Source organism: Podarcis raffonei, chromosome 5, assembly GCF_027172205.1.
Source record: "Podarcis raffonei isolate rPodRaf1 chromosome 5, rPodRaf1.pri, whole genome shotgun sequence".
Lineage (NCBI taxonomy): Eukaryota > Metazoa > Chordata > Lepidosauria > Squamata > Lacertidae > Podarcis > Podarcis raffonei.
The window spans coordinates 97,724,622-97,796,306 of record NC_070606.1 but is presented as its reverse complement, the minus strand read 5'-3'; the positions used below and the strand labels follow the sequence as shown (position 1 = coordinate 97,796,306).

The window sequence follows — 71,685 nt, the reverse complement described above, 5'->3', positions numbered from 1 at the left end:
CATTATGTTGGATGGGGATTGTAGCCTTAGCAATTAACTGCATACGTGAATTAGCCTATGAGTAAATTCAACACTCCTTAAGGAAAACACACACATACACACTTAGGGTTTTCCCTAGTGTTGGTTCTACTCAGAGTAAACCCATTGAAATGAATGGACATGACTAACTTAGGTCCATTAATGTCTCTGGATCTGCCTAGTTTCTATTTTTAGATGATAGAGTGTGTCACTTAAACAGATGGGTCTGTAATGCTTGTTTATTAATTGTGCGTGCATAAAATAGCTCTTTTGGACCCTGTTTTTTTAAAAAACAAAAATTACAAATACAAGAACATTACTAACAATCTCATATTTGTATTTTCTGTGTTGATTTACCTGCCAAGGTTATTGGTGCAAGAAAAAAGAGAGAACAAGCCCTTTTCCTTTAAATATCATCATTAGACACTGAAATGTGATATGATGTGTCAAAATTTTTCATTTCAGATTGCAGGATGTTATCAGATTTGCAAACATCTATTCAGTTAGCGATGTGGAACCTGTGCTCCGCCCCATGCATGTTTATTCTGGATAAGAGGAGATATGATCGCCAACTTCAAATCTCCTGTCACATGGAAGATGGAGAAAACTTGTTTTCTCCTGTTCTGGCAGGTAGGACATGAACCAGTGGATTCAAATTAGCTGAGAGTCCTTCATGGCAGGGGGTTGGACTAGATGACCCCCAGGAACCCTTCCAACTCTACACTTCTGTGATTCTATATTGTTGGACTCCCAAATCTCATTAGCCCTAGCCAGCCTGACCAATAGTCAGGGATGATGGAAGTAACACCTGTTGTAGATTGCATTATCTGTAGCTGATGTTTCGTAATGTCCTTCGAGACTTCCTTGGCAGTAGGAAAGCAATGCATAAATTACTAACTTATAACTAACTGATCCGCTGAACCGTTTTAAGCCCGATATGAACTTCTGGAGGAAATGATGCTCATTTTGTAGCACAGCCAAGCATCACACACTGATAGCTAAATGGAGTGATTATGAAATTCGGCAACATCGGTAATTAGGATTCAAACTTATTATCGTGGCAGGGAAGGAAACCTGCTGCTCACTTGTAGAATGTGCAACGTGAGTGAAAGCACCCCCGGGTGCAAGTAGATAAATAGGGACCGCTTACTGGCGGGAAGGTAAATGGCGTTTCCGTGTGCTGCGCTGGCTTGCCAGATGCAGCTTTGTCACGCTGGCCACGTGACCCGGAAGTGTCTCCGGACAGCGCTGGCCCCCGGCCTCTTGAGTGAGATGGGCGCACAACCCCAGAGTCTGTCAAGACTGGCCCGTACGGGCAGGGGTACCTTTACCTTTACCTTTTTAAGTCCATTGGGCATCTGTAAATAAAGTTAGAAAGTAGCCCATGAAGACAATGTTCTAAAGCAAATCTGAAGATGCTGTTGTTGCTAAGATCTGATGTAATAATAATAATACTAATAATACTAATAATAATAATAATAATAATAATAATAATAATAATAATATAATATAATATTTATACCCTGCCCATCTGGCTGGGTTTCCCCAGGCACTCTGGGCATCTCACAACCGAATATTAAAAACACAATATAGCATTAAACATTAAAAACTTCCGTAAACAGGGCTGCCTTCAGATGTCTTTTAAAAGTCAGATAGTTGCTTATTTCCTTGACATCTGATGGGAGAGCGTTCCACAGGGCAGGTGCCACTACCGAGAATTCCCTGTGCCTGATTCCCTGTAACCTTGCAGTGAGGGAACCACCAGAAGGCCCTCGGAGCTGGACCTCAGTGTCTGGGCAGAATAATGGGGGTGGAGGCGCTCCTTCAGGTATACTGGGCTGAGGCTTTTTAGGGCTTTGTAGGTCAGCAGCAGCACTTTGAATTGTGCTCGGAAACATACTGGGAGGCAATGAAGATCTTTTAGGACTGGTGTTATGTGTTCTCGGCAGCCGCCCCCAGTCACCAGTCTAGCTGCCTCATTCTGGATTAGTTGTAGATTTGAGTCACCTTCAAAGGTAGCCCCATGTAGAGCGCATGGCAGTAGTCCAAGTGGGAGATAACTAGAGCATGCACCACTCTGGCGAGACAGTCAGTGGGCAGGTGGGGTCTCAGCCTGCGTACCAGATGGAGCTGGTAAGCAGCTTCCCTGGACACAGAATTGACCTGCGCCTCCATGGACAGCTGTGAGTCTAGAATGACTCCCAGGCTGCGCACCTGGTCCTTCAAGGGCACAGTTACCCCATTCAGGATCACACACTAGCCCACCCCCTGTCCTCCTTCTGCTTTGTCAGGATTCAACCTCAATCCGTTAGCTGCCATCCATCCTCCAACTGCCTTCAGACACTCACACAGGACCTTCACTGCCATAGTCAAACCATTGTTGTTGAGCCAATAGAGGGATGCTGAGTACCAGTGCCTGGCTCTCGGGATGAGGACCCCCCCCCCCCGAGAGCAACAGAAAAAACCAGGAACATGCTTGTGCTGGCTGGGGCTGGTGGGAGTTGTAGTCCTATCAGGGCACTAGGTTGGAAAAGACTGCTTTAAGGATTTTCTTGTTTATTTTGTCTATTGAATGTTGCCTGTTGATTCACATTCTGCACAAGCGTTGGTAATCTGCAGTTCATTAAAGGAGGTTTCGGGACGTGGGTGGCGCTGTGGGTGAAACCACAGAGCCTAGGGCTTGCCGATCAGAAGGTCGGCGGTTCGAATCCCCGCGACGGGGTGAGCTCCTGTTGCTCGGTCCCAGCTCCTGCCAACCTAGCAGTTCAAAAGCACGAAGTGCAAGTACAGTGGTGCCTCGCAAGACGAAATTAATTCATTCCGCGAGTCTTTTCGTCTTGCGATGTTTTTCGTCTTGCGAAGCACGGTCCGTCGCAACTGCGCCTCTTCAAGAGGCTTTAAGAAAAAAGCAAACAAACTCGCAAGACGTTTTCGTCTTACGAAGCAAGCCCATAGGGAAAATTGTCTAGCGAAGCAACGCAAAAACCGGAAAACCCTTTCGTCTTGCGCATTTTTCGTTTTGCGAGGCATTCTTCTTGTGGGGCACCACTGTAGATAAATAGGTACCGCTCAGGCGGGAAGGTAAACGGCGTTTCCATGCACTGCTCTGGTTCGCCAGAAGCGGCTTAGTCATGCTGGCTTAGTAAAGCTGTACACTGGCTCCCTCGGCCAATAAAGCGAGATGAGCGGCGCAACCCCAGAGTTGGTCACAACTGGACCTAATGGTTAGGGGTCCCTTTACCTTAAAGGAGGTTTATATACAGCTTCCTGCAGGGGTCCTCACACAGGCCTGCAGCAAGGTTCCTACGCTTGCACCAGGGAAGAGGAGGGGAATCATAGAAGCTGGCTGCGTTGCGCTTAAGGGGGCAGCACACAGTTAATACGCAGTTCCTGAAGACAACAAATTGTTAATGTTATTTCATAAACAGACTGCAGTGGATCTCGTTCTCAGCAGGAGAGCCTCTGCCAGGTTGCTGTGATGAATCTTCTTTCAGAAATCTCTGTTTTACACAAAACGGCAGCCAGGAAAAGGCATCATTAGCTGCAGTAATGTGACGGCTTGTGTGCGCACTCAAATTTTTCATGGTGCATAAAATTTTACTCCTATGGATTTTCTGTATCAAGAAGAAGGTGGCAAACAGTCCTATATACACTGATCACTGGGACTAGAGGCTCAATGGGGCTTACTTCTGAGTAAGCATACATTGTGTAGCAGTATAATGACTCAACAAGCAAGTAAAATGCAAAGGGGAATAGCATATGTTCCTATTGGACGGTCAGTTAAGTCCAGTCAAAGGCGACTCTGGGGTTGCGGTGCTCATCTCGCTTTTCAGGCCAAGGGAGCCGGCGTTTGTCCACAGACAGCTTTCCAGGTCATGTGGCCAGCACCACCTCAACAAAACACTGCGCAACAAAACACTGTGGCAGAAGCCACAGCACATGGAAACGCTGTTTACCTTCCTGCCACAGCTCTACCTATTTATCTACTTGCACTGGTGTGCTTTCGAATTGCTAGGTTGGCAGGAGCTGGGACAGAGCAACAGGAGCTTACTCCATTGTGGGGATTCAATTATCTCTATTCCTGTGGGGTTTTGGGGGGAAGGAGTTAGTGTAAGGGTGAGAATCTAATAAAAGAATCTACTGCTGAAATAGTTAGATAGAGCTGCCGTACGCCTGGATTTTCCCAGACATTACTGAGATTTCAAAGGCAGAAATGATGTGTGGTAGGGAATTTTCAGAAGGCGGTGGTTTGTCCAGGATCTTCGGCAAGTAAACCCCAAAATCCTGGTTTTTTGGCGTTTTTGTAAAAAAAAAGTGACCTGCTTGCTCTGTGCTGGGTCCAAAGCTGTGACTAACGGCAAAGCAAGATTTGTGGGGGTGTTAATGCCATGAGCCCCTCCCTCTGATATTCAGGTTGTATATGTGTGTAACTAAAACCATATATCCTAAAGCAGTGGTGAAGCTGCATGCACCGGAGGCGGAGTGCAGCCGGGGGCTTGGCTGGCGCATGTCCCAGTGGCATGGCACGCTGCCCTGCAGGGTGTGGTGTGCGTCCCGGGGGCGTGGTGCGCTGCCCATGGGGGTTTGGCACCCGCACGGTGGGGGTGGGGTCACAGTGCACGGCATGTATCCGGGGGACGGCCACAATGGTAACCCCCTCCCCAATGGTGCTGGGGGCGGTGCACTCCCCCCACTCTTCCGCCATGGTCTCTGCTGACCTTCATTCCAAGGAAACTGAACCCTTTGTAACTCCTGAGATATTAAGTAGTGGGTGGACATAGCAGATGACACAGATTTCTCCAAGTACAGTGGTGCCTCGGGTTACAGACACTTCAGGTTACAGAGCTTCAGGTTACAGACTCTGCTAACCCAGAAATAGTGCTTCAGGTTAAGAACTTTGCTTTAGAATGAGAGCAGAAATCGTGCTCCGGCGGCCCAGCAGCAGCAGCAGGAGGCCCCATTAGCTAAAGTGGTGCTTCAGGTTAAGAACAGTTTCAGGTTAAGAACGGATCTCCAGAACGAATTAAGTTCTTAACCCGAGGTACCATTGTAGTTCTTTATAGGTAAGCCGGAACTGAACTGAACTGAACAGCTCAGCCGGCCTGCTTTTATAGACAGCTGGCTGTCAACATTATAACAACAACAGCAACCCATAGCTGTCAACATTTCCCTTTTTTTAAGGGAAATTCCCCTATTCCGAATAGGATTCCTCGCAAGAAAAGGGAAAAGTTGACAGCTATGCAACAACCCAGGGTTTCCCGCCTAAATTAACTGATGTGGACCTGAGTGAAAACTATATACACAACACCTCTGGTGGCCGGGGTGAGACTTCAATACATAACATGAGATATCTCACCGTTTGGAGATTTGTGTGGCATGCAACACTGTTTTACTTAAGAAGCGACCCTGTGTTCGGCTAAGCTGCTCCTATTTCTCCTCTTTTTCCATTTAAATGAATAATTCTTGACCACTTTAATGACCGTGCTATAAATACAGACCGCCCGATGCTTTGATGATCACTAGATGATCACTACTTTTTATGTAGAAGGTCTTAGGTTCAGTCTCTCCCCGTCTCTGGCCAGAGCTGGCCGAGGCTCCCTGCCTGCGGCCCAATCAATACAGGCGTTTTTAATCAAGCTGAAGCTGAATCCTGATTCTTGTTGGTAAGAAGGGCAAAAGCGTTTTTATAGTTAAGCATCGCATTGCCATGATTTCCCCCCCTTTCCCTGCTCCCACAAACCCCCCAGGATTAGGGAGCACTGTAGAAATGAACTAGCGAGGGGACAAAGAGCTCCTTCTCCAACCTGAAGGAAAGTGAAGTCAGCTTCACGGAGTCACTCTTAGGACCCCTTAGATATATCCGTCAACATTTCGTTGGTGCAATAAGAGTGTGTTGCTGCTGGCTTTGTATTCAACCACCCACACACCATTTCACTTTATTAGTTGCTCCGTGGTGCTTTCTCAATATTACAGCATTCTTGCCATCTATAGCACAACAGAAGTGGGATAGGGGGAAGAAAAAACCCCTCTGGAACCTTTGCAGTATGAAATGTTACTGTACAGGTTTTCAGCCTTCAGATTGAGGTTGAATCCTGACAAGGCAGAAGTACAGTGGTGCCTCGGGTTACATACGCTTCAGGTTACAGACTCTGCTAAAACAGAAATAATACCTCGGGTTAAGAACTTTGCTTCGGGATGACAACAGAAATCGTGCTGTGGCGGCAGCGGGAGGCCCCATTAGCTAAAGTGGTGCTTCAGGTTAAGAACAGTTTCAGGTTAAGAACGGACCTCCGGAACGAATTAAGTACTTAACCCGAGGTACCACTATACTGTTCTTGGGGGAAAGGGGGTGGGCTGGTGTGGGCGACTCCCTGGTCCTGAATAATAATAATAATAATAATAATAATAATAATAATAATAATAATAATTTATACCCCACCCATCTGGCTGAGTTTCCCCAGCCACTCTGGGCAGCTCCCAATCAAGTGTTAAAAACACTGAATGGGGCAACTGTGCCCCTGAAGGACCAGGTGTGCAGCCTGGGAGTCATTTTGGACTCGCAGCTGTCCATGGAGGTGCAGGTCAATTCTGTGTCCACGGCAGCTGTCTACCAGCTCCATCTGGTACACAGGCAGAGACCCTACCTGCCCGCGAACTGTCTCACCAGAGTGATGCATGCTCTGGTTATCTCCCACTTGGACTACTGCAAAGCCCTCTACATGGGGCTACCTTTGAAGGTGACTCAGAAACTGCAATTAATCCAGAATGCAGCAGCTAGACTGGTGACTGGGAGAGACCACCGAGACCACATAACACCGATCTTGAAAGACCTACGCTGGCTCCCAGTACGTTTCCGAGCACAATTCAAAGTGTTGGTGCTGACCTTTAAAGCCCTAAATGGCCTCAGTCCTGTATACCTGAAGGAGCGTCTCCACCCCATCGTTCTGCCCGGACACTGAGGTCCAGCGCCAAGGGCCTTCTGGCGGTTCCCTCACTGTGAGAAGCCAAGTTACAGGGAACCAGGCAGAGGGCCTTCTCGGTGGTGGCACCTGCCCTCTGGAACTCCCTCCCACCAGATGTCAAAGAGAGCAACAACTACCAGACTTTTAGGAGACATCTGAAGGCAGCCCTGTTTAGGGAAGCTTTTAATGTTTAATAGGTTATTATATTTTAGTGTTCTGTTTGATGTATTACTGTATTTTAATATTTTGTTGGAAGCTGCCCAGAGTGGCTGGGGAAACCCAGCCAGATGGGTGGGGTATAAATAAATTGTTGTTGTTGTTGTTGTTGTTGTTGTTGTTGTTGTTGTTAGACCACTCTTTCACTGTGGAGCATCGCCATCATAGCTAATAGCCATCGAGAGCTTTGGTGCTGACCTTTAAAGCCCTAAACGGCCTCAGTCCTGTATACCTGAAGGAGCGTCTCCACCCCATCATTCTGCCCGGACACTGAGGTCCAGCGCCAAGGGCCTTCTGGCGGTTCCCTCACTGCGAGAAGCGAAGTTACAGGGAACCAGGCAGAGGGCCTTCTCGGTAGTGGCGCCCACCCTGTGGAATGCTCTCCCACCAGATGTCGAAGAGAAAAACAACTACCAGACTTTTAGAAGACATCTGAAGGCAGCCCTGTTTAGGGAAGCTTTTAATGTTTAATATTGCATTTTAATATTCTGTTGGAAGCCACCCAGAGTGGCTGGGGAAACCCAGCCAGGTGGGCGGGGTATAAATAAATTATGATTATGATTATGATTATGATTATCATCATCATCTATAGCACAACAGAAGTGGGATAGGGGGAAGAAAAAACCCCTCTGGAACTTTTGCAGTATGAAAAGTCACAGGTTTTCAGCCGGAAGTGCTGGGACATGTGCCGAGAGGAAATAAAGCAGTATGTCTGCCCTGAAACTGTCGAAGTTTTGGAGACGTATTTAAAGTGGGCTGGCGGATAAACTCTCCGATACAAATGCAAGCACAAAGCATCGTGATTCCACAGTGAAAATGATGTCTCTGGAGGGGCCCTGAGTGGACCGCCTGATTGGAAGGACGTCAGGCTGGAGCAAGAATTAACCCAGAGGTGCAACGGGCAGCCTCACCTATTGCCTCTTTGCATTCATTACAGCACTGCACTGCAATATTATCACCCAGTACCCCTTCAAATTCTGGCTCCATCAGAGCATTGGGTACACTAACTCCAGGGGTTTGGGGGAAAGAAAAATATTGGTGGCTGCTGCGATCTGCCAGGGGGACCTCTGTGGCAGTGGCAACTTAATACCCCCTGAATTTCATCCAATCTCCAAACACATTTTTTAGCTGGTCAGGGTGATTGCCCCCCCCCAATCCTTTTGCATTTCCGAAATTACTTGTGAGTCAGCGTTACCTAAGAGAACTTGTTTCGAATGCTATCAATCCAGCTTGAGCCCTGGTTCATTTCTTTTTCCAAAATTAAGCACTGACCAACACACTGCTTTGCAATCAGGAAGGAGCACCTAATTAATCTGCCTTCTGGGGTGACATGAGCTCTGCCTCTCTGTCAAATAAACTCTTTTGCCGAACAAACTTTGCATCAGTCTGGTGAATCATTGCTGATTTATGATGTAGTGGATGCAGCTTAACATAATAACCCAAACACGAACCAGAATGATTTCATTTGCTGGTTTATCTGCAATTATGCAGGCAATAATTAATAGCTCACAGGTACAGCAGATATTCAATGCACAAGGCGGTAAATAATGGTGGCAGTCGTCTGTCCTGAATTGAAATAAACTCTTGGGAGGAATGAAGGCTGCAAGATCTGCAGATCAGAGGGGAGCAATTTGAGTGGGTCCAGACATAGTATTGGAACTGAAAGTTTCCTAGATTGTGAATCGAGACACACTTCCTAGGACTAAGTCCCATTAAACAGAATGAGAATTATTGCCAGGTAAACAGGCATAGGATGTATGCTGTTAAAGCTTCTTTAAACAATATGCTATCGCAAAAGAATAACAGACATTTAGCCTGTTGTAATATAGAGTTACTGACTCACACTTGTATGCATGAAAGGGTTAACCTGAGCTCAGGTTGCAAGTGGGTGTGGCATAGGCTCTCAGCAGACTCTGCCCCCATTGCTTCTTTGTACTTCCTGGAACAAGCAAGAAGCCATGCGGCCATGGCTCCCTGCAAGTGAATTGCATCTCTCTAAAAGGAGTTTCTAAAGCCTGCATCTTTGCTAAACAAAGTTGCACGATCCTTTTTGTAAGGAAACCAAGTCTTTTCCTTTTCAAGTTGTTTGGAGACTTTTTTGCTGTATCTTCTGAAAGCTCTGTGAGTAAACCATTCACTTATTTGCAAAGCTAAGTGTCTCTGATTTATTCTAGCCTAAATGTTTTTATGGGGAGCATTTGTTTAAAGGTGGGTGACAGTAGATTTAACAAAGTTCTAATGTGCTTGGGGGACGCAGGTGGCGCTGTGGGTTAAACCACAGGGCCTAGGACTTGCCGATCAGAAGTTCAGCGGTTCGAATCCCCGCAACGGGGTGAGCTCCTGTTGCTCGGTCCCTGCTCCTGCCAACCTAGCAGTTCAAAAGCATGTCAAAGTGCAAGTAGATAAATAGGTACTGCTCCGGAGGGAAGGTGAACGGCATTTCCACGCGCTGCTCTGGTTCACCAGAAGCGGCTTAGTCATGCTGGCCACAGGACCCGGAAGCTGTACGCCGGCTCCTTCGGCCAGTAAAGCGAGATGAGCGCTGCAACCCCAGAGTCGGCCATGACTGGACCTAATGGTCAGGAGTCCCTTTACCTTTACCTTTAATGTGCTTGGAGCAATAGCCGTTGTGCTTAGCTCTGCTTTTGGGGAGTAGGAATCTCTCTTCCAAACTTCTCTCTCCAACATAGCACACTTTACAGCAGCCTTTCCCAATCTGGTGCCATCCAGATGCTTTGGATCACAACTCCCATCAGCCCCAGGCAGTCATGCTGGCTGGGGCTGATGGGAATTGTAGTCCAAAACATCTGGATGGCACCAGGGAGGGAAAGGCTGCTTTAAAATATCTGATTCACTAGCATCTGAATTCTGGTGTACAAGGCATACTATTTTAGAATTTAACCAGAACAAATATAATTGTAAGTGGGTGTTGTAGGGTCAGCCAGATGGCAAAATCTCTGGGAACCAGATTTGTCCTCTGGGCTTCCGACTCTCTCTCTCCCATTAATGTCTATGGGCTTCTCCAGACAACTGGGCATTTATCCTGATGTGCTTGCACAAAGCTTATGTGATTAGACTATATACCGTATTGGCCTGAATATAAGCCGAACTTTCCGCCCCAATTCTGACCGTGAAAAAGTTAAAGTGCGGCTTAAATTCATGACCTTACAAAAACTGGCTTTTACGATGTCGCTACTGAAACAGACATACGGCAAAACGGAACAAAAAAATGTTTATTGCCGATTTGCAAGCTTGAGACTATTGTGCAATTATTTCTAATGTCACCCATCGCTTTCACTTGCGGGTCCTCTCTAGTACCCGTAGTATTTTCTTCTGTATTTGCCATTTATGGGTGTGAGTGCTTGCGGAATTTTAAGGGTGCGGCTTATATTTGGGTATTGCCTTTTTCTCTCCCCTCCCCCGCTCCCTTGAATTTTAAAGGTGCGGCTTTTTTGCGGGTTATGTTCTGGCCAATATGGTACAGTCTTTATCAGACATTCAGTCTGATTTGTTTTTAGGCACCAAACAGTAATTCTTCTCAGCTGCTCCCAGACTTTGGTACTCGCTTCCTAGAAAATCTAGATTGGCTCCCTCCTTGTTGTCCTTCTGCCAACAGGTGAAGACTGTTTTATTCAAACAGGCTTTCAGGGACTGACTGGTTTTGTTTTTTTAAAAAAGGAAAGGGTTTTTAAATAATGCTGTGCTGTTTTTGTCGGAATCTCCGCTCTACTGAGCTACTCCTCCGGTCGAGGCCTTCATTCTCTCCTCCGACGATAATTAACGACCTGAGCCTTTGATAAGCCTCCAGGCACGTTCCCCATTCAGCAGAGTATCAAAGCAGCAGAAGTGACGAGATTTATGAGCTACATTGCAAGGTTTTATTTCTAACTACGCAGACAGAAAAGAAATATACATGCTCTCTCTGTGAAAGCAGAGAGCAACTGAAAACAAGGGAACAGGAAACAGTAACATCACATCCGTCTCCCGTCTTCCGTGAGACTTCCAACAGCCTGGAATCTCTGGTATGCAAAACAGAGTCTTGTGACTCCAAGCACTGCACAGTGGCACAAACAGAAACCAACAGTTTTTACCATGTGCATTTTAATGGATCTGTTTTTATATTTGGCAGAGGTGGCTGTGAAATGATCCACACTCAGCCTGGCAGGCCTAAAAGACTTTGGGGTTTCTACCTCCAGGACCCTGAGGGCAATCCTCCCTTTAGGGTGCTCCCAGCGTGTCACTGTTTTTGAGTGGGGTTCAGTTAGGTAAAGGGACCCCTGACTGTTAGGTCCAGTCGCAGATGACTCTGGGATTGCTCATCTCACTTTACTGGCCGAGGGAGCGGGCGTTTGTCCGCAGACGGTTTCCAGGTCATGTGGCCAGCAGGACTAAACCGCTTCTGGCGAACCAGAGCAGCGCACAGAAATGCTGTTTACCTTCCCACTGGAGTGGTACCTATTTATCTACTTGCACTTTGATGTACTTTCGAAATGCTAGGTTGGCAGGAGCAGGGACCGAGCAACGGGAGCTCACCCTGCCGTGGGGATTCGAACCACTGACCACCTGATGAACAAAGCCCTAGGCTCGGTGGTTTAGACCACAGCGCCACCTGCGCCCCTTATGGGGTTCAGTTACATAGCAGCGAACTCAGGCTGCAAAACAAAAGCTGGTTTGTGGTTCTTGCAAAGGACTGGCAATGTGGAAAGTGGGGGGGGAGAGCCCCCTGAGGGTATGGGATAATATTTGCATGACTCAACTGTTGTCTCATCTCCTCACAAACAAATCAGGATGAACCTTAATTAAATAGCTCCTTTGCAATGCTTAAGCATCACCTTGCAAAGAAAATAGTATGACTGCTAAATAAACAAGGTGACTGTATCCTTGACTTGCAGGCGGTTGCTGTTGGATTTTTAAAAATAAAATAAAATATAATCCTTCTGAGCCTGTAAATTTATTGATTTTTGGAAAGGCATGGGTCTCCACACTGTCAGTAGTTTGCAGGAGGGATTCAAGGCTTGCTGGAGATTGAAGTTTGTGTAAAACACTGCCGCAACAAATCCACTTTTGTGGTTAGGAAAGTGGTGAGGAAATGCATGGAGCAGTGCGATTAACGGGAAGGTGTGTAAGCAAATTGGACTGGGAATCAAGGCGACCTACACAAATTGAAACAACACAGGAGGCTAAAAAAGTATACATGATAATTGTTAAAAAGTAATTGAACTATAATGGGGTGTATGGGATGTTAGGAGAGGGGTAGTACTTCTGACAAGGTCCGTATAGTTAAAGCCATGGTTTTCCCAGTAGTGATGTATGGAAGTGAGAGCTGGACCATACAGAAGTCTGATCGCCGAAGAATGGATGCTTTTGAATTCTGGTGCTGGAGGAGACTCTTGAGAGTCCCATGGACTGCAAGCAGATCCAACCTCTCCATTCTGAAGGAAATCAGCCCTGAGTGCTCACTGGAAGGACAGATCGTGAAGCTGAGGCTCCAAGACTTTGGCCACCTCATGAGAAGAGAAGACTCCCTGGAAAAGACCCTGATGCTGGGAAAGATGGAGGGCACAAGGAGAAGGGGACGACAGAGGATGAGATGGTTGGACAGTGTTCTCAAAGCTACCAGCATGAGTTTGACCAAACTGCGGGAGGCAGTGGAAGACAGGAGTGCCTAAACAACAACAGTACTTCTGATGGGAGACGTGTTGGGTTTCTTCTGGGGGAGTTTGTCCAGTTTTGGTCCCCATCCTGTACTCAGCTCTCACCTGTGGCTCCTACAAGCTGTCAGCAGGTGACAGTAGCCATCGCCCGTCCCCAGGAAATGGCTTTGACTAGCCGGCTAAACCTGGTGATGGGAGCCAATGGCTCTCAAACCCTCAGTCAGTTATGGATGTGAAGACAGACTCCAGCAGATACAGAGGATGAGACCAAGAGTGGCTCCGACAGTTTCTTCTGCACTTTCTGTAGAAGGAAGTGAGGGGCAGATGGGGCTTGTCAACCTGGGAAGGAAGCCCATCTAGGAGAAGCAAAGCTCTGATCCAAAACCGACACTGCCTTGTGGGACATCTTTGGAAGAAGAAAAGGTGAAGACCCTACACAAATGCGGAGTGGAGTTCCTAAGATGGTTGGATGGCGCCTTCAAGCCAAGCTGGTGCCAAAACATGCTCTGCTTTCCTTTGGACTACATGGAATCATGGGGAGTTGGAAGGGACCAAATTGTCCCCAGCTACAGCGGGAGAAGGAAGGGACGCAGGTGGCGCTGTGGGTTAAACCACAGAGCCTAGGACTTGCCAATCAGAAGGTCGGCGTTTCGAATCCCCACAACAGGGTGAGCTCCCGTTGCTCGGTCCCTGCTCCTGCCAACCTAGCAGTTCGAAAGCACGTCAAAGTGCAAGTAGATAAATAGGTACCGCTCTGGCGGGAAGGTAAATGGCGTTTCCGTGCGCTGCTCTGGTTCGCCAGAAGCGGCTTAGTCATGCTGGCCACAGGACCCGGAAGCTGTATGCCGGCTCCCTCAGCCAATAAAGCGAATGAGTGCCGCAACCCCAGAGTCGTTCGTGACTGGACCTAATGGTCAGGGGTCCCTTTACCTTTACAGCGGGAGAAAGAGTCTCTCCATAAGGGAAAACAGCTCCAGGATAATGGACGCTGTGGAGAGAGAGACCTTTGGTTTTAGGTCAGTTTACAGTTATTTAAATTCACTAAGAAGATGACAAGCATGTTTCTCATGGAATTATTTGCATGTATTATTTGTTTGTTTCTGTACCTGTTTTGAAGAAAGTTCTGTGAGTAAAGCTTTGAATCATATTTATGGAACCGGACAATTTTTTATTCCAAGAGGAGTCAGTTTTTATGCATCCTATTTCTTCAGGCTGTGCAATATTAATACGTGCAGTGTTCTCTGGCTCTGCTGCCTCCTCAGACTGCATGTCCAGCTTCTTTCTGCTTTGAGGGGGCTTGGACTGGGCCTCTCCCCACCCCCAAGCCTTTGAATCCTGGGTGCCACAAACGGGGAGAGTGCTGTTGTGCACAGTGTGATAGGAATTTAGAGGTCTAAGATATATGGTAATGTTCATAAATGTACCAACCAAGCACATACATAGATTAGCACAGGAAGACCAATCTGGAACCATTTTGATTCCTAAACTGAGCAAATGTTTTCTCTGCAAGGTCAAAGTGGGAAACCTCCCATTGTCTCTTTCCTCACAAATCCTGTCTTAAGGGAACATTTACTATATGAATAGGGTGTGAGCCTGTGACCTGGCCAGGAACTAAGTATTTATCATTACAAAAGACTAGCCAGGCTCCCCAGGAAATCCAATCAAGTAACCTGCCAGACAGGAGATAAACAACAACAGGAGAAAAACAACATTCAAAATTTCTGTTTTAGACCGCCTTTTCTGTGATGTAGGTATGATGTATCTGAGGGGTAGTCTTAGGTTACACCCCTTCTATGATGTATGTATGATGTTTCTGGGGGTGGTCTTGATCTACAGGGTGGCAATTTCAAAAGTCTTTATAAGGCCTTGCGCGCCATTTTTCGGGGTTCCTCCTCCTCTCCTGCGGGTGAGGGGAGCACCCTGTTGCAACAGATCAATAAAGACCAGGCTTATGAGCTGCTTTGCTTCTCAATATTCTCTGGTTGGCCTCTGTTATTCTCTCCTACCAATAGGGAACCTGTGTAAGGTCTATATATGGGCTCTTGGATACCCCATAAGGGAAAAGGGCAATTTTTGTTTACAACAACAGGGTCCCTCTTGCAGGCTTCCTGTGGGCGTCTGGTTGGCCACCGCGAGAACAGGATGCTGGACTTCATAGGTGACGGGCCCAAAGGGGAAGGGAGAAGAAGGCCCAAATAAATTTAAGAGCATAAAGAGGGTCTGGATCTTCTCGGAGGCTTGACAATGCTTCAAGAGGTAGTTGCTTTAGGGGAAAGGCGAAAACCTGCCTTTTTCAAGCTATTAAGTTCTCTTCGCTAAGATGTGCTCTCATTAGCAGAGAGCTGTGAGCACCTAGATGCCTCTGTGTGCGCGCTTTATTTTATTTTTTCGTGGCCCTCTGCTTCTTCTGGAAAGCGATTCTCAAGGGGCATTAGCTCTGAGCGTTTCCCGGTAAACTGTCAAGCTTGGAAGCCACGCTTTCAGTTTTGCCCGGGCACTAATGCAATTTCCATCTAGTTAAGAGGAGAAATTGTAATAAGCGAGGGAGCCCCTCTCCCGGCGGCTGCCAACTTCCCCACTGGTTGCTTCTCACACATCTTTGCAAATGGCTCCTTGAATCTGAGAGTCAAATGGGGCTGGTAATTATTCTACATGCCTGGAAGGAAGACTGCAGAATGACAAATTAAGAGAACCGAGGCAGCCCAATAGATTTTGATAAATGCTTCCATAGATTGCCACTGCTGGGACTTATCCTTTATCCTTCCCTATCTTCAGCCTCTGGGAAGCAAGGAAAATAATACTATGCCGGTGGTTCTGCAGCCATTTTGACATTGTTCCTAACGATGCTTGTTTTGACCAATAAAGCTTGACATTAATTAATTTGTTCGAAACAGACTGGCAGATCAGTCCACAGAAACCCCCAGCCCCAGAGTGATGGTTTTACCACCTTTTTTCACCCTGCTCTCTTGCAGTTTAGCAGCCCTGATCACTTGGAGGTGATTTCGCCTCACCCCAGGTGAACAGCTGTTTGCAAGCATGATTTCAAGCCTTTGTGTCCCATTTAATTTGGATTTTTGAGTGAGTTTTTGAGCACTGCCTCCTCTGGTCACTTCTTTCCCCTGGATGAGCCCCCTACCCGAACCCTCAAGAGAGAAAGAAAAAGTACACGGGCATCATTTAACCGAGGGTTCTGAGCAAAAGGCGAATGCAGTAGAATTGATCTGAACCTTGAAATCCATATACAGCTGAAGGAGCAACTTGGAAAAAACATCCCTCTTCCAACCTCCTGCTTAATGAGTTTTCCAAGGGAGAAAAATGTGTTTGTTTGCAAAGCATTTATGTCATCTTTTTTCCTCAACCGGGCTTCATGGCTGTGGGAGATTTGAACCCTGGTCTCCTAGGTCGTAGTCTGACACTCTAAGTATACCACACTGGCTCCAGTGATTGCACCATAGCTGTCAACTTACAGATTTGAAAATAAGGGACCAGCAGCCTTGGAAATAAGGGATCAGCAGCCAAATAAGGGATTTTCTGGGCACAGGTATGTTCGACATCTGAGCCCCTCCGAGCCAAAGGCAGAAAGCCCAGCCAGCAGCCAAACGAAGCCTCAAGCGGTGGTTCCCACAGCGCAGCAACCCAGCAAAGGGGATGCAGCAAGGAAAACCACCGTCACCTCTCTGCTGGGAAGCGCTGAGCAAAGGCGAGTCCCCAGGCAACGCGGTCGATTTGATCGGCACAAGGCATGCAAGCTCCACCCCCCAGTCGTTCTTAGACTCCTTATTGGGTGAGCAATGCAGCCAGGCAACACAGCTGGAGCCTCCCTCCTCCCTGGCCGGCAGGGAGGGAGGGAGAGGAGCTGCTTCCTTTGAAACCCGGGAAATTTAAGGGACATCATCAATAAGGGACAGCAGCAGGAAACAGCGCTGGGATAAGGGAGTTTCCCGCCAAATAAGGGACGGTTGACAGCTATGGATTGCGCCCCCCTCAAAAATACCTAATGACCAGCGTAAGTCCTCAACCCTGGCTGAGCTGGAGATAAACTAGTGTATCTTTGTGATCCTGATACTAAGTCCCTCATTCTGGCTCAACCAGCCTCAGCCAGCTGAGCCAGTTGGATGTTAACCCAGTACAAGTCCTGAAAAGGGTGTTGTTATGTACTGAGCTAAATCCTAGAATAGGGTCTAGAATGCAGCAGTCTGATTGGTCCGCAGGAGCCACCCAATCCAGCTCCAGGTGGAAGTGAATCAGTGACCTGATTGGCCTGCAGGAGCAGCCAATCAGGCTTCTGGAGGAGGTGAATCTGCAACCTGATTAGCTTACAGGAGAAGCCCGGAATTAGCCAATCACGCGGGGCCCATTGTGTAAATAATGTATATATAGCTTGACGTTTTGGGTAAAGTTTCATTCATTGCTACTATGAGCTGAATAAAGAACATGAAATTCACACTCGACTCCGAGTCGTTCAGGATGGTCACATGATCTGTCAATCCATCCTGAATCAAGCTGGCGAAAAGGATGGTGTCACTCAAACTTTCCTAAAAGGCTTGTTTTCTCTCGGCCAGGCTCAGGCTAGCTGTACCCTGCTCTGCAGAATTCAAATTGTAATGCAATATAAAAAGGAGAAATTAAAATACAATTAGAAATCATTATGGATATCTAATGCAGATACACCATGGGTGACTTGAACGAAGCTTACAGGCCACTGGTGTCCTGAATGCTATTCTTTTATTTAAAAAATTGTGGGCGCGCAGGATATAAATTTCCTAAGATAAATACGAGCACAAGCGTTGCTCCACAGTCGGAGGTGGACAAGTACAATTTGCCCCCGATTGCAGCCTTTTCCCTTGGTTCAGTACAAGTAAACACAGTACAAATTCCTTCCCTGGGGTTCATCAGTTCCTTCCTGCACTCCATCAAGTTGCACGGAACAAAGGAAAGAAGGCGCAATCTGGAAAACCCATTAGGAAGATACATACTGTAATCCCCCTCCTGGTTACATCCAAGAAGACTGAGGGGAAGAGGTGATTCACTAGTGATGCAATTCCTTTTTTTTAAAAAAAAAAAGGCTTCTCGAACCAAGGCCGAAGCACCGGGCTCTTTAAACCTCTTCTCCACCTGGCAGGAATGATAATCAGTGTTATGTACTGAGTGGAATAGCATTCAGAATGCAGGAGTCTGGAAAGAAGCATATATTACACTTATACCAAAATCTGAGACTGAAAAGAACCAGATCAAGAACTACCGCCCTATATCATTGCTTAATGTGGATTATAAAATTTTTGCAGACATTTTGGCAAAAAGACTGAAGAGGGTTTTGGTGGGTGAGATTCATAAAGACCAGGCTGGCTTTCTCCCGGGAAGACACTTATCTGATAATGTGAGAAATATAATAGACATTATGGAGTTACTCGAGAATAATATTAACACTAAGGCAGTATTAATATTTGTGGACGCTGAGAAAGCCTTTGACAATATTTCTTGGAGTTTTATGAAAAAGAATCTCAAAGGAATGGGGGTAGGCCAAGGTTTTGAGAATGGTATAGGTGCAATTTATTCTGAACAAAAAGCAAAATTAATTGTAAATAATGTGGTTACCGAAGAAATTGCTATTGAAAAAGGGACACGACAGGGGTGCCCAATATCCCCATTACTTTTTATAACTGTTCTGGAGGTTTTATTAAATATGATTAGAGGGGATCAGCTGGTAAAAGGGATTCAGGTCGGAGCTAAACAATACAAGTTGAAAGCGTTTGCAGATGATCTAGTTTTAACTCTGCAAGAGCCAGACACTAGTACAAAAAAAGTTTTGGAGATAATACAAGTCTTTGGTCGAGTGGCAGGTTTTAAGTTAAATAAACAAAAAACAAAGGTACTGGGAAAGAACTTAACAGTGGAGGAAAGAGAGAAGTTTCAGAGTGAAACTGGATTAATGGTAGCAAATAAGGTGAAATATCTAGGGGTCAATTTAACAACTAAGAATGTGAACTTATTTAAAGATAACTATGAGAAATGCTGGACAGAAATTAAGAAAGATTTGGAAATATGGTCAAATTTGAGACTTTCCTTGTTAGGCCGAATTGCTGTTATTAAGATGAATGTTTTGCCAAGAATGCTGTTTTTGTTTCAAACATTGCAGATTGTGGACAGAATGGACTGTTTCAAGAAGTGGCAGAAAGATATATCGAAATTTGTCTGGCAGGGCAAAAAGCCCAGAATAAAATTTAAGATATTAACTGATGCAAAAGAAAGAGGTTGCCCTGCCGGACTTAAAACTTTACTATGAAGCAGCAGCTTTTTGCTGGCTGAAAGACTGGCTACTTCTTGAGAATACAGACATTTTAGACTTAGAAGGGTTCAATAATAGATTTGGTTGGCATGCATATATATGGTATGACAAGGTAAAAATTCATAAAAGCTTCAAAAACCATATTGTTAGGAAAGCATTATACAATGTTTGGATTCGTTATAAAGATTTGTTGGAGAATAAAACCCCTAGGTGGCTGTCACCAATGGAGGCCAAGGAAGTTAAAAAACTTAATATGGAATCTAAATGGCCAAAATATTGGGAAATTGTAGAACAAGAAGGTGGAAATGTGAAATTACAGAGTTATGAGAAATTGAAGTTTAAAGTAAGAGATTGGCTTCATTATTACCAGATAAATGAAGTTTTCAAACAGGACAGGAAAATCGGCTTCCAGGTGGAGAAGTCAAAGTTAGAAACAAATTGTTAGAACCCAATACGAAGAACCTGTCTAGAATGTACAATTTGCTGCTGAAATGGAATACACAGGATGAAATGGTTAAATCAGCTATGATTAAATGGGCACAGGACATTGGTCATGATATTATGTTTGCTGACTGGGAACAGTTATGGACCACCGGTATAAAATTTACGGCATGCAATGCCTTAAGAGAGAATATTATGAAAATGATTTATAGGTGGTACATGACCCCAGTCAAGCTCGCAAAAATTTATCATTTGCCCAATAACAAATGCTGGAAATGTAATGAAACTGAAGGTACTTTCTATCACCTTTGGTGGACGTGCCCAAGGATTAAAGCCTTCTGGGAAACGATATATAATGAAATTAAGAAGGTGCTTAAGTGTACCTTTCATAAAAAACCAGAGGCTTTTCTCCTGGGCATGGTAGGCCAATTGGTGTTAAAGAAAGATAGGACGTTCTTTATGTATGCTACAACGGCAGCAAGAGTGTTACTAGCAAAGTATTGGAAGACACAAGAACTACCCACACTGGAAGAATGGCAGACGAAAGTGATTGACTATATGGGACTGGCAGAGATGACAAGCAGAATCCGTGACCAAGGGAAAGAGACGGTGGAGGAAGACTGGAAGAAATTTAAACTTTATCTTAAAAATTCATGTAAGATTATGGACTGTTAAAATGTCATGGTTTAAGCATAGCAGATTTGCAGCGATAAATGATTGGACAAGAGGAAAGAAAAGGGTTAAAGAAAGGAATGAATAAATAATTCAGACCAGGGGTTGCTGGAAAAATTTAAAACAGGGATGCAGAAAAGGGAGGCATGGGGAAGTCGTTGAAATTGGGTATATGGAAAAATTTTTTGAAATTATACATGTTTATATGTTTGTTTGTTAGTGTTTGTCTTTTGTATTGTCTTATATTATATGTTGAAAAACTAATAAAATTTTTATAAAAAAAAAACAGAATGCAGCAGTCTGACTGGTCCTAGAACAATAGGATTCAGAATGCAGCAGTCTGATTGGTCCACAGGAGCCACCCAATCCAGCTCCAGGTGGAAGTGAAACCGCAACCTGATTGGCCTACAGGAGAATCCCAGAATTAGCCAATCACGTGGGGCCCATTGTGTAAATAATGTATATAAAGCAGACATTCTGGGGGAACTTCCATTCCTCCTCACCACTATGAGCTGAATAAAGAGCATGAAATTCACTCTCGACTCTGAGTATATTTCAATCAGGTTTCCCTTCCCTTGGCCACCTGAGCGGCTCTTTCCATGTAAATGTGTTTTGACCGGTGCACAAGAGGGAGGGACCTTTCAGGGACTGGTTGGATGCAGAAGAATGGTGGGGAAAACCAGCTGGGGAACCACCAGGGGAAGAAGGCTCAGAGCCAGACAGTGGTGGTGGGACAACAATGAGGGAGAAGGCTGGGAAGAGAAGGTGTCGGAAGCTGAGAAAGAACTGTACCGATTTAATCAGGACATCCCGTTTGGGGGCGATGTACTCTTGCACAAGTCACCTGACTCCCTTGGGATCACAGCCCCAAACAATGCGCCATTTTGGGCACCATGCTCTTGCGCAGGTCATGAGACTTGTGCGGGAGCGTGGCATTGAAAGATCAGTGTCCTGGTTTCCCTCTGGGACATGTTGGAGGGTATGTGATCTCTCCCCCAACTCAACCGGCAGGGAGGTGCCATTCTGTGGTTTGCCGCAGGTGCCAAGATGTCTTGAGCCGGGCTCTGCACACTGGTGCTGTTAGCAACAGGGAGTATTCCTCAGTTGTTGTTGTTCAGTCGTTTAGTCATGTCCACCTCTTTGTGACCCCATGGACCAGAGCACACCAGGCACTCCTGTCTTCCACTGCCTCCCGCACTTTGGTCAAACTCATGCTGGTAGCTTTGAGAACACTGTCCAACCATCTCGTCCTCTGCCGTCCCCTTCTCCTTGTGCCCTCCATCTTTCCCAACATCAGGGTCTTTTCCAGGGAGTCTTCTCTTCTCATGAGGTGGCCAAAGTCTTGGAGCCTCAGCTTCAGGACCTGTCCTTCCAGTGAGCACTCAGGGCTGATTTCCTTCAGAATGGAGAGGTTGGATCTTCTTCCAGTCCATGGGACTCTCAAGAGTCTCCTCCAGCACCATAATTCAAAAGCGTCAATTCTTCGGCATTCAGCCTTCTTTATGGTCCAGCTCTCAATTTCATACATCATTACTGGGAAAACCAGAGCCTTAACTATACCGACCTTTGTTGGCAAGGTGATGTCTCTGCTTTTTAAGATGCTGTCTAGGTTTGCCATCGCCTTTCTCCCAAGGAGCAGGGGTCTTTTAATTTCGTGGCTGCTGTCACCATCTGCAGTGATCATGGAGCCCAAGAAAATAAAATCTCTCACTGCCTCCATTTCTTCCCCTTCTATTTGCCAGGAGGTGATGGGCCCAGTGGCCATGATCTTCGTTTTTTTGATGTTGAGCTTTAGACCATATTTTGTGCTCTCCTCTTTCACCTCATTAAAAGGTTCTTTAATTCCTCTTCACTTTCTGCCACCAAGGTTGTGTCATCTGCATATCTGAGGTTGTTGATAGCTTTAACTATTCCTCATTACTCGGGAAAATAGGCAACTTTCATTTCACAGAAACCACTGAAAAGGTACCTGCACATTTTGCTCCATAACTTTCTTTCTAGGAGGGCTGTTGTTTAGTCGTTTAGTCGTGTCCGACTCTTCGTGACCCCATGGACCAGAGCACGCCAGGCACCTCTGTCTTTCACTGCCTCCCGCAGTTTGGTCAGACTCATGTTTGTGGCTTCGAGAACACTATCCAACCATCTCATCCTCTCTAGGAGGGCTAGAAACTCACTTTTAAAAATACTTAAAAAAAAAAAATAATGATAATGAGAGCTCAGTGTCTAGGGTACCTGTCTGGGGGAGTTGGGTTTATAAACCCCTGGGGGGGGGAGAGAGCGCTCTTCCAGGTGACTTTTAAATTGACTATTTGCCCTGATTTGTTTGCGGGGAGGCAAGACAATGTTGAATCAAAGCAAATGTTAGCCTACATTTTCTGCTGCATTTCCCCATCACTTTCTCTCCCCCCTCCCACCAAAGTCCAGTTTTTTGTGTTGGGGGAGAGGGGAGTGGGTTTGCTAATCAAGAACTCCAAATCAGCTTTAATTGCTCAGCCTGAATTGAGTATGTGATTGAATTCCACCTCAAAAGAGGGACATTGAAAAAAAGACTCTCCCTTTCCCCCCCGTCCTATCTATTGTGTGCCACAATCTGCTCCCAGGGCCGACCGAGAGACCCGCCCTCAATTTCGTCTCCATCTGTTGTAAAGCGAGCCCATAAATAATTCCGCTTTTCCTGCATAATGCCTGGAAGGAATCATTTTAATGGAGGCTGCTTCCAAGCTTGGCCTTCCTTCATCTTTCCAGTGGCAAACTAGCCAGACCTCCTTTTTTTGCCTCCAACTAGGAAGAGACAGCTCTGCTCCCCTTCAGCTCCAATGTTTTTCTTTTGTTTCACATCGTTGGGCTGATTTATTTGAGGATTCTGCAGGGCAAGGAGAAAACAAAGATAAACAAGCTGCTTTGCAAAATAGCGGGGGGAAAGAAGAAGAAAGCCTAAAAATAAGAGAGAGAGAAATTATTTCTCATTGGCATTTTAAGGGTGAGGACGGCACGCAAACCAAGATGCCTTCTGCTGGTGGTCCTCCTGAAAGGGCTGCGAAACCACTGCTGGCTCTTTCAAGCCCAAACCATGACTGAGCAGCTGGAGGAGGCGGAGGAGGAGGAGGAACGAAAATCACAGGAGGATAGTTTACTGCGAGGGTCTGTTCCTTCACTCAGCAGGCCTCAAGTTAATCTCCTTGCTCCATTCAGTTCCTTCCAGGTCAGGACTTTAATAGTGCAGCTGATGCCACTGAGCCTCCTCCACTGCAGAGGGTTCGACTAGATGATCCTTGGAAGGGACCCCCAGAGTCATCTAGTCCACCCCCTGGAAAGCAGGAATCTCAGCTAAAGGATCCCTGACAGACGGCCATCCAACCTCTGCTTAAAAACCTACAAGGAAGGAGACTCCACAACCTCCTGAGGGAGACCATTCCTTTGTCAAACAGCTCTTACTGTCAGAAAGTTCTTCCTGATATTTAGCTGAAATCTCCTTTCTTGTAACCTGAAGCCATTGGTTTGGGTCCTATCCTAGAGCAGAAGACAAGCCTCCTCCCTCCTCCATGGGGCAGCCCTTCAAGATGTCTGTCATATCTCCTCTTTTCCTGGCTAAGCATACCCATTTCCTTCAACCGTTCCTCATCAGGCTTTGTTTCCAGACCCTTGATCCTCTTGGTCGCCCTCCTCTGCACACCTTCCAGCTTGTCAATATCCAATATAAATTGTGGTGCCCAGAACCGGACGCAGGACTCCAGGTGGGGTCTGATCGCCTCTGATCCACAAAGCGTTTCCAGGTGTCGCAGGAAGGCAGATTTTGATCTGCTCTTCCACTGACTTGCATGGGAAGTTGTTCTTGCATGTTTGGCAAGAGAAACAGGGGGGCGTCCTCTACGACCTGCATACAGAGACCTGCCCCTTTGTGCCCCCTCCACTATTTATTTATTCCATCTATATCTCACCAATTCAAGGAGCTCAAGGTGGCAAACATGGTTCTCCCCCTCCTCATTTAATACCCACAACAGCCCTGTGAGGTAGGTTAGGCTGAGAGGCAATGACCGTCCCAAGATCAGCCAGCGAGCTTTATATCCAAGTGGGGATTTGAACCCTGATCTCCCAGGTCCTGGTCAAAAAACCTAACCATTACACCACTCTAAACCAGAGAGCAACCCCGTCGTACCTGCTTTCTAGGGCTGCAAATGTGCTAGACAGCTCTCCCCCTGCCACCCACCCAAGAGGTGTTGCTGGATTCTCTCCCCTGGCCTTCTGAGCCCAATTACCTGTCTGCCAGCTACTGGCCCTGGATGCACCCAATTTAATGCTAGATTTGTAGCGATACAAATAACCAGCATTCATCCATTAATCGCCTCTCTCAAATTGCTCTCTCTGCCTCAAATGACATTTTACACAGAGTTCTGTGGTTCTTTCCAGTCCATTCTTCTGCTTGCTTGCGTCCTTAAGGGCAGCAGAGGAAAGGGGCAGGCAAAGGAGGAGACCATTTCTCTTCCAGTTTAAGATTATCCTCCCCAAGCAGCTTTTTCACCCATAGACACTACAAACCGGCCACATTCACTCCATTCATTTAAGACACTTTGTTGACATCTGTCTGTCTCGAGAGACAATGGAGTGTGCCTCTGGGGGTGAGCTCAAGACCGGTAACTTCTAACCGCTGCATCCTGCGTTGTTTTCACGCCCCGATCTAGCCACAGTGATCCATGTGACGGTCACCTCCAGGCTTGACTACTGTAATTCGCTCTACATGGGGCTGCCCTTGAAGCTGACCCAGAAACTCCAGCAGGTGCAGAATGCTGCAGCGAGGCTCCTCACGGGGTCCCTGCCATGGAAGCATATTCACCCAGTGCTTTACCAGTTGCACTGGCTCCCGGTGGAGTATTGGGTCAGGTTTAAGGTGCTGGTTTCGACCTTTAAAGCCCTTTGTGGTTTAGGGCCCTCGTATTTATGGGTATGCCCCACAGAGGAGCTTAAAGTCCATGAATAATCATAGTTTAGAGGTCCCAGGCCCTAAGGAAGTCAGATTATCCTCCCCCAGGGCCAGGGCCTTCTCAGTGGTGGCTCCAAACTGGTGGAATGCGCTGTCCCATGAGACCAGGGCCCTACAGGATTTAACTTCCTTCCGCAGGGCCTGTAAGAAAGAGCTATTCCGCCTGGCTTTCAATTTGAACTTAGCCTGATCTTTTATTCCCCTTCCTTCCCTCCCCCTCCCCTTTTTATGAAGATTACCCGCTCTGGGATCCCACAGCTAATTCTCCCCTGGTCTCCTCGCTGGCCCAAATAGGACTAATTTAGCCAGCTAGCCCTGTTGATCATCTAATGTTTATTGGATGGATTTCCCCCCTAAATTGATTTTTGAATTCTGAATTTATTGTTATTCACGGTTTATATTGTATTTTATGCTGTTTTTTGTTGCATCAATTAAGTGTTTTAAATTTGTTGTTAGCCGCCCTGAGCCCGGTTTTCTGAACCGGGAAGGGCGGGGTATAAATAAAAAATTATTATTTATTATTATTAGAAGCACTGAAGTGATCTCTTTGGGGCGCAAGCCTGGGCTGTGTGTATGGAGGTCCTGGGCTGCCTAGACAAGACCCCCCCCCCTCAGCCTTGCCAACGTGGTCCAAAGGAAAGCAGAGCAATACGTTTGGCACCACTTGGCTTTGGGCACCATGATACCATTATAAGCAGTCACAATTTCCCCCCAAAAATTCGGGGAGCTGTCGTTTGTTAAGCAGGTGCTAAGAATTGCTAGGAGATCTCTGTTCCCCACACAGAACTTCAATTGCCGAAGCAGTTTAGCAGTCCATCCCTTTCCCCAGGGAATTCTAGAAATCACAGCTGATTTTCAGGCTGTGGAATGTGCTTTGCAATCCCTGTGAGCGACGCTCCCCCAAGCGCCAAGCACTGGGCTTGCAAAGCTTCTTCAGCTGCACTTTCCAAGCTGCCAATCAGGTGGCAGTTGGGCATTTGAGAAGCACTGCCCAGAAGGCTCTGCAAGCACTGCCAATTATGCATGGCATCAGGTGTACGGCAGGTAGAGTCGCCACCTTTGGTAAGGCAAAATAAAAGACAGGTGGGGGGGAATTGGGGGGCTAAACATTACTTTACCTGGTGCAGAAATGACTTCAAAGCACACACGGTTTGCAGTGGTTTATTCAATGAAGCAAACAATCAAAGCACTGTGATTTACAAATGTAAGGAAAATTTGCGTATTACATGCTTAGCTGGGCTTTGTAATGCTATTTGATTTGGCGCAAACCGAGATGAACTATAACATGGTCAATTGGAAGTCTGAGTCACCATCCCTGACCCATCTTCCTCTGCCTGCGATAACTCTCCCTCTCTTTTTTTTTTGCAAAAATTTTATTAGTTTTTACGATATCAACGACAAACAAAAACATAAAACAAACAAAACATAACATAACAAACATAAATCATAACCTTATTGAAAATAACAGTTATTTACTTTGTAAAACGACTTCCTCGTTTCCCCTTAGTTGAATTTCATTGCATATCCTTATAACGGTTTTCCAAATCCCAATTTTAATACCCTTTAAATTAAACATTAACATCTTTAAATCTTCTCCTTCTTGTATTAAACATATTATTTTACCAGTTAACATAAATACAATCCTAAGCCCATTAAGTATCTGGAGGCTATTTCCAGTTATTTTTAGCTTAACAAATTTAGCTAAATAATCATTAAATTTCTTCCATTCTTCGTGGTGTTCCTCCTCCTTCTGGTCCCGGACTCTTCCGGTTAGATCGGCTAGCTCCATAAAATCCATCATCTTCATCTGCCGATAACTCTCCCTCTCTGCTCTCCTCCTCAATGACTCAAACTCTCGCTTTGTTCCTTCCACCTGACACAGTGTTTTGAGGATGAGGGGAGGATGAGCTCGAATGGGTGAAAAAATGTGGCCTGTTTGAAGTCCCCAAAAAAGAGGACGATCATGTTGTCTAGGGATGGGTGGCAACAGCAGCTGGCCATGGGTTGGCTGAAACGGCCTCATGGGCGAAATGTGTAAACTCAGGAGAGCCAGATCTGGTTTGTGGGCTGGAGTTTCCCCACCCCTGGCTAAGAGACTTTGGCAATTAACTGGCATACAAACCCTGTTTAACAAATACTTCTGGGGCAAACACCACCCTCCCCAGCAATATGAACAGCCAGCCAGTGCCACCACACCGTGACTCCATTTGAACCAGGAACGGCATGAGATTTTTGCGATGGTTTTTACAGCAAAGCAGACCAAAGGAGAGAAGGGAATAATGAAGGAGAAAGCAAAGCTCAGGGGTAGGCAAACTAAGGCCCGGGGGCCGGATGCGGCCCAATCGCCTTCTAAATCCAGCCCGTGGACGGTCCGGGAATCAGCATGTTTTTACATGAGTAGAATGTGTCCTTTTATCTAAAATGCATCTCTGGGTTATTTGTGGGGCCTGCCTGGTGTTTTTACATGAGTGGAATGTGTGATTTTATTTTAAATGCATCTCTGGGTTATTTGTGGGGCATATGAATTCGTTCACCCCCCCAAAAAAAATATAGTCCGGCCCCCCACATGGTCTGAGGGACGGTGGGCTGGCCCATGGCTGAAAATGTTGCTGACCCCTGGCAAAGCTGGACGGAGCCCTCGGGCCCCTCCGTGAACATCTGGAAACTCTCCTGCTGAACAGCAGCCTCTCCACACTGGGGAAAAATTTGCTGAACTCTATTTATCTGGAACCCCTTCATGGATCACTGCCTTGCCGTGGCGAAGGGGCTTGAAGAACTCAGAGAAGCTATGAACTACGCCGAGCAGGGCACACAAGATGAACAGGTCATAGTGGAGAGTTTTGACCAAACGTGATCCACCTGGAGGAGGAACCGGCAAGCCACTCCAGTATCCTTGCCAAGAAAACTCCATGGACAAAGACAACAGGCATATAAAAGTTATGACGCTGGAAGATGAGCCCCTCAGGTCGGAAGGCGTCCAACATGCTACTGGGGAAGAGCGGAGGGCAAGTACAAGTAGATCCAGAGCTGATGAAGCGGCTGGGCCAAAGCCGAAAGGACGCTCAGTTGCGGATATGCCTGGAAGCGAAAGGAAAGTCCAATGCTGTAAAGAAAAATATTGCATAGGAACCTGGAATGTAAGAACCATGAACCTGGGTAAGTTGGAGGTGGTCAAAAATGAGATGGCAAGAATAAATATTGACATCCTGGGCATCAGTGAACTAAAATGGACGGGAATGGGCGAATTCAGTTCGGATGACCATCACATCTACTACTGTGGGCAAGAAACCCGTAAAAGAAATGGAGTGGCCCTCATAGTCAACAAAAGAGTGGCGAAAGCTGTACTGAGATGCAATCTCAAAAATGATAGAATGATCTCGATACGAATCCAAGGCAGACCTTTTAACATCACAGTAATCCAAGTTTATGCACCAACTACTGGTGCTGAAGAAACTGAAATTGACCAATTCTATGAAGACTTACAACACCTTATAGAAGTGACACCAAAGAAGGATGTTCTTCTCATTATAGGGGATTGGAATGCTAAAGTAGGGAGGCAAGAGATAAAAGGAACAACTGGCAAGTTTGGCCTTGGAGATCAAAACGAAGCAGGGCAAAGGCTAATAGAGTTCTGTCAAGAGAACAAGCTGGTCATCACAAACACGCTTTTCCAACAACACAAGAGACGACTCTACACATGGACATCACCAGATGGGCAGCATCGAAATCAGATTGATTATATTCTCTGCAGCCAAAGATGGAGAAGCTCTATACAGTCAGCAAAAACAAGACCTGGAGCTGACTGTGGCTCAGATCATCAGCTTCTTATAGCAAAATTCAAGCTTAAACTGAAGAAAGTAGAAAAAACTTATGGACCACATAAGTCAAATCCCTTATGAATACACAGTGGAAGTGAGGAACAGGTTTAAGGATTTAGATTTGGTGGACAGAGTGCCTGAAGAACTATGGATGGAGGCTCGTAACATTGTACAGGAGGCAGCAACGAAAACCATCCCAATGAAAAGGAAATGCAAGAAAGCAAAGTGGCCTTACAAATAGCGGAGGAGAGAAGGCAAGCAAAATGCGAGGGAGATAGTGAAAGATACAGGAAATTGAATGCAGATTTCCAAAAAATAGCAAGGAGAGACAAGAAGGCCTTCTTATACGAGCAATGCAAAGAAATAGAGGAAAACAACAGAATGGGAAGAGCCAGAGATCTGTTCAAGAAAATTGGAGCTATGAAAGGGACATTTCGTACAAAGATTACCATAATAAAGGACAAAAGTTGTAAGGACCTAACAGAAGCAGAAGACATCAAGAAGAGGTGGCAAGAATACACAGAGGAATTATACCAGAAAGATATGGATGGCTCGTACACCCCAGGTAGTGTGGTTGCTGACCTTGAGCCAGACATCCTGGAAAGTGAAGTCAAATGGGCCTTAGAAAGCACTGCAAATAACAAGGCCAGTGGAAGTGATGGTATTCCAGCTGAACTATTTAAAATTTTAAAAGATGATGCTGTTAAGGTGCTACACTCAATATGCCAGCAAATTTGGAAAACTCAGCAGTGGCCAGAAGATTGGAGAAGATCAGTCTACATCCCAATCCCAAAGAAGGGCAGTGCCAAAGAATGCTCCAACTACCGCACAATTGCACTCATTTCACACGCTAGCAAGGTTATGCTTAAAATTCTACAAGGAAGGCTCAAGCAGTATGTGGATCGAGAACTCCCAGAAGTGCAAGCTGGATTTAGAAGAGGCAGAGGAACCAGAGACCAAATTGCAAACATGCGCTGGATTATGGAGAAAGCTAGAGAGTTCCAGAAAGACATCTACTTCTGCTTCATTGACTATGCAAAAGCCTTTGACTGTGTCGACCACGGCAAACTATGGCAAGTTCTTAAAGAAATGGGAGTGCCTGATCACCTCATCTGTCTCCTGAGAAATCTCTATGTGGGACAAGAAGCTACAGTTAGAACTGGATATGGAACAACTGATTCGTTCAAAATTGGGAAAGGAGTACGACAAGGCTGTATTTTATCTCCCTGCTTATTTAATTTATATGCAGAATACATCATGCGAAAGGCTGGGCTGGATGAATCCGAAGCTGGAATTAAGATTGCCGGAAGAAATATCAACAACCTCAGATATGCAGATGACACAACCTTGATGGCAGAAAGTGAGGAGGAATTAAAGAACCTTTTAATGAGGGTGAAAGAGGAGAGCGCAAAATATGGTCTGAGGCTCAACATCAAAAAAACGAAGATCATGGCCACTGGTCCCATCACCTCCTGGCAAATAGAAGGGGAAGAAATGGAGGCAGTGAGAGATTTTACTTTCTTGGGCTCCATGATCACTGCAGATGGTGACAGCAGCCACGAAATTAAAAGACGCCTGCTTCTTGGGAGAAGGGCAATGACAGGCCTAGACAGCATCTTGAGAAGTAGAGACGTCACCTTGCCAACAAAGGTCCGTATAGTTAAAGCCATGGTTTTCCCAGTAGTGATGTATGGAAGTGAGAGCTGGACCATAAAGAAGGCTGATCGCCGAAGAATTGATGCTTTTGAATTATGGTGCTGGAGAAGACTCTTGAGAGTCCCATGGACTGCAAGAAGATCAAACGCATCCATTCTTAAGGAAATCAGCCCTGAGTGCTCACTGGAAGGACAGATCGTGAAGCTGAGGCTCCAATACTTTGGCCACCTCATGAGAAGAGAAGACTCCCTGGAGAAGACACTGATGCTGGGAAAGATGGAGGGCACAAGGAGAAGGGGGCGACAGAGAACGAGATGGTTGGATAGTGTTTTCGAGGTTACCAGCATGAGTTTGACCAAACTGCGGGAGGTAGTGGAGGACAGAGGTGCCTGGCGTGCTCTGGTCCATGGGGTCACGAAGAGTCGGACACGACTAAACGACTAAACAACAACAACAAATTTATCTGGAAAAGTAGCTTAATAAGATGAGGGGCAGCCTGTGCCATTCCTCCAGGCGATTATAGATAACAAGCAGCAATGGCCTCTTGGGAGCCCCTGCAGAAGGAGGTAAAGGTAAAGGGACCCCTGACCATTAGGTCCAGTCGTGACTGACTCTGGGGTTGCGGCGCTCATCTCGCTTTATGGGCCGAGGGAGCCGGTGTACAGCTTCCGGGTCACGTGGCCAGCATGACAAAGCCGCTTCTGGCAAATGGAAATGCTGTTTACCTTCCCACCGGAGCGGTACCTACTTATCTACTTGCACTTTGACATGCTTTTGAACTGCTAGGTTGGCAGGAGCAGGGGCCGAGCAATGGGAGCTCACCCTGTCACGGGGATTCGAACCACCGACCTTCTGATTGGCAAGCCCTAGGCTCAGTGGTTTAACCCACAATTGGCACTGGGATGTCAAGCACAGCTCTCATGACTTCCTCACTGCTTGGTTAAAGCCCTGGTGGGCAGATGAGGCCGAAAAGCAGCACCCAGCTCTCTGTGGCTCACGGCTATGGAGCGGACAAGCCATCACTTCTGGAGCTGTCTCAAAATACTCCTCCCCAGTAATGAAATGGAACAGAGTCCGGAAGGGACTTTGATGTTCCCATTCAGACATCGCAAGCCTGCGAGATCGCCTCACCCCATAGACACCCACTGGGCTGCTTCAATCAGTGGAACTGGCACTCTTACAGGTGCCACACAATCCCTCTTCTGCATTTGTAAGAAATCACATCTTTTAGTGTGGCAGCACCTAAACTCTGGAACTCCTTGCCACTTGACAGCAGGCCTTTACCGTACACTTTTCGGCACCTGCTAAAAACATTTTTGTTTAGAGAAGCCCACCCAGGCATGTAAAATGTCGGTGTATGTTTCAATCTGTTGTTAGTTAGCTGCTGATTTTATCTTGAATATTTTAAAGAGTTGTTCTTACTGTTTTTTACTGTTACATTTATTGTTTTCTTGCTTTGAGGAAAGGGCATCGTCTCCCAACTATATAAAATCCTCACACAATTGGCTGCCCTTCCTCTCACTTCATTAAGACTAAAATGGGGGGAAGATTTTGCAGAAGAACTAGAGGAACAAATTTGGAATAAAAACTACCTTTAGGCTCCATCTCAGTTAGAACTCTAGAAAATGCTTTTCAAATAGCACATTGCCCTGCCAGATTATATAGAATTAATCACAACACTTCCAACTTTTGCTGGCGTGAATGCAATTTACCTGGCTCTCTGGTACGCATGTGATGGTTTTGCACCAAAACTATTCCCTTTTGGGGGAAAAGTTTTTTTGAATAATCAAATGATAGGACAATTGCCACAACCAGACCAAAAATTAACCCCACTGTTTTGTTTTACTGCTCAGATTAAGAATGTAAACGATAAAGCGCTTTTAGGAATTCCACTCCAGATTTGTGTCGGGTTTTCTCCTTCGTCTTTTATTCTCCCAAAGGTGTCCCGCAAGGCAGCGGGTACAAAACTGCTTTTGAGTCTTATACCCAATGTTGTTTTTTTCTGGGGGGGGACGCATACCCCTAAACATTTTGTTACTCTAAGTCTGGCCTCATAGAGGGGCAGCATTTCAATATGAGTAGGAAAATGAGAGTACCCCTAAACATTTTTTTCCAGAAAAAAACACTGCTTATACCTAAATAGATGCTGAATTGAAAGCCCTGCTTTTACCCCACCCCTGAAAAGTCTCGCCAGCAGTTTCCCTGCCCTCTGCTAGTGAGATTTTTCTGGGCATTGCCCACATTCCGTCAGGCACAGTTTCAGAGTCTTAGGGTCTAGTAACTTGCTTCCCTTGCCACCCACACTTTGCAAAACGGAAGCTGAGAAGTTCCGATATCTTCATCCGACATCCAATTCTCATCTTGCACAAAGCAATTACAGAACAGCGGAAGACACACGCTTCAGTCTCTCTGCGTAACCAGGGGCTATTAGCGAGGACAACGCGCCAAGTTGGTCCCTGGATTATTTCCCTTGTCGGTTATTGAGAACTCGGAATGAAATTTCCAGCTCAACGTGATCTTTATGAAAATGAAGACACCGGCGGCACTTTCCGAATTATTGAAATGCATCTGCGTTTGTTTTTTCTCTCTATTTTTTTAAAAAAATATTATTCCCAGTATGTTTCTGAAGGAAGGCTCAAGGAGACTGAAGTGCCCTCCTCACTATTTGTTTCTCCTGAAATCCTGCGCAGTGCTTGTGCTTTCGATGAGACCAGCTCATTAAAACTGATAAGTTGGCAGCATCTGAGTCTAGATAAGGAGACTAATTTCCTGCTGCTGCCCTTTCCCCCTGCCAAGGGACGGTCGGGCACATTGTGCCCTCTGTCCATTATTGATCTGATGGTGGCTGTGCCAGCAGCAAAGCCACCAATTCAGACAGAAACGTTTTTTAATTTGTGGTGGCAGAGGCGGGAGACCTGCATCTTTCATCATCTTCTTTCATAGAATTGTAAAATTGCATACCCTCCAAGTATTCCGATTTTCCAGGAACAGTCCTGGAATTACAGAAGCCATCCTGGTTTCTGATTTGATCCCGGAATGTACTGGTTTTTGCAGCCACGGCAGGTGCCGTGATTCTCCAGCAGTTCACCCCCGGAGGCACACTCCATTGTCCCTTATATATACCGTATTTTTCCGTGTACAAGACGACCCCTATTTTTTGGGACCGCAACAAAAAATGGGGGGGGGGGATAGCCCAGAGTTTCTGAGCTTTTGGGCAGGGGGGTCACTGCTGCTAATCTCTCTACAGCCTCCCCACAAATCGCACACATCGCCGAGGCCAGCAATCGTCAGCACATTCGCTACAAATCACACGCCCAATCGCCGCTGGCTGCCGCCAACAATCGCCCGTTCCCCCTCCGCTATCTGTGTATAAGACGACCTGCAATTTTTGCCTATTATTTCTAAGGGGAAAATATCGTCTTATACACGGAAAAATACGGTATATATCTATAAATTTTATTTCTCAATTTTTCCGAAATACTTTGACACAAGTACAAGCCAGTATTTCCCAACATATATTTTGACTTCCCCTCACTCCTTTTGTGGTTTCTTACATTTTTAAAATTTGTAACACCGCATCTCCTTCATTACTCCAATTAATAATTTATCCCTAGTTACCTTCTCACATTAATTTTAACTGTTTGGTTTAAGTTAATCCTGCTGATGAAGTTATATGTGTACAATAAGAATTCAAATAGCCACAATCCACACACACACACACACACACACACACGACTTTTATTGTCTCTTGAGACAGACGGATGCCGACACAATGGTTGGGTGATCCTGAAAAAGCTCTAGAGGGGTGTGTGTTTTAGGGTGGGCAATCCTGAGAGACAGGATTTGCATGGTATGAATGCGGCCCTTAAAGCTGAACCAAAATGTTAGAACTTCTGTTTTGTAGATAAATGGGTTAGAGGGAGTTAGCAGGAGGTTCTTTTAATGACGTAACTTATCTATAGCTTTGCCAATGCAACAGTTAGTTCATGCCATTATTAAACAAATGCAACTCCCTTTATTCATTTATGCCATTGCTTTGTTCCCCTCAAATTTCACAATGCCACTAAGCTTTGAACATCAATAAACAAACTGATTTGTCTCATCCTGCTTCCAGGCAACCTGTTTGTTGTTCATTTAATCCTCATTGGTTTGGGGTGTGTGTGTTAGATGAGCATGCATCAAAGCAAGTCTTATTCCACACTTTCCAGGCGTTTTCCTGCCGCTCTCTTTATCCCAAAAAGTATAATAATTTTAACTTTATTATTTGTATCCCACCCATCTGCTTGGCAGCTTCCAACATATATTAAAACGTAATAAAACATCACGCATTAATGTTTTTTGGAGAAGCGGATCTATTGTATTTTAAGACTATTGTATTTTAATATTTTTTTGAAAGCCGCTCAGAGTGGCTGGGGAAACCCAGCCAGATGGGCGGGGTATAAATAATAAATTATTATTATTATTATTATTATTATTTAATTGTGCAACCCGAATTTGAGCCCAGGGTCACTGCCGAGCAAATTTAACCCCTGATTAAAGGACATACTGTACTTAGCATTGGCTCATTGGCATGGTACAAACTAGCGTAGATTGGAAACTGACACTGGATGATGGGAATTGTAGTCCACGCAGAGGACACAACACCAGCTATCCCTGACGCAGAGCGACTGCAGCAGTTCTGTTTTCCTTCTCCGCCTCTATTTACGCAGGGAGTGTTTCTTGATGAGGGAGTAGGAAATAAGTGACTGGGGATCAGTTTCCCCTTGTGGTATTTCGGGAGCATTTTGGAAAGGCGTTTTGCTCATTTTCCCGGGGAAATAAGAACTGTTTATCTCCAGTGAGCATTTCTTGCCTGTCCAAAGCCAATTGCCACATGGCTGTTACAGTAATAGGCCTTGACATTTCAGTGGCATTTTCAAAACGGCTGTCCAAAAGCCATTTGCCACAGTGTGCGGATGAGCAATCTATGAGCTATTAAAGTGGTGAATTCAAGGTGTCTGCTGCCTCCTAAATACCTCTTCTAATATAGTTCTTCTGCCCACATAACTCTGAGCATCCCTTCAGTTGCTCCAACAAAGACCGTCCACATATCTGCATATGGTGTTTTCTGCGAATGGTTCCCAGTTCACCAAGGGGCAGGGGCTAAGGGACTGTCTATAAAATATGGGCAACACAGAAGGCATTGGCCATTAGTTACCATGGAACAAAGTCTGGCACAGGGGGGGGGTGTGTTTCTTTAAGAGCCCTTTAAAGTGACAATATCCTTTATGGATGCTCCCTAGCCATGCCTAGTCCCTGCTGGGCTCTGTTTGCATCTGTATGCAAAGGGGTTTGGCAGACAGGCTTGTAATTATTATTATTATTATTATTATTATTATTATTATTATTATTATTATTATTATAATATTACTACTACTATAATTATTACCATTATTTCTACCCCGACCATCTGCCTGGGTTTCCCCAGCCACTCTGAGCGGCTTTCAACAGAAGGTTAAAAACGCATTAAAACTTGTAACGGCAGAAATATATATTGAAAGAGGTGAAAGTCAAAAGGCAATGCAACAAAGGAAATGTGTTTTCTCTAGGGGTAAATATGGATGATTACCAGAAAAATCGAAGGAAGTCTCAAAAGTATAATTTGTGAAAATTTGGTTAAAAATGTATAATTTTGGTTGAAAATTAATAAAAAGTATATTCAAAAAAAAAAACTTGTAACGGCAGAAACATGAAAATAACTCATTGCTAAAAATCAGTATTGCTGCTAGTTAGTTGTATTCATTGATTTGGGGTTTTCTCCCGCCCCCCCCCCGGCTTCTCTAAATGCAATTCATAAAAGATTTCTGTGCTTAAAATACTGCAGTTTTGCGTGTTTCCTCTAATAACTTTGTACTTGACCAGGAGGAAATGCTCAAGTAGGGATACTGACGGAGAATAGAATGTCCCTATTTTCATTGGAGGAATGTTGGACAGCCTGCAATTCCATGGTTCTAGGATGAGATGGTCAAGTTTGCATTTCAGAAAGTATTAATCTGATGTGTAGAGATCTTTTCTGTTCTTATTAATTCAAGAGGCTTCTGGAAGCTTCTCTGTGTGAAAGAAACAAGCAGAAGCTCCGAAGGAGTTACCGTATTTTTTGCTCTATAAGACTCACTTTTCCCTCCTAAAAAGCAAGGGGAAATGTGTGCGCGTCTTATGGAGCGAATGCAGGCTGTGCAGCTATCCCAGAAGCCAGAACAGCAAGAGGGATTGCTGCTTTCGCTGCACAGCGATCCCTCTTGCTGTCCTGGCTTCTGAGATTCAGAATATTTTTTTTCTTGTTTTCCTCCTCCAAAAACTAGGTGCGCCTTGTGGTCCGGTGCACCTTAAAGAGCGAAAAATACGGTATTCCTTCAGAGAAGCTGCGTACATCTGGCTTAGAATGGTTATGTTATCTCTTCTGTCAAGGTCATGCTGACTATAAAAGGTCAGAAGGAGCCTGGATTTTCACTTTCTTTTTCTATCTCTCTTCCTTCTGGTGTGGTGTTCTGTACACAGTATGCTTAGTGTTAAGGTTTACCGGTAATCTTATTATAAGTTATTGTAAGTTTAAGTTAAGTCTGCTGCAACTGGATTTCTTATGGACAGGGCCAATCCTGAATGTACTGGATTTGTGACCATTATGGTTTTCCCAGTAGTGATGTATGGAAGTGAGAGCTGGACCATAAAGAAGGCCGATCACCGAAGAATGGATGCTTTTGAATTCTGGTGCTAGAGGAGACTCTTGAGAGTCCCATGGACTGCAAGAAGATCAAACCTCTCCATTCTTAAGGAAATCAGCCCTGAGTGCTCACTGGAAGGACAGATCCTGAAGCTGAGGCTCCAAGACTTTGGCCACCTCATGAGAAGAGAAGACTCCCTGGGAAAGACCCTGATGTTGGGAAAGATGGAGGGCACAAGGAGAAGGGGACGACAGAGGACGAGATGGTTGGGCAGTGTTCTCAAAGCTACAAACATGAGTCTGACCAAACTGCAGAGGCAGTGGAAGACAGGAGTGCCTGGCGTGCTCTGGTCCAGGGGGTCACGAAGAGGCGGACACGACTAAACGACTAAACAACAACAACAACAACAACAATATGCTCATTTGCCTTCAGTAGCAGCAAAGCTCTGCTGGATGAAATATCAATTGACTCTGGTCTATTTTTTGGGGAATCCCCACGAGGAACCAAGACTGGCCTGCAGGCGACAGACAGAAGTACTTACATGGAGGTTAGATGTCTTCATAGAATCATAGAATTGTACAGTTGGAAGGCATCCCCAGGGTCATCTAGTCCAACCTCCCGCACCTTTCTCCTGGGCATAGTCGGCCAATTGGTGCCAAAGAAGGATAGAACTTTCTTCATGTATGCAACAACAGCAGCAAGAATACTTACTGCAAAGTATTGGAAGACACAAGATCTACCCACCCTGGAAGAGTGGCAGATGAAGGTGATGGACTATATGGAATTAGCGGAAATGACTGGCAGAATCCGAGACCTGGGAGAAGAGTTGGTGGAAGAAGATTGGAAGAAATTTAAAGACTATCTGCAGAAACACTGTAAAATTAATGAATGTTAAAATGATGTTGGATTGAAAATAAGTGGCATTAGCAACAAAGTTAATAAGAATATGCAAAAATGAATTGATAATGGATGAAAATATAGAGTTATAATATGTTAAGTTACAGAGTTAAGATAAATGAAAGAGGGTAAGGATTTGCTGATTTGATTATTTAAATGGGAATACAAAAAGGGGAGGTGTGAGGAGGTCAAGGAAACAAGCTAATGAGTTTAAAGTTATAAAAAACGGATTTGTTTTTAATTCTTTTTTATCTACTCGTTTTTTGTATTTTTATCTTTCTTTTTTCTTTTTTATGTATTTTTGTATGCTTTTTTCTTTTATCTTTTTCTTTCCATATGTTTTCTTTGTATTTTGTAAACCTATGTTTTTGTAAAATCTCAATAAATATTTTATATATTAAAAAAAAACAACCTCCCGCAGTTGTGTCAATGTGAGTGACGTTTCACACTTTCCAGTGCATTTTCCTCTAGCTTTCCTTGTTGCAAATAGTCTGATCTTTTGGGAAAGTTGGCTCGTTATGCACAACCTCCCAAATAACCTGAATTTGCCACTGTTTGATGGAATCATTTTACCCCATTTCCACTTAATTCTGCTGTACATGTAAATCCATGTAAGTACACACACTTCTGGATAAAACAGTCTTATATATATATATTTGTGGGCTGATCCCCTCCTTGGTCATTGTTCTTTCTTTGCTTTCAAAACTATATTCCCACTTACAAATGCTGTTAGTTTTAGGGTTTTTAAGAAGGGGAAAAAGTTTTAAATATCTATTCTCAACAGTAATAAAGAATCAAGGATAAGTAATACCCCCAGAGACCTCTTTCACTTAGATGTAGAATGATGGGCAGAAATGCTGGTGTTATTTTTACGTATTTAGATGAAACCAGAACATTCCCTGCTGGCAGGGTAATAAGTATTGCAGCAAATCTATTTATTTCTCATTTTTTTGACAAAGAAAAGAGGCAGCAATAAAAATTCTGTGGCCTGCAGACTTGCCAGTCAAGTCTTCTCAACGCAGTTATAAAGATAAATGCCAAACACACTTTTTGAAATAAATATTTGCCTGAAGGGAAAAATAAGATTTCTGTGAATGACCCAGCTGGCTTTAGAGAACGCTCTTTAATATTTACGGAATCGCTTGACCCTGAAATCGCTTTGTATCCAACTCTGTTTCTTCCAAATAAAAGAGAAACAGCTGTAGGGTTTAATCCACAAGAAAGTAGGGTTCAGATTCAACTGGCAGAAATAAAGCCTGGTTATCCAGCAGCTGGACTCTTAAAGGTAAAGGTAAAGGGACCCCTGACCATTAGGTCCAGTCGTGGCCGACTCTGGGGTTGTGGCGCTCATCTCGCTTTACTGTCCGAGGGAGCCGGCGTACAGCTTCCGGGTCATGTGGCCAGCAGGACTAAGCCGCTTCTGGCGAACCAGAGCAGCGCACGGAAACGCCGTTTACCTTCCCACCGGAGCGGTACCTATTTATCTACTTGCACTTTGATGTGCTTTTGAACTGCTAGGTTGGCAGGAGCAGGGACCGAGCAACGGGAGCTCACCCCGTCGCGGGGATTTGAACCACCAACCTTATGATCGGCAAGCCCTAGGCTCTGTGGTTCAACCCACAGCGCCACCCGCGTCCCTGCTGGACTCTTAGATGACCTGCTGGACTCTTAGACGACCACAAATTATCAGAGAGGGCTACCGATGAATGCTAGCCAGTCGGAGGCAGCAATCCTTCTGAATACCAGTTGCTGGAAACTGCAGAAGGGGAGAGGGCTCTTGAGTTCGAATCCTACTTGCATCTGGTCAGCCCCTGTGAGAACAGGATGCTGGACAAGATGGACCCTTGGCTTGACCAGGGGTGGACTTTGGCAATCTTTCATAATGTGGTATCCCCTGCGAGGCCAAAATTGGGCACCTGAATGGATATACTCAATCTAATTTGCACATTTTATTTGAGAATTACTTTTTATTCTGTGTAAGAAGGAATTTTGGTGGATCTGACCATGGTTTTACTGCATATGTAAAGACTGCTGTTTTGTTTTGTTTTCTCCCTTCTCCTTTGGATGTTGCCATGGTCTTTGGCTAGTGAAATAAAAAATGTTTTAACTCGCTTGTGGGAACACCTCAGAGGCCGTGAAAGAAGGAAGGTTAACAACAGAAAGAATTAGAGGAACCATCGGAAGTGACTATGGAAAGCAGTAGAAGTATGAGATGATCAGGATTATTTGATATGTATACGTATAATTTGGAATATTTAATGTGTTGTGATTGGATTGTTAAAGTGGAAAATTGAATAAAAATGAATTTTTTAAAAAGAAATAAAAAATGTTAAATTTAAATTTAATTATGGATCTTCTCGATTTTGCACCCCCTCAGCTCAGTGCCCTGCGGGGGAACATCTAGCACCGCCCTAAATCTCTTACCTTCTTACGATCACAGTGGCCGGCCAAAATAACTCTGAGAAGCCCATAAGTGGCACCAGAAGACTCCAACCTATGACTCCCAGAACCTGGCATTCAAGAACCTACCAACTGCTAGTAGCCACTGACGGCCTTTATCCTGGATGTGTCCCAGTCCTCATTCTACTTGGTGGCCATTGCTCCATCCTGGTGGCAGGGAGTTCCACAGTTAAACTTTGCGCTGTGTGACAAATTTCTTTTGCCTGCCCCCAATCGTCCAACATTCATTGCCCCTGAGTTCTCATATGGTGAGACAGTGAGGAAAAAAATATATCAATATCCATCTTCTCCAAGCCCCCGCCCCCCGCATAATCTTTTCCACCTCAGTCATGCCCCTAGCACCACATTTTCCTATGATGATTTTAAAAAAACTGGCTGATAACAAAATACAAAAGATATATGTTGCATTCAGGTCCTTCTTGGGGCCTGGTCTCTTCTGGAGTAATTTGCCATATTTCAAAAAGTGAAAATCAAATGTTGGGCTTTATTTTTATTTTTTTTTAGTTTTGTCCAAAGTTGCTGAGTTTTTTGCTTCTTGCAAAATCTCGAAAAAACACACAGTTTTTGAGCTGTTTTTAAGGGAAATCGCCAACAACGACAGTGCCGACATGGGTTGCCATACATTTGGATTTCCCCAGAAGTTTAAAGTGATTTCCGCCCGGACTCTGTTTCCGACGGCCAATTGCTGGCTATGTCTGGGAAACTCCAGACGTACCGCAATCCTGGTTATGCTTACTTTTTAAAAAACTGAAATATACTTTCTTTTGGGTTAAGCCACCTGAAACATCGTGAGGGAAAGGCAGGGTGCCGAAGCCTAGAAAAATAAAGAAATAAACGTACAGTTATGCAGATGTAGAGCAGCAGCAATGCAACACACACATGCATGAATCTGGAGACGAGGGTTCAAGTCCCTGCTCCTCCGTGAAGCACACTGGGTGATCTTCTGAAAGGGATGAAGGACAGATACAGCATCCAGTATCTTCTTTCCTTACCACCCCTCAGCCTGGCCTGCCTCGCAGGGGTGTTGTGCAGGGGATAAACCAGGAAGGAAGGGGGAGAACCACACATGCTGCCTGTTATGTACTGAAGTTCTCACCCTGGGCCAGCAGGAGGATACTGTAGATAGTTTTCACTCAGGTCCACATATGCAAATAGGGGATTGAAAGTGACGTTCGGTGATTGGATAGTTACAGGAAATGGTTACAGTTGCGTTGTAGTGGAGCTCTATATAAGCAGGCTGGCTGAACCCTTCAGCTCAGTTCTGTTCTGGCCTGTGAATAAACAAGAGCTGTTGAAGAATCGCTGTGTCGTCTGATACGTCTGATACGTTCACCCACACTGCCTTTGGAGAAAAAAGTGGGAATATCACTGCAACAAAATAAATAAATAAATAGGTTCGAACCAAGCACATGGCAGCCGCGGGGCCACCACAGTTAGAAAAACAGGGACCATGAGAGGGACATGAACCGCCAAGGGCAAACTCCCCTCCCCTAATCTCTTTTAGATTGAATCCGAAATCGGAAAGGGGAAAGGGTGTGGAAATCCCACGGAACTTTCTAGAACCTCCCGCCATGCGCCTCGCCGCACATGGATTTGGGAGCAGCCTCACGCCCTGCCATCTTTGCGGCCGCCATTTTGAAAAGCGCAAGCCGAATTAGGGAACCCGGAAACGAGGTTCCCCTTCACACTCACATCCACACACCCTTTGTGACGGTGACGGTTTTACAACGAGGGGCCGAGAAAGACATTCATGTGCGGCCCCTCACAAAAGAAAGCCCTCTGATCGTAACGCGGTTGAGTTCCTGAGGGCGAAGCAGCTGGGAATGGACGCGGGGCCAGGCAGGACCAGGCCCCCATCCCAACGCATTATTTTACACAGTACCGCCAAGCGCTGGCGGTGCCTCGCAGCCCAGGCGGAAAGCTCCGTCCTCCTAAGACATGTGCGGCTGGACTCGCGGCTTCCTCCTCAGAGGAAAGGGCCCTCGCACTCCTCCGCCTCATCCCTCTCCGGGTCGGCCTCGTAGTCCTCCAGGTCGGACAGCGGTTGCCCGTCGCCTCCTCCAACGTGCTCGGAGACGGTGCTGCGCATGGTGACGCGAGTGCTGCTGGGCGAGTGCTTGCGCGAGCCCAGCTTCTGGAAGCGCCGGCGGCACATCACGTCCTTGAACATCTCCCGGAAGCGGGTGGACATCAGGTTGTAGAGGATGGGGTTGGCGGCCGAGCTCAGGTAGAAGAAGACGCCCGAGATGATGTGCACGTACTGGAACATCCCCAGCATCTGGTCGGTCCAGTGGGTCACGAAGCTCCAGACCAGGCGGTCGGTGTGGAAGGGAGCCCAGCAGATCCCAAAGACGACCACCAGCGCGACTGAGGGGCAGAGAGAAGATTGTGAGAGAGGAGAACACCTGTCCTCGCGGTGGCCGACCGGGTGTCTCCTGTGGGAAACCGGCAAGCGGCATTCAAACACAAGACCTCTCCCCCATGCTTTTCAACATCTACATGCAGCCGCTGGGAGAGATCATCAGGGGGTTTAGGCTGGGTGTCCACCAATACGCAGATGATACCCAGCTCTACCTCTCTTTCAAATCAGAGCCAGTGAAGGCAGTGAAGGTCCTGTGTGAGTGTCTGGAGGCGGCTGGAGGATCGATGGCAGCTAACAGATTGAGGTTGAATCCTGACAAGACAGAAGTACTGTTTTTGGGGGACAGGAGGCGGGCAGGTGTGGGGGACTCCCTGGTCCTGAATGGGGCAACTGTGCCCCTGAAGGACCAGGTGCGCAGCCTGGGAGTCATTTTGGACTCACAGCTGTCCATGGAGGTGAAGGTCTATTCTGTGTCCAGGGCAGCTGCCTACCAGCTCCATCTGGTACACAAGATGAGACCCTCCCTGCCCGCTGTCTGTCTCGCCAGAGTGGTGCATGCTCTGGTTATATCCCGCTTGGACTACTGCAATGCACTCTACGTGGGGCTACCTTTGAAGGTGACCCAGAAACAACTACAACTAATCCAGAATGCGGCAGCTAGACTGGTGACTGGGAGCGGCCGCCGAGACCATATACCACCGGTCCGGAAAGATCTACACTGGCTCCCAGTATGTTTCCGAGCAATTCAAAGTGTTGGTGTTGACCTTTAAAGCCCTAAATGGCCTCGGTCCAGTATACCTGAAGGAGCGTACCCACCCCCATCGTTCTGCCCGGACACTGAGGTCCAGCGCTGAGGGCCTTCTGGCGCTTCCCTCACTGTGAGTTCCAAGTTACAGGGAACCAGGCAGAGGGCCTTCTCGGTGGTGGCACCTGCCCTGTGGAACGCCCTCCCACCAGATGTCAAAGAGAGCAACAACTACCAGACTTTTAGAAGACATCTGAAGGCAGCCCTCTTTAGGGAAGCTTTTAATGTTTAATAGGTTATTATATTTTAGTGTTCTGTTTGATGTATTACTGTATTTTAATATTTTGTTGGAAGCCACCCAGAGTGGCTGGGGAAACCCAGCCAGATGGGTGGGGTATAAATAAATCATTATTATTATTATTATTATTATTAGACCGCTCTTTCACTGTGGAGCATCGCCATCATAGCTAATAGCCATCGAGAGCTTTCCCCTGTGGGAATTCATCTTAATCCTCTTTGAAAGCCATCGAGGAAATGGCGGTTAGGAACCAAAGGCCTCTTGGTGGTAGTAGCAAAGTACTGGAAAGTTCTGGAAGGAACGTGGTGTAAGAGAGCATGGCAGTTAGCTGTGGCAGAAAACCCAACAAATTAAAGCTTGTGAGGGGTTTGAAGCGAAAGGGCACATTTACAGAGGATCAGTATACCTTTACTGTGTATTTAGCTAAGGAGGACATGGAAAAACCTTCCCTCACACTGGGGAATATTCTGGCATATATAATTTTTAACTAGAATCTGTTTATTCATTTGGATTGGGCTGGAATCGCGTTGCTCCAAGGGGTGTTAGCCTCCGCTGTGACAGGGGGAAATTTAATGACAAAATCAGAGAGAGGCAGAGAATTCTCTACACTGATCAGCAACCAGGGGGTAAATGAACAGGAAAAGCTCTCCGCCCCCCCAAAAAAGCAATGGAGGTGAGGTGAGGTGGGGGAAGAAGGAAAGTATTCTGTCTTACATCCAGGACTTGGTTTCTCGCCAGCTTTCCTACATGTCGTCCTCCCCACAAATCCCACTGTTTCGCCTATGCTGAAATTAATGTTTAATTTAAACTATGCACCCAGGGCTTTTTTTCAGCAGGAACTCCCTTCCAACCCCACTGGCAGAGGAAGAGGAGTGCGGGGGGAGCGCACCGCCCCCGGCAGCGCGATCCCAGTGGGGTGCCATTACGGCTGCCCCCCCGCACTGGACGCCATGCCCCCTCAGGAGGCGCAATGCACACCCAGGGCACATGCCACACCCCTGTGGGCCGTGCGCCATGCCCCCGGGATGCGCTCCAGCCCCGTCCCCGCCTGCTCTCCGTCCCCCCAGTGCCAGAGCATGAAGCTCCGCCACTGTCCAACCCTTCTCAGGTAGGTGCCATTGTTGCTTTAAGAGAGCAAGGGTGGCATTCATGGTGAGTTCCAGCACCACGCATGCATGTGTTTGTTTGTGTGTGTGCACATTTACAAATGGTGTGTTTTAGCTGAAGTATAGTGGTACCTTGGTTCTCAAACACCTTAATAAATGTCTTTTTCAACACTTTTTTTTCAGTTTATTATAAATCCTTTCCCAGAAGTCTTTTACCTTGGGGCATGTCCACCACATGTGGTAAAAGGTTCCTTTCCCCCCCTTACATTTCCAGCATTTATTATCATGAGTATGATACATTTTTGCTAGCTTCACTTGTGTTAAGTACCATCTATACATCATTTTCACCAAATTTTATCTTAATACACTACATGCTGTAAATTTAATTCCTTTTTTCCACAACTTCTCCCAGTCTTCCATCATAATATTGTGCCAGTTCTCAAACGCCTTGCTACTCAAAATGCCTTGGTTCTCAAACGCTGAAAACCTGGAAATAAGTGTTCCAGTTATCAAACATTTTTCGGAAGCCGAACGACCAATGCGGCTGTCAGCTATTGTTTCCAGGGCGCTTGCACCAATCAGAAGCTGCGCCTTGGTTTTCAATCATTTCAGAAGTCAAACGGACCTCTGGAACGGATTACGTTCGGTGCTTTTGCTTTTGCTGTTTGTTTTGTTATTTGTTTTTGAGGCTTTTTCGGTTACTTTGTTTTCCTGACTGTGTGGAACCCAGTTCAGCTACTGATTGATTGTGTGGCTGCAGAAATGGATAAAAACCCCCATCCAAACAATGACTATCATCAGTGCAGGTAAGGAAAAAAAATAATTTTAATTTTTATCATCTACAATACTGTCTTATTTATTTTATAGTGCAGTACATTGATTATTGCTTTCATTTTATGGATCAATGGTCTCATTAGATAGTAAAATCCATGTTAAATTACTGTTTTAGGGGTTATTTTTAAAAGTCTGGAACGGATTAATCCGTTTTGCATTACTTTCTAAGGGAAAGTGCACCTTGGTTTTGGAACGCTTTGGTTTTGGAAGTGAATTCTGGAACGGATTAAGGCTGCATTTTAATGTTTTAATTGTTTTAATGTTGTATTTTAATCTTGTTTTTAAAGTTGTATTTCAATCAACTTGTTTTTATTATTGGTTGTTAGCCACCCTGAGCCCGGTCTTGGCTGGGGAGGGAGGGATATAAATAAATTTATTATTATTATTTGAGAACCATGGTACCGCTGTACAGAGAAGGTACATAACCAACTCCTGGCAGTATGACAGCTAAAGATAATACAGTGGTATCTCGGGTTAGGTCCGTTCTTAACCTAAAACTGTTCTTAACCTGAAGCACCACTTTAGCTAATGGGGCCTCCTGCTGCCACTGCGCTGCCGCAGCACGATTTCTGTTCTCATCCTGAAGCAAAGTTCTTTTTTTTTTTTTTAAATAATATTTATTAAGATTTTCAGAGATACAGAAAGAAAAAGAATAGAATACATTCAAAGCCTTCTTTTCAAACACCCTCTTTCCGGGACTCCCTCCTTCCCCCACCCCTACCATATTCCCCTATCATATTGTTGGCTCCACAAGTTCTCAGTTCTAATTAAAACTTAATTTGTTTAAACCATTATTCAAATTTAAATTTAAAATTATTCAGTCCTCACCAGTACCCTTAATAAAAGACAAGAGTTCTCTCCCCAGGGCCCACCCCCTTTCCATTCCACAATTTCCCCTTTTTTTTAGTGATAAAGACACCTCACACAATAAAGAAATAAGAAACAAGAAATAAAAAGTATAGTAAATGAAAAAAAGCCAATTCAAAAAATAGTTGACAAGCCTTTGGATTCTAGTTCTCCCCCCCCCCGTCCCCGGTTTAATTTCCCCCTGACCACTAATCCATATTGTCTGCCTGGAATTCTTAAAGTCCATAAATCACATTTTTCCCCCGATTCCTTGCTGGCTTTTTTCTTTTTATAATTATTTTTAAAGTTATTTTTAAACCATTTAATTTCCAATCTTTAATAAAGCTCCCCCCATTGTTCTTTCCAAGTTGTAGTCCAGTTTCCTCTTGTTCCGCTGCCAAAACGTTCTAATTCAGAAGTTTAGTAGGTCTGCAGGGATTATTGTTATTCAGGAACAAAAACATACGTTCAGTCCCTTCCTTTCTTCAATAGAAAATTCTATTGTTTAGCTAAACACCCTGTAGACACAATATTGTTTCCGTTTCGCAGCTTTCCCAGAAGATAACCAGTCCTGTAGAATTCCAATGGTATTTTTCCACTTACGACCTTCTTTGTAATGTCCCGAAACTCCTCTAGGGGGATTGTTGTAACTTTGTTTTCTCTAGTCCAAAAGTCCGATTGTTATCCATGTTTTCGCCATTTTATATCCAAGTTTTGACAAATTGTAACAAATTGTAGCAAAATTAACCAGCAAAGTCCTCATAATCAAGTCCTCTTTAAATTTCGGACTTTGACAGCTACTTTGACAGCTGTCAAAATCTCCTTCGCTTTTCGCCAGGCTCTCTCCTCAATCACCCCGGTTCCCAGGGGGGGGGTTACGTTTTCCTTCTCCCTCAATTCTTCCTCCAGCACAGTTCTTGTAGTTTCCCATCGTGGAATTCTTAGTTCTTATCAGCAATTCAATTCTTTTTGGACCTTGGTTTCCCAGTCCTTGTTTTGGAAGGTTTACAGTAGGGAGGGGGACTGACTTCCTTTTTGGATCCCCCCCCCGCTCGTATCAAATCCGAAAAAAAAATTCTTTTTTTCTCCTTTTAAACCCGGTTTCCAAATTACTCACGGGTTGTTGTTACAAATCCGAATTCTCAATGGAAGAAGTCAGCGCTCTCCGCCGGATGGCATGCGGCTTCGCTCGGCAGGGATAGCAGAGGACTCAAAGCACCACGCTTCTCCCCGGCACCCGATCCGTAGCCTTTAAAAAGGCTCCTTCACGAGTCGGGAGGGCGCTAGCAGTGCCAGCCGAGTCTCCATGTCCACGGCCTCCGTGGCCGTGGTTTTTAAGGGTCCCCGCGTCGCCGATGCGGTAGGACCCAGCCCCTGCCGAGCAGGCTCCGGGCGCCAACCCGGAAGAAGCAAAGTTCTTAACCTGAAGCACTATTTCTGGGTTAGCGGGGTCTGTAACCTGAAGCGTACATAACCCGAGGTACCACTGTATATGCCTTTTCTGACACCACATTCACTGGTGAAAGAAATGAATGGGCAACACAAAGGCAAAGACTGTAGCCCTACTCAAAACAAACAAACAAACAAATTTCTTTCCAGTAGCACCTTAAAGACCAACTAAGTTAGTTCTTGGTATGAGCTTTCGTGTGCATGCACACTTCTTCAGATACACTACCTGAAGAAGTGTATCTGAAGAAGTGTGCATGCACACGAAAGCTCATACCAAGAACTAACTTAGTTGGTCTTTAAGGTGCTACTGGAAAGAAATTTGTTTGTTTGTTTGTTTTGAGTATGGCAGACCAACACGGCTACCTTTCTGTAACTGTAGCCCTAGTTCTGGGAATAAGAAGAAAGCAAGTAACACCCCCCCCAATATTTTCCCCACAACCCCACGTGGCTCCTGGGCCCCCTTGACTCACACAGCATGTTGGTCACCTGCCTCCTGCGGACTTTCTTCTGCTGGAGGCGGATGTTGTGGTAGTCGCAGTTGCTGGCCGACTTGGCCTCCAGAGCCTCCAGCATCTTCTCCTTCCTGAGCTGAAGGCCAATGAGCAGGTACAAGACGCTGATGACGCCCATGGGCACGAAGAAGAAGATGATGGTGGTCACCTGGATGATGAGGTTGTACATCAAGCGGGACTTGACCAGGGTGCAGGTGGCCGAGTCAGGGACCACCCCCCGGGCGGGGACGTGGAGGGTCTGGATGCCGTGCAAGCTGGTGTTGGGGATGGAGCAGATGATGGACAGGACCCAGACGGTGATGATGACCCTCTTGGCGTGGTTCTTGGTCACCACGTACTTGGCCTTGAGAGGGTGCACCACGGCGATGTAGCGCTCCACGCTGAGGGCCGTCACGTTGAGGATGGAGGCGAAGCAGACGGCCTCGAAGAGCAGCGTCTTGAAGCAGCAGCCGCCTGCGCCCAGAAGGAACGGGTAGTTGCTCCACATCTCGTAGATCTCCAGCGGCATGCCCAGGAGGAGGACCAGCAGGTCCGAGACGGCCAGGCTGAAGAGGTAATAGTTGGTGGGCGTCCTCATGAATCGGTGCTGGATGATGACCAGGCAGGTCAGGGCGTTGCCCACGGCGCCCACCACGAAAATCAGGAGGTACGTGGTGCAGATGGGGACGAAGAACCCCGACCGGCGAGGCCCCAAGTACTTCAAGCGGAGCTCCTCTATGGTCATGTTCAGGTCTTCGGGGTCAAAGTAAGGCTCTTCTCGACTGCTGTCGTTGCACAGGTCCTTGTAGGTTGCTTGCTCCAGCAACTCCAGGATGGATAGCTTTAATTCCCAGTGGGAGCAGTTGACAGAGGGATACATGGCTCCAAGCTGGAAAAAGAGAGAAGAGGAGTTAAGAAGAGCCTGGCTGATGGATCAGGCCAAAGACCATTCTTATCCTGCCTCCTTATGAGGAACAGTTGAGTCAGTTGGCTATGCTTAACCTGCAAAAGAGGAGTAAAGTAAAGGTAAAGGAACCCCTGACCATTAAAGTCCAGTCGTGACCGACTCTGGGGTTGCGGCGCTCATCTCGCTTTATTGGCCAAGGGAGCCGGCGTTCAGCTTCCGGATCATGTGGCCAGCAGGAGAGCCAGTGTGGTGTAGTGGTTAAGAGCAGTGGACTCGTAATCTGGGGAACCGGGTTTGCGTCTCCGCTCCTCCACATGCAGCTGCTGGGTGACCTTGGGCCAGTCGCATTTCTTTGAAGTCTCTCAGCCCCACTCACCTCACAGAGTGTTTGTTTTGGGGGAGGAGAATGTTAGCCGCTTTGAGACTCCTTCTGGTAGTGATAAAGCGGGATATCAAATCCAAACTCTTCTTCTTCCGGACTAAGCCGCTTCTGGTGAACCAGAGCAGCGCACGGAAACGCCGTTTATCTTCCCGCCGGAGTGGTACCTATTTATCTACTTGCACTTTGATGTGCTTTCGAACTGCTAGGTTGGCAGGAGCAGGGACTGAGCAACGGGAGCCCACCCCATTGCGGGGATTCGAACCACCGACCTTCTGATTGGCAAGTCCTAGGCTCTGTGGTTTAACCCAAAGCACCACCCGCGTCCCTGCAAAAGAGGAGACTGACAGGAAATAAGATAGCCCCCTTCAAATATCTCAAGGGTTGTCACAGGGAAGATGGAGCATGCTTGTTTTCTCCTGCTCTGGAGGGTAGGACTCGAACCCATGGCTTCAAGTTAGAAGAAAGGAGATCCCAACTGTTATGTATTCAGTGGTCTGTGTTTGTCTGAGCTGGAGTCTGGACTAAGGATTCTGAGCTCCTGTGTTCTGATTCGATACATGATGTCCAATCACAGAACATTTCAGGATTTGGGCTTCTGCCATTGGCCCTTGGTCTCTTGAGTTGTGATTCGCAGCCTGGAAGTTTAGACAGCCAATCACGTTGGGAGTGGGAGTGGCCCAGGCTTCCAGGAATGTATATAAGCAATTGCTTTGCCCCTGTTTCCCAGTTATGTAGTTCAATAAAGGTTCTTGCTGTGTCTTGCCTTGTAGGAACCCACCTACACCAATTAAACATATGGAAAAAGTTTCTGATGGCAAAAGCTGTTTGACAGTGAAACAGTCTCCCTCGGAGGAGGTGGATTTTCCTTCCATGGAGGTTTTTAAGCAGAGGTTGGATGGTAATTTGCCAGGGATGCTTCAGCTGAGATTTCTGCATTGCAGGGGGTTGGACTAGATGACCCTTGGTGTCCCTTCCAATTCTAAAAAATTTTTTTCCTTCCAGTAGCACCTTAAAGACCAACTAAGTTAGTTCTTGGTATGAGCTTTCGTGTGCATGCACACTTCTTCAGATACCTTCCAATTCTATGATTCTTTAACTGTTCTCACGGCGGCTGGCCAGTTGCCTTTGGTATTCCCACAAGCAGGACCTTAAGTGCGACGGCACATTCTCCTCCTGTAATTCCCACTACCTCTCATGGCGAAATCCATAGCCTAGCAGCCATTGAGAGCCTAACCCTCCACAGATTCATCTAATCCTCTTCTGCAGCTGTCTAAGTTGGCAAACTGCTAGTGAAGTCTCTGCCTGTGGGGATCCTCTGGGGCAGGGGTGTCAAACGCAAATTCATCGGGGGCCGCATCAGCAGTTTGGTCACCCTCAAAGGGCCAGTTGTATCTATAGGACTCAATATGCGCTCAATATAAAAAAAAGTGGAGGTTTCCTGAATGCATGTAAAGTGGAGGTTTCCTGTGTAGAACGGCCGGCGCCGCTAGAGGGCAGACGTTCTCTGGCTTGTAGGCTGCTGCGCATGTGCTGAAGAGGCGGCTTTCTTGTGTCAAAAAAAAAAGGGGGGAGAATAAAAGGTGAAGGCTGGCAGCCGCTGGTGGCTACACGGGCCACATGACGAGGTCTGGCGGGCCGGATTCGGCCCGCGGGCCTTGTGTTTGACACCCGTGCTCTGGGGCTTAACCGGAATAAAATTTGCAAATGCTTAAGCCGAACAGAGTTGGAAGCATAATTACACAAACAATACAGTCGGCGCTCACAAAGAGATGAATGCGCAAGTAGTTTGTCTGAACATGAGTGACGCCGTCGATAAGTCCCTCAGAACACAAAGGGAAGACGACTAGGCAACGCATGCCTGCAAAAGCCACTGTCAGCCAGTCCAAAGGACCCTGTAATCCATCATGGTGCTGGATGAAGCTCCTTCTCTGCAAACGGCCCGAGTCCCAGAGCCACGGGATAAACACGCAGCGAGCAGCAAACTTTCTCAATTGCAGCTTGTGCAGGATGCTACCCTGCTATTTTGTATGGAATAACGTTGGGTGATAAACGACGAAGATTCCCCACCCCCTTGCTAATCAACTGTGCATATACATTAATTAATTTGCATTATACAAGATAGTTTGTTGTTGTTTAGTCGTTTAGTCGTGTCCAACTCTTCGTGACCCCCTGGACCAGAACACGCCAGGCACTCCTGTCTTCCACTGCCTCCCGCAGTTTGGTCAAACTCATGCTGGTAGCTTCAAGAACACTGTCCAACCATCTCGTCCTCTGTCGTCCCCTTCTCCTTGTGCCCTCCATCTTTCCCAACTTCAGGGTCTTTTCCAGGGAGTCTTCTCTTCTCATGAGGTGGCCAAAGTCTTGGAGCCTCAGCTTCACGATCTGTCCTTCCCGTGAGCACTCAGGGCTGATTTCCTTCAGAATGGAGAGGTTTGATCTTCTTGCAGTCCATGGGACTCTCAAGAGTCTCCTCCAGCACCAGAATTCAAAAGCATCCATTCTTCGGTGATCAGCCTTCTTTATGGTCCAGCTCTCACTTCCATACATCACTACTGGGAAAACCATGGCTTTAACTATATAGACCTTTGTCAGCAAGGTGGTGTCTCTGCTTTTTAAGATGCTGTCTAGGTTATACAAGCTGGTTAGAGACCATAAATATTATTCAGCTCTGCTGTAGAACAAGCTCCAGCCCCCATCCTTCTTGTCCTCCACTGAATGATTTTGCCCCTGCAGGGCTAACCCAGATTGTGTGCAGGGGCTGACATGAGCAAGAACAAAGAGCAGGATAAAGCCCCTGCCTTCTCACCACGTTTGACAGATAGGATGATTCAGTCATCAGCCCTGCTCCTGGCCTCCGCCCCTCCATGCTCCAGGCAGACTGTCTGCCCTTTTTATTAGTAAAATGCCACACACACATTACTGAATTAAATTTACATTTGTTCCTCTCCGTTCTTTTTCCAAAAGCAGAATCAGTTTTCAGAAACATTGGGAGGTGGGTTAGTGACGTTATTGGGTTCCTGCCAGTCGGAGCTGTACACAGCTGACTTTGGCCACAGATGCACAGAACTTCTTTTTTTCTTCTTCCTGCGAGAGGAGAAGAGTCACATTTAAACAACACAGTGAGCACACTCAGGCTCACTACGCCTATTGCACCCGTCCATTTACACTCTTAGTCCTCGGAGAGCTGCTTTATGGTATACCGACTCAGACTAATGGTCTATCTAGCTGAGCACAGCCCATGATGACTCGGAGGCATAAGGAATTGAACCCGGGGCTTTGCATTGCAGAGGGTTGGACTAGATGACCCCCGGGAACCCTCCCAACTCTACGATTCTATGATTCTGCATGGAGATCTTGTGCCCCACCCTCTAGGAACATGGGGAGCTGTTGCATGCAGGGAAGGGACTCTGTCATGAAACTAGCCCAAAATACCTGCAGGGTAGCAGGTTTGAGAAGGGAAGGATAAGCAGCAGCAGAGAAACAGAAAAACTGGCTGGTTGTTTCTGTGTGTGTGTGTGTGTGTGCTTGAGGACAGTGAGATGGCCTGGGAATCGGATTCAGAGGCTGAACCTGAGGAATCCCAGCCTGCACAGGAGTCCCCGCCTCCAAGGCCGGCTGAGCCGGGGCTGGGGCTTGAACCTGAAGGGCCCTCACCTGTGCTGGATCCTCAGGAGCAGACACCAGCTGAGTCTAATCTGGCTCCGGAGGTGATGGAGGACCCATTGCCTGCAGGTGCTCCACTCTCAGCCCCGTCAGAGGAAGCTAAGGTTGCTTCTGGGTCCGGTCACCCTCCAGCCTCTCCTGAGCTGCAGAGGCTCAGGGCAGAGAGGCGGAGGGAACTAAGTTCCCGCGGGAGGAGTGCTCACCTCCAGGCCAGGAGAGGCGAGTCACCTGTGGACCAGGGCCGCCCTATGCCTCAGAGGAGATAAAAACCAGCCAGTCCCAAGTTGCAGGAGCAACATTGGTGGTAACCTGTTCCTGCCAGCACCCTGTCCTGCTCTTCTGTCAGAGTTCCTGACCACACCCGACTCTTTGCCTTGGACCCCGCTTCAGCCTTGACGGACAGCCTCCATACCTCACCATCGACCTCAGACTGGACTCGGACCACGCCGCACAGTAACTCCCCGGGACCAGCACAGACAGGCTTTTATCACCAATTGCATTTCCAGTTGTTGGCATTTGATTTAATCGCTATGCCGAAATAGGTGGACAACCCCTGATATCAGAGATATTTCTCTCTCTCTCTATTAAAATGGTGGAGATGGGGGGTGAAATCCCCAAAAAGAATGTTACTTTTTTTTTCTGTATGCCACAACATCTGCGAGAATATTACTAGCGAAGAGTTGGAAGAAACAAGATTTACCAACTATCGAAGAATGGCAGATGAAGATGATGGACTATATGGAACTTGCCGAACTGACTGGGAGACTCTGAGACCAGAGAGAAGAGACGGTGGAAGAAGATTGGAAGAAGTTTAAAGAATATTTGAAAAAATATGTTAATATTTAAATCTTAGAATAGCTTTGGAACTGGATATAGGCTGTAGGGTCAGAAGTAGAAGATAGTCTATTTTAAAATGGTATTATTTGTAAGTGATAAAATATGAAGATTTTTATGGTAAAAGTAAGCGTGATAAAAAAAATGGTTAAAAATTATGATATATGTAAACTGCTAAAGATGAGGTAAAATGAAAATCAGATAGGGGGGACTTGGGGAAGCTCACCTAACAATGTTTAGAAAAAAATAAGGATAAGACAAGAATTTGTTTGTATTGTTTGTTTTTCTGTTTGTGTTGTTTAGTTGTGTCATGTTATAAAATGAATAAACATTTTTGGGGAAAAAATAAAATAAAATGGTGGAGAAGCATGTAAGCTTTTGAGTTGCGCGAACTGCTCGTTGTGTTGAAGCAAACAAAAGGTGCTCAGAAGGTGGCAAGCTCTCCTTCCTTGGAGATTTTAAAACAGAGGTTGGATTCTTCAGTTGCGATTCGCGCATTGCAGGGGGTTGGGCTGGATGACCCTCGGGTCCCGTCCAATTCCACGATTCTATGAATGCAGCCGAAGAGCAGCTGCGATGACAGCTTAAGAAAGATTACAACTGGCCTTGGATGCAGTTGATGGGGAGGGAGGGGGAAGCAAACTGAATAGCCCCCCTCAAAAGGCTTAAGAAAGGAGGTTACAGAGGCTCAACTTTGGAAATAAAGCCAAGGTATCACACAAGCTGGGACGCAGGTGGGGCTGTGGTGTAAACCACAGAGCCTAGGGCTTGCCGATCAGAAGGTCGGTGGTTCGAATCCCCGCGACGGGGTGAGCTCCCGTTGCTCGGTCCCTGCTCCTGCCCACCTAGCAGTGAAAGTAGAAAGATAGGTGCCGCTCCGGTGGGAAGGTAAACGGCGTTTCCGTGCACTGCTCTGGTTTGCCAGAAGCGGCTTAGTCCTGCTGGCCACATGACCCCCCCCGAAGCTGTACGCCGGCTCCCTCGGCCAATAAAGTGAGATGAGCGCTGCAACTGCAGAGTCGGTCACGACTGGACCTAATGGTCAGGTGTCCCTTTACCTTTACCTATCACACAAGCTAAAAATTGATGAGTTGGCCCGTGATGGTGGAAAAGGACATTGTGCTTTCTCTTCTTTATTTCTGCCTTCGGGAGAGTGATGTGTGTACATAGTTATGAGTTTGTGGGTGCCAGACTCCTCTAATTAATCCCTAGATCCAGCAAGTGTTAAAATCTATCCAATCAGGCCAAATTAGCTTCTGCTTCTTCTTCAAATATAGTTTTATTAAAATTTTTTAACATACAACAAAAAAACAGAAACAGAACAAGAAATAAGAAAGAAAGAAAATGAAGGAGATAGCAAATAAGCAAAGAGATATGAGTAAGAACAGTAAAGAGACAGAGATAGATAAGTAAAAGCGACTTTCCGCTATCCATTTGTCAGTTGTGCCTGCAAGAATTCCTCATAATGGAAAGAAGATAGCCATACCTTTTTAGAGAAACACACCGCGCTGAAAATAAATATCACCAAAATCGAGCAGCTACAAAGAAGCTCAAGTTTCCCTGGGGAAGTTTGAAAACTGCCACTTGAATTTTTTAATTAACCTCACTTTGGCATTCATCCAAACCCAACAGACTGCGGTTACTTGAGAAAAGTCAACTGCAAACTATAGCTTATGAATGAAACTGGCTGCTATCAAGCAAGCCGTAGTTAAGACTAATAGGCAGGGTCTCTTGGTCACACGACAGCATGACCAAAGGCTGCAAACTAAGAGCAATGCATAGGAGAGCTTTCTCCCATGCCTCAGATTTCTATCATCTTTATTGCTGACTTCAACCCAAAGACATTTAGTTAGAGGGTTGATAGACAGCATAAGGCAGTGAGAGATTTTACTTTCTTGGGTTCCATGATCACTGCAGATTGTGACAGCAGCCACGAAATTAAAATACGCCTGCTTCTTGGGAGAAAAGCAATGACAAACCTGGACAGCATCTTAAAAAGCAGAGACATCACCTTGCCAACAAAGGTCCATATAGTTAAAGCTATGGTTTTCCCAGTAGCAATGTATGGAAGTGAGAGCTGGACCATCAAGAAGGCTGATCGCCGAAGAATGGATGCTTTTGAATTATGGTGCTGGAGGAGACTCTTGAGAGTCCCATGGACTGGAAGAAGATCCAACCTCTCCATTCTGAAGGAAATCAGCCCTGAGTGCTCACTGGAAGGACAGATCCTGAAGCTGAGGCTCCAATACTTTGGCCACCTCACGAGAAGAGAAGACCCTGATGTTGGGAAAGATGGAGGGCACAAGGAGAAGGGGACGACAGAGGCCGAGATGGTTGGACAGTGTTCTCGAAGCTACAAACATGAGTCTGACCAAATTGCGGGAGGCAGTGGAAGTCAAGAGTGCCTGGCGTGCTCTAGTCCAGGGGGTCATGAAGAGTCGGACATAACTAAACAACAATAACAAGACAGCAGGAGGAGGCTGATGCTATTAGTTTGGCCTGCGCCAAGCTGGCACCCTCTGGTTTTGGACTGTGATGGTTGGGGTGGATGGGAACTATAGTCCACATCTGGTGGGCGCCCGGTGAGTGAAGGACATGACAGCTCACTGAAAGCCCTGGCACTTTTCTTTCGACTTGGCAAGTGATCCTGGCTGCCATCGTCTGCGTGCCTACCTGGGATCAAGCCCCGCTGAACGCAGCCTGGCTTCTCTGCAAGCAATCTCATGCACTCCCTGGCTGGGCAGAATCCAGGGGGACAGCAATAGACAGAGAAGCGTTAAATCATTTTCATGGCAGAGAGTGGACAGGCCAGAGGCCGCGGGGAAGACTGAACAAGCACCTGTCCGACACTTGAGATACCAGACTGGCTTAACTGATGGATTCACGAATGTGCCATTATCCGATTAAACGGGTTAAATGAAAATTCAAAATGGAGATGTAATGAATCGCAGCCGGTTGATTATAATCTCTCCAGAGCCTTGGCAGGTTGTCATTTTTTTCCATACTGACTTCTCAGTGTCTTTCCCCCGGGGCGAGAGATATATACATTTGGTAAAAGGGAGAGATGGGGCTCGCACAATGGGTGGATTTTCTGTGTCTTTGCCACAAGGTGAACTGGCACTCCGAAAACATTTCCTGTTTGCATGGTGGGCATTTTGCGATTTTTGGCATTCTGCCCTCTTTTTGAGGCATTGATTGATTGATTGAGTCCATTGATTGATTGAGTCCACTGCTGTCTCTTTTCCTTTGTAGTCATACGCCGTTCTTCACTTTGGAACGGGCGGCAGTATTTCTAAGCAAACCATAAGGTGACATAGCACACCCAAACCTTGCTTCGAAGTATACTTTTAGCTGGGTCTCCGTCATCAGGGAAATGGTTTATTAAAACATATAACAAAAAACAGAAACAGAACAAGAAATAAGGAAGAAAATGAAGAACACAGCAAATAAGCAAAGGGATAAAAATAAGAAAGAGACAGAGAAATATCAGTTTCTTATCTTCAGGGCCGTCTTTAGCAGATGCGGAGCCGGGGTGCAAATATCTGCCCAGTGCCCCCAAATGACCACGGCTGCGGGAGAGCAATCCCCGCGGAGGCTTGGGAAGGAAGCTGCGTGCCCGCCAGACATATACCGTATTTTTTGCTCTATAAGACTCACTTTTTCCCTCCTAAAAAATAAGGGGAAATGTGTGTGCATCTTATGGAGCGAATGCAGGCTGCACAGCTATCCCAGAAGCCAGAACAGCAAGAGGGATTGCTGTTTTCACTGCGCAGCGATCCCTCTTGCTGTTCTGGCTTCTGAGATTCAGAATATTTTTTTTCTTGTTTTCCTCCTCCAAAAACTATGTGCGTCTTGTGGTCTGGTGCATCTTATAGAGCGAAAAATACGATAGTTGGCGGGGCACAGCTGGCGGGTGTGCAGGGAAAGGGGAGGCCGCCGGCAAAGCCACACAGCTCCCCCAATCGCCGGGGCGCCCCTGAGAGGCCGGCGCCCTGGCGCAACGCACCACTAAGCCCTATGGGAAAGACAGCTCCGCTTATCTTTCCTGGAAAGATCTGGTCCCGGAACTCAACTCTGTTATGTATGCATCAGTACAATGATCTCTGCGGCTGCAGGGCAGACAAAACAATTTGCAAGCAGATGTCATGGATGATAGGAGTTGTAGTCAGAAATACCTGGAGGACAGGTGGATTGGGAGAAGGCTGGCTTAGTGGTGGAACATTTGCTTTGAATACAGAAGGTGGCAAGTTGTAACCCCAGGTAAGGCTGGAAGGATCTGCAAATTTCATTTCTCTCCGTTTCTCAATTTTTCTAGCCTTAAATTCAGTTCTCCAGAGTTGTTTTTTTGCAGCAATTTGCAATTTTTATTTATTTTTAAAAACCTCATGGATATTATTCCACTTTTAGGGCCGAATTCTCCTCAATAGACACATTTTTGCTTGCAGTCTTAACCAGCGTCCACACTCTTGCCAGCAATTGCTCCCAATACGATGATTTCTGTATGCTGCTTTCATATTGATTTTTTTGCACATTTTCCTCTGCTTATTGTTGATTTATTAATTTTATTATCTGCTGCCCTTCATCCGAGGACCAGAGGGCGACATACAGTATAAAAACACAAAAATACATATCATAATAACATTTTTGTAAGCGTTTGCTTGGCTGGAGAACAGTGTTGCAGATTTGGATAATTGTGAACTTGGAGGAGGGTGGGGCTTCAGTTCTTATATTGTTTCGGAACCTGGGAATTTAATAAATTCAACTTAAAATGTGAACTGAATTCAATTCCTCACCCCCAGAAAGACCCTTGTCTGAACCCTGGTATTTATATAGTACCCTCTCAAACCACCAGGGCTGCGTAAAGCACTTAAAAAGCCCTCAACAACTGCAGTTCTGGCTGGGCAATGACAGTCAAAGCAACAGACTCCCGTTTCAGGCAGACATAAGCCTCAAATCATCCTTTTTCTTAAACAGATATCACTGCTTGCAAGTCTTGAGAAGCTCCTCTGCCTGGGAAGGGAAGCTCCCGTGTTTAACTTGCGAAGTAGCATAGGGAAATGTTCCCTGATACCAAGATAAGGGATTCTATGGAATGCAGATAGAGAGAATTGATAAGAATAATGATCTGTTGTGACCTTGACGGAAGCCTAGACGAGCCTTCTTGTGTTTTGGCTCATTTTTCTCCTTTTTTCATCTTGTTTCATCTTTTTTTCTTTTCTTTTCTATTCCCCCCTCCTCCTTTTTTCCTTTTCCTTTTCCTTTTCCCTCTTTTCTTTCTCATAATAGCTTATGTTTTATACCATGTACTTTGATATTTTTTGTAGTTTTCTTTAGCTTTTTCCATTATTATTATTAAGGATTTTTCTTTTGTAATTTTGGTTGTTTATACTTATCTGTATTTGTTTAAAGCAAAATAAAAGTGTGTGTATGTGTGTGTGTGTGTGTGTGTGTATGTATATACACATACACAGTGGTACCTCGGGATGTGAACGGGATCCATTCCAGAGCCCCGTTCGCATCCCGAATGGAACGCAAGATGCGACGGCGCATCTGCGCGTGTCGCGTTTCACCGCTTCCGCGCATGCGCGTGACATCATTTTGAGCGTCTGTACATGCGCTAGCGGCGAAACCCGGAAATAACGCGCTCCATTACTTCCGGGTTGCCGCGGAGTGCAACTTGAATGCGCTCAACCCGAAGCACAACTCGAGGTATGACTCTCTGTGTGTGTGTGTGTGTGTGTATGTATATATACACATACAGTGGTACCTCGGGTTAAATACTTAATTCGTTCCGGAGGTCCGTTCTTAACCTGAAACTGTTCTTAACCTGAAGCACCACTTTAGCTAATGGGGCCTCCTGCTGCTGCTGCGCCGCCGGAACATGATTTCTGTTCTTATCCTGAAGCAAAGTTCTTAAACTGAAGCACTATTTCTATGTTAGCGGAGTATGTAACCTGAAGCATCTGTAACCTGAGGTACCACTGTATATATGTCGAAGTAGCAAAGCAAAGGGTTTCTGGGCGCCTGTAAGCTGTTGGTCTCATTGGTGATGCTGGCAGGGGGGTTAATTCTGGTGTAGGCCTTGCCCCAGAAAGCAGCAAGCGCAAGCATTTTCTGGGAATCCAAGACATGAAACAAGGCATGTTTAGGAACATAGGAAGCTGAATTTGACTGCCTTATGCAGCATATCAGACCATTGGGCCCATCTAGCTCAATAGTGCCTGCACAGACTGGCAGCAGCTTTCCAGGGTTTCCGGCAGGCGTCTCTCCTAGCCCTACCCAGAGATGCTGCCAGGAGCCTTCTTCAATCAAAGAAGCTGCTCTGCCACCAAGTTTTATGCAAGGGTTATAGGAAGAAGCAGGACAGACCAGACCGGTTCCCTGGGTCTACCTCTCGTATATGAAGGGGACCAACTGAGAGTATACAGACATACATATTGAAGCCAGCAGAGGTTTGGGTTTGTTTACAGATTTCGCAATGCTCCATATCCTCCTTCTTTAAAACATCCCTATTTAAAACAAGTCCTTCAACGCACCTGACAACCTCATCCATCAAAAGCCCAGCAGATTGCTTACCTGCTTCCCCATATCTGGCCAAACCACCCGCCTTCCTCCAACTGACAATTTAGCATTGATATTAATCACGCTTGTGTACATACCCGAAGCGCAAACTGAGTTACGGTCTTTCCATCCATCTGCGGAAATCTACCCTGTCAGAGAGCTGACAGGTTGTCTCATGGCAGAGAATTGCTTTCATTTGCCTGTCCACAAGCATTCATCAAGGCCTGGGTGGGGGGCGGAGGGGGGGCTATATCTTGGGTACCTAACTGCCTCCCCCCCTCACTGGCTGGCTGTGCAATATTCCAGCTGGGCATCGTGGAAAGTGCAGGGAGAGAGAGAGAGAAAAAAAAGAGAGAGAGAGAGAGAGGGTCCCGTCTTGACCGGCATCTCCTGGCTAAAGTCTTCCCCAGCCAACCTTCCTCTGCAATTGCGGGAGCAGAGATGCCATTCTTAAGAGGAAGGGAAATAAGTTCCAGGTATATCCCTTCTCCTTTTTACGTAAGAACATCAAAAAAGCATGCTGGATCAGGCCCAGGGACCCATCTAGTACAGCATCCTGAGGTTCTCACAGTGGCCAACCACATTAAGGTTACCAGATTTTGTTCAAAGAATCCGGGGACACTTTAAAAAAAAAAAAAAGAGAGAGAGAGAAAAGTTATTTTTTAAAAAATTAAGAAGTAATATCTTCTCTTCTGTGGTCTCCTCTGTCATGCAGCCTTTCTCTGGGCTTCTCTCTTGGAGCACTAGTCACCATGGAGTAGGCTCGGGTCGGGCCTGGGCTTGGCCACATATCCATGCTCTCCTGATGCTCTCCTCCTCAGCGGCGCGGCAAGGTTGGGGCTCCCCTCTTTTTCCTCCTTCCTCTTTCTCTCTCTTTCTGCTATTCTCCTCCTTCTCCCTGCATCGGCTCCGGGGTTTTCCTGGCCCCGGAGCGCCACTGGGCAGTCAGCTCTCGCTTCCGGCTCAATTTGGGTCATGGGGGGTGTCAGCGGTTCCCCCAGTTGACGCGCCGGGTGTCCTCAGTTCCCCCTTGGCAGTGGCAGCGGCAGTCTTAGCAGCCTGGAGCCAGCCTGGTAGCGCAATTGGCTCTGGCTGGCTTCAGGAGCTGTTCGCTGCCTTGGCGCCCACCATTTTGCCTCTCCAGAAGTCCCCATATGAGGTGTCTTGTGCCGTTGAACCAATCACACAACATTTATTCCCTACTAATAAATCTACACTTTTAAAAAAAGTTTTAAAATGCTTTACTTACAAAGTTCTAAAGGTCAGGTTCATACATTTATCTATGCAACAGCAAGTAAACATAGGCAGAAATATTGGGATACAATATAGATTGAAATAGTTCTAAGCATGCGGTTCAAGCTTGTAGCGAACAACTTCAGGCACACCTTATCTTGGTGAGTTATAAATCTATACTTAAAATATAAATCCGGGGACATTCCGGGGATGGATTTTGTCCGGGGACAGATTTGTAAATCTGGGGACCGTCCCTGGGAAACGGGGACGTCTGGTAACCATAAACCAGATGCCTAAATGGGAAACCTTGCAAGCAGGATTCGAACACAGGAGCAACTGTCCCCTCCCAGAGGGGAAGGGTTAAAGTCTCACTAACATATAGCTTTTCCTTTTGGGGTTTTGAAACAACACCCACCCACCCAGAAAAAAATAAAAATGGCTCAGATGTTGTTTTGGTTTAAAAGAACCGAATGTCTGGACCGGCTGCCAAAATGTATGCTCAAAAGACAGAATCCTGGAGAAGCTGCCAGAACTTTTCAGAGCAAAAGCATCGCGAGGGCTTAGCGAGTCAGCTTGAGCTGCAGAAATATTTTACAAGATATAAAATGCTGTACGTAAATAAATGAAATCAAACTGTGCTGCTCGCGCCTTTGCAGGCGCAAAGGAGCTGGGTTTGCGATCTTAGCCGGAGAGCGCCCCGTTTTCCCTGTTGCCGCCTAGAGAGATGATGGGGTGCCCTAGATGTCCCCCCAAAACAGTGCCTGCCGACTCCCATGCACAGCTCCCCACCCAGCCTGGGCTCAACTCGGTGACAGAAGAGGAGAGATTTCCTTATTTGCCCCTGTTCCACCAGCCTTTGGCTCCTGGCGCACACGATGCTCTGAGTCAGAGCCAGCCTAACTCAGCCCAATGACATTCAGAATCAAGAAATTGTAGAGTTGGAAGGGACCCCGGGGGTCATCTAGTCCAACCCCGATTTGCAGGAATCATAGCTGAAGTATCCCTGACAGGTGGCCACCCAACCTCTGTTTAAAAACCTCCAGTGAAGGAGAGTCTACCACCTCTAAGGGAATCCTTCCGAGCACAATTCAAAGTGTTGGTGCTGACCTTGAAAGCCCTAAACAGCTTTGGTCCAGTGTACCTGAAGGAGCGTCTCCACCCCCATTGTCCAGCCTGGACACTGAGGTCCAGCTCCGAGGGCCTTTTGGTGATTCCCTCCCTGCGAGAAGTGAGGTTACAGGAAACCAGGCAGAGGGCCTTCTCGGTGGTGGCGCCTGCCCTGTGGAACGCCCTCCCAGCAGATGTCAAGGAAATAAACAACTATTTTACTTTTAAAAGACAACTGAAGGCGGCCCTGTTTAGGGAAGTTTTTAATGTCTGATGCTGTATTTTTTTAATATTCGGTTGGAAGCCACCCAGAGTGGCTGTGGAAACCCAGCCAGATGGGTGGGGTATAAATAATAAATTATTATTATTATTATTATTATTATTATTATTATTATTATTATTATTAAACTGTGGCATCCAGAACTGGACCCTGGACTCCAGGTGTGGTCTGACCAAGGCAGAAGAGAGCAACACTCTTGTCTCCCTTGATTTGGACCCTATACTGCTGTTGATGCAGCCTAGGATCGCATTAGCCTTTTTTGCTGCTGCATCACACTGTTGACGGTTCTCTCCCCACTTTCCCTGGAGATGCCAGGCATGGAACTAGTCCTGAGGTTTTTGCATGCACAGCCTCTGCCCTGGCTCTGAGATATAGCCCTTCCCTTCCTCAGATGCCTTTTGAAGGCAGAAACGGGCAATTCCGACCTCCCCTGCGGTTCTGCTTCTCTTCCCCATTTTGCAGCGATCTGCTCCTCATGCAGAGTGTCAGCAAACAGAGCAATGGCTTGGCTTTGCCCTCCTTCACTCCGACAAGCCACCTCTCTCCCTTTCCTCGCAAGTATGTAATTGCTCTAAACTTGCCTCAATCCCAACAGCAGGGGACACAGAGACTCCACAAAACGCATTGTTTATTAAAAAGACACACACACACACACAAACAGAACACAAGTGTTGGAAAGGAGGGGAGCGGCAGATAACTTTCTGAGATTTTCTTCGTATTCTAAAATTAAGCGTGGTTTGAAGGCAGGACATTACTACTGGCCTGGGAAAATGGTGATGGGGAGAAATAGTTATGCAGAATTGGCATGGACTTTTTTCGATTAAAGGGCTCCACAAGCACACCCCCCCCCCCAAGTTTAAGCAGCAGGGCAGGTGAGCACTCAGCTTCTGAAAAAATAATGACAGATTACAGGCAAAAGGGCACCATAGCCCTACACACTGATATGCATTTTATAGAATACATACATGACCCTATCGGAAAAAGGATGCTATGTTAGATGGGCCTGTTAAACAGCCTTGCACATTTTCCTCTCGCCGCTCCCTCTTCCCAAACATTTCAGTTCTTCCTCCTGCTGCTCCGGAGGGCAGGACCAGAACCAGTGGATTCAAATGAGATTCCGACTTAAGATGGGGAAGAACTTCCTGGCAGTAAGAGCTGTTCAGCAGTGGAACAGACTCCCAGAATGTGGTGGGCTCTCTTTCCTTGGAGGTTTCTAAGCAGAGGTCGAGGGGCCGCCTGCCAGGGACTCCTCTAGCTGTGATTTCTGCATTGCAGAGGGTTGGGCTGGATGACCCCTGGGGTCCCTTCCAACTCTGCAATTCTACGATTCTAGGAAACCAATCTTCCCCCAGCTCTGCATCCCAAGACAGCCAACGAGATCGGCACCCAAGCCGTTGTCCACTTGCCAGGCAGGGAACTGCATTGCTTTCGATGGGCTGTGCATTTTGGATGGCATTTGCAGTTCCCTGTCTACGTTTTCAGCACAACCCGTCGCTAATAAATACATTTTTACGGCATGGATTGAGGAATATATGTGGTCCCCCTCCTCTGTTTCCTCTGACGCTCTGCTAAAGCTTACTTAGACAAACTTATTCAGTTAAACCAAACTAAGACAAGTCTTATGCTCCTTATGGTGCTGGAGGAGACTCTTGAGAGTCCCATGGACTGCAAGAAGATCAAACCTATCCATTCTGAAGGAAATCAGCCCTGAGTGCTCACTGGAAGGACAGATCCTGAAGCTGAGGCTCCAAGACTTTGGCCACCTCATGAGAAGAGAAGACTCCCTGGAAAAGACCCTGATGTTGGGAAAGATGGAGGGCACAAGGAGAAGGGGACGACAGAGGACGAGATGGTGGGACAGTGTTCTTGAAGCTACCAGCATGAGTCTGACCAAACTGCGGGAGGCAGTGGAAGACAGGAGTGCCTGGCGTGCTCTGGTCCAGGGGGTCACGAAGAGTCGGACACGGCTAAACAGCAACAACAACAAGCCAAGTCTCCCATTATCTGCATAATGCTAAGCCTACTATAAGAACACAAGGATTTCCCTGCTGGGTCAGAGCAAAGGACCATCTCACGGGGGCAAAACAGATGCTTTTGGGAAGCCCCTTTCCCTCCATTGAAAAAGCAGGGCAAGAAAGGCAAGAGCCCAGCAATATCTCCCCCTGCAGGTATACTGCACCTGAACTGGAGGCTCCATAGAGCCATTGTGACAAATATACAGGGAGAGACCCACGAATTTGCCACATCCCTCTTTTAAACCCCGGCTTTAAGCCGTTTAAAACTCTCACCCCTTTGTCGAGTGTTTTACTCTAAGCGTATTAGATATGAGTGGCCGTTAAATATTATTATTAAGCAACAGGAAGCTACGGACTGTTTTCTCTCGTACTGTTCCGTTATCAGCGTTGCAACATCACCGGCGGAGCGCTCAGAGCAGGAGTCCAGGACTCCACTTTGCAGAAGCAACAGGAGGTCTGCGAACGCAGCATCCCACATTCCAGAGCAAGTGAAATAACACAAAAGACCATTTAAAGGGGGGGGGCACGTTTACCGTAAGACCATTAAGTCCAAATGTCCCTATGTTCACTGCTGAGCATTGCACACACCTAAATCGCATTTTGAGCCCTGTGCTGATTTTCTATGAAAAGGAATGTTGTTTTTGCAGCCCCCCCACCCTCCTGCTTGCAAATTCTTTCCCCAGCCATTGATCTGTGCCAGCTGCTTCCAACTTACCGAGTATTGAAGGAAAGGGACTCTGCACACGCTCAGGGGCGCTGTCTTCTATTCCCAATTCACACATTTCCCAGCAATCCCCCCTCCCGCATCGGAAGCAGATTCTAATGGCACCATATCAAAGCCTTACCTGTGTGTCCTGCCGCAGGTGGTCAAGAGCTCAGGAGATGTCCAGAGAACGCACAATGGGGGGGGTTTCCTTTCCCCCCAGCCCAGACACACACCCCTGGGATGGGGAACCAGCTCTTCAAGCAGCCCGCACTCTCCCCACAGCTCTGGGGCTGGCATGGGCAGGAGCACTCAGCGCAACTGAAGTGCAATTCCATGCACGCCGACTCAGAAGCGAAGCCAGCTCAGCTTTCACGCGCATTATGTGGGTGGCGGGTGCTCAGGGCTTCCCCCGCCTCCCCGAAGGCGTTTTGTCACGCTGCAGGCGGAGGGGGGGGTGCCCCACCCAACGGCCCTTGCAATGTTGCAGAGGCTGCGCTGGTTGCAAGGGGGGGCGCCTCTAAACATCACCCCCCCAACACTGCCATGCCATCCGGAATCAGGCACCCCAAGGAGATATTTCCGGGGCACTGAGCCGAGTCAGAGGACCGGTGCAACATAGTGGGGGAGACCCAGGTTCGAATCTCCCCACAGCCACGGAAATCGCTTTTGTGACCTGGCTCCAGCCTCTCTCCCTGAGCCTTCCTCGCAAGCTTGTGGGGAAGGTACAGCGGCGAGGCACAAACACGACCGCCAGCTCTTTGTAGAGAAGGTGTGCTATAAATACCAGGGCGGTGGACTCCCCCTTCCTTGGAGGTTTTTATGCAGAGATTGGGCGGCCACCAGCCAGGGATTTCTCAGTTGTGATTCCTGCATCAAAGGGGGTTGAGCTAGATGACCCCTGGGGTCCCTGCCGGTCTCCTTAGTCACTTGGTGCATTTTGGATATAAATTTTCAGGCTTTCTGAACAGCCAAGGCAAAACTGATCTGCGCTCAGGCTGTGAGCCGGGTGTTTGAGAACAAGACAGGCGGACGCATCGTTGCCTCATCCTTCCTAAGTCCCCTGGTTGCAGTTCCCTCCGTCCCACCAACCATGGCTAAAAGACGAGGCCAAGGCAGAAACTTGCAGGCATCTCCATCCATACGGATAAACGGCAGGTTTCGGATGGCTTTCAGAGGGACCCTGTAAGCAGCAGCAGGAAGAGGGGAAATGGCGCAGAAGAGACCTGTACGTTATTTTCAGCCAGATCCATTGAGCCACCCAGCCCAATGCTGTCAACTCTGGCTGGCAGCAGCTCTCAAGAGTTCCAGACAGGGGGCGTCTCCTAACCCTACTGGAAGGTGCTGCCTTGGGACTGAATCTGGAACCTTCTGCATGCAGAGCAGGTGTTCTACTCCTGAGCCACGACCTTTCTGTAGCCCAAAGCCTATTTCAGGAAGCTAGAAAGCTGAGCATCAGGTCCATCTAGTTCAATACTGTCTACATGGACTGGCAGCAGCTCCCCAGAGTTTCAAGCAGGCGACGCTCCCTGCCCGATTTATTGCCTTGATTTCAAACCTTTCCCTCCATGGAGCTTGAGGTGGCCTACAAAGCTCTCCCCCTCCTCATTTAATCCCCCTCAACAGCCCTGCGAGGTGAGTGAAGCTGAGGGGCAGTGACTAGCCAGTGAGTTGGGAATTTGAACCTTGGTCTCCTGGGTACTAATCCAACACTCTCTAACCACTGCACCACACAGCCCTGCCTGGAGATGCTGCCAGGGATCGAACATGGGACCTTCTGGATGCAAAGCAGGTGTGCTACCTCTGAGTCCCTGACCGCCCCTAAGAAGACCCCCATTTCTGACCATCTGGACCTATTTAGTATTGCAACAAACAATCTTTTGCTGCCCCCAATGTCCAAAGGCAGCTCCCAGGAATCTACTTCCTCACCCTCTCTGTCTGCCTAGTCTCTCCCGGTCCTCCTTCTATCCAGCCACCACCCCCATCTCCCTCCCAACTGTCGATCCGCTCACCAATTTGCTCCCTAACTCCTCATCACCTCCACTTGCAGCCGGGGTTGGACTAGATGACCCGTGGTGTCCCTTGCACCTCGACCTTCTGCTTTCTTCATCGGATGAACAGGCTTTTGCGCCTCCACCGGGCTTACTCACCCCGCGCCCCAAAACCACTGGGCAAAGCTGAAAGAGAAGCGCCTCTAAGCATGTGCAGAGTGCATGCCGCCTTCCTCTTGGCAATTCCAGAATAACCACCATTTAGGATTCACGGGCAGGGCTTTCGGGAGCGCCCGTCGAGTCCCCAGAGCCCAAACCCACTCGCCCGACTCTCTCTCTCCTAACCGCCCCTCGCCCCGATCCCTCCCCGCTGTCCCCGCGCCCCTTCCCGCGAGCAAGGCAGGCTGGCAGGCACGTCCGTCCGTCCGCCTCGACGGCTGCCGGGACGCTTCCCCTGCAGCCAGCCCGAGAGGGACCGTGCTCACCTCGGCTCCGTCCATCGCCCAGTCCGCCCGCCCGTCTCCTGCCGCCGCCGCCGCCGCTGCATCTTCGCCCGGTGCCCCGGCCGTCGAAAGCGCCTGCCTGCTGCTCGCTCCGCCGCTTGCAGGGCTTTTAAAGCGCCGCCAGAGGGCGTGCCCGCGCCGCCAGACGCCCGACGGGACGGCGAGGCGGAGCAGGATCGCGCCGGGTCCGTCTCTGCTGCTGAAAGCTCCTCCCTCGGATGGAAGGGAAGGAGGGGGCAGTGGCTATGCCATAGCCTGGGGGAGGGAGTCGCGCTCTGCACATGCCCTGGGGCACGCTGCTGTTCCCCCCTTTTTCAGGTTGATTTATTTATTTTTTTAAGTGCAAACATGACAGAAAGCAAGCGAGCAGAACAAAAAACAATAGACCCCCAAAGCGTCCCAGACTGGAAGGACGAAATTGCAAAGAATAATAGAGTTGGGAGGGAAACCCCAGGGTCATCTAGACCAACCGTCCGCAATGCAGGAGTATGCAGTCATCCCATACAGGGATCGAACCTGCAACCGTGGCGTTATCAGCACCATGCTCTAAACCAACTGAACCACCATGTTACTGCATTGAGTGGGAATTGAATTCAGCCTTACCGCTTGGCAGGTGAGAATTCTACCACTGAACCACCAATGCTGTGGAAAAGGGAATAGAAGGGGGGGGGGATATTTGTGGTCCCAAAGGGGCTCGAACCCATGACCTCCAACATACACGCCACACATTTAAAGCACATCTCCACTGCCCCGCCAATCATTCTGGGAACGGCTGTTCCTTCTCACAGAACTACAACTCCCAGCACCCTCAAACTCCAATTCCCAGGAATCCTGGGAACATGCTTTAAATGTATGGTGTGCATGCGGCCTTCGTTCCCAAAGCAATAAACCTATTACTGCCTGCACCCCACTCCGACAGGCATTGTTCCAGTCACACGATCCAATTTTCCGTTTGCAGTCCTCCCGGCTACGCTTATTACTCTGAGTAGCTGCTGCCGCAGGAAGGCGCAAGGGGCTTGCACAGCAGGGGATCCGCTACCAGAATGAGCACAATGCACGCCTTGGGCACGGGGCAATGTGCAGAGCCTGCCCAGGTTGGTGGCGACAAGAGTGCCGGCAGCAGCTCCCACGGTTTCTGTGGCCCCTGCAGGCAACAGATATGCGCAGGCAGAGAGATGCGCATCCCCACCTGACTGGGTTGGTGCTTCACCAGTTACTACTACTACTAATTTATTATTTATACCCCGCCCATCTGGCTGGGCTTCCCCAGCCACTCTGGGCGGCTTCCAACAAAATATTAAAATACAGTAATGCATCAAACATTAAAAGCTTCCCTAAAGAGGGCTGCCTTCAGATGTCTCCTAAAAGTCTGGTAGTTGTTGCTCTCTTTGACATCTGGTGGGAGGGCGTTCCACAGGGCAGGCGCCACCACTGAGAAGGCCCTCTGCCTGGTTCCCTGTAACTTGGCTTCTTGCAGGGAGGGAACCGCCAGAAGGCCCTCGGCGCTGGACCTCAATGTCCGGGCAGAACGATGGGGGTTATTAAGTTGTGGGTGAACATATCAGACGACACAGCGATTCTTCAAACAGCTCTTGTTTATTCACAGGCCAGAACAGAACTGGGCTGAAGGGTTCAGCCAACCTGCTCATATAGAGCTCAACTACAAGGCAACAGCAACAACATTCTGTAACTATCCAATCACTGAACATCACTTTCAATTCCTTATTTGCATATGTGGACCTGAGTGAAAACTACCGTATCTATAGTATCCCCCTGCTGGCCCAGGGTGAGAACTTCAGTACATAACAGGGGTGGAGATGCTCCTTCAGGTATACTGGACCAAGGCTGTTTAGGGCTTTAAAGGTCAGCACCAACACTTTGAATTGTGCTCGGAAACATACTGGGAGCCAGTGTAGGTCTTTCAAGACCGGTGTTATGTGGTCTCAGCGGCCGCTCCCAGTCACCAGTCTAGCTGCCGCATTCTGGATTAGTTGTAGTTTCCGGGTCACCTTCAAAAGTAGCCCCACGTAGAGCGCATTGCAGTAGTCCAAGCGGGAGATAACCAGAGCATGCACCACTCTGGTGAGACAGACAGTGGGCAGGGAGGGTCTCATCCTGCGTACCAGATGGAGCTGGTAGACAGTTGCCCTGGACCCAGAATTGACCTGCACCTCTATGGACAGCTGTGAGTCCAGAATGACTCCCAGGCTGCGCACCTGGTCCTTCAGGGGCACAGTTACCCCATTCAGGACCAGGGAGCCCTCCTGTCGTCCCCCCCAAAAACAGTATTTCTGTCTTGTCAGGATTCAACCTTAATCCGTTAGCCGCCATCCATCCTCCAACCGCCTCCAGACCCTCACACAGGACCTTCACCGCCTTCACTGGTTCTGATTTGAAAGAGAGGTAGAGGTCTCTCTCACATAAGCATAGAGACATAGAATCATCCAGTTGGAAGGGACACCCCAGGGCCATCTAGGCCAACCCCCTGCAATGCATGAATGTCAACTAAAGCATCCCCGACAGATGGCCCTCCAACCTCTGCTTGAAACCTCCAAGGAAGGAGAATCCATCGCCTTCTAAAGTAGCTTGTTCCAATGTCAAACAGCTCTTACCCCC

At 46.9% G+C, this 71,685-nt stretch overlaps 1 protein-coding gene and 1 non-coding gene across 2 annotated transcripts; both read right to left on the bottom strand.

The window, feature by feature from the left end:
* Positions 1-42,391: 42,391 nt before the first annotated feature.
* Positions 42,392-69,126, bottom strand: NMUR1 (neuromedin U receptor 1). Its single transcript, XM_053390831.1, has 3 exons — positions 69,052-69,126; positions 48,870-49,779; positions 42,392-43,126 (listed from the first exon to the last, which is right to left on the bottom strand). The coding sequence occupies exons 1-3, from the start codon at positions 69,064-69,066 to the stop codon at positions 42,726-42,728; spliced, it is 1,326 nt and encodes a 441-aa protein (XP_053246806.1). The 5' UTR covers positions 69,067-69,126; the 3' UTR covers positions 42,392-42,725.
* LOC128414982 (small nucleolar RNA SNORA13) lies at positions 48,401-48,500 on the bottom strand. The gene has a single exon (XR_008330786.1). It is a non-coding gene; the product is annotated as a small nucleolar RNA SNORA13 (small nucleolar RNA).
* Positions 69,127-71,685: the final 2,559 nt, after the last annotated feature.

What these genes read in the sequence shown, in the direction of transcription:
- NMUR1 (XM_053390831.1), bottom strand. An exon ending in GCAGGTGACCAACATGCTGT is followed by an intron (nt 43,127 to 48,869) that starts GTGAGTCAAGGG and finishes TCTGCCCCTCAG; the next exon opens with TCGCGCTGGTGGTCGTCTTT.